Source organism: Centropristis striata, chromosome 17 (assembly GCF_030273125.1).
Source record: "Centropristis striata isolate RG_2023a ecotype Rhode Island chromosome 17, C.striata_1.0, whole genome shotgun sequence".
Classification (NCBI taxonomy): Eukaryota; Metazoa; Chordata; class Actinopteri; order Perciformes; family Serranidae; genus Centropristis; species Centropristis striata.
In genome coordinates, this window is record NC_081533.1 from 31,191,516 (window position 1) to 31,245,941 (window position 54,426).

General features: G+C 38.8%; 4 protein-coding genes and 1 long non-coding RNA gene across 6 annotated transcripts in view; 2 read left to right on the forward strand and 3 right to left on the reverse strand.

Annotated features, from left to right (window-relative positions):
• The first annotated feature begins 8,745 nt into the window (after positions 1-8,745).
• Positions 8,746-13,942, forward strand: LOC131989997 (uncharacterized). Its single transcript, XM_059355382.1, has 4 exons — positions 8,746-9,042; positions 10,358-10,600; positions 13,416-13,586; positions 13,676-13,942. Exons 1-4 carry the CDS (start codon positions 8,898-8,900, stop codon positions 13,777-13,779), a joined length of 663 nt encoding a protein of 220 aa, XP_059211365.1. The 5' UTR covers positions 8,746-8,897; the 3' UTR covers positions 13,780-13,942.
• A 2,528-nt stretch (positions 13,943-16,470) lies between these two features.
• LOC131990009 (uncharacterized) lies at positions 16,471-16,892 on the forward strand. The gene is made up of 2 exons (XR_009396016.1): positions 16,471-16,570; positions 16,660-16,892. It is a non-coding gene; the product is annotated as an uncharacterized LOC131990009 (long non-coding RNA).
• A 3,771-nt stretch (positions 16,893-20,663) lies between these two features.
• LOC131989276 (Fc receptor-like protein 5) lies at positions 20,664-25,346 on the reverse strand. Its single transcript, XM_059354466.1, has 4 exons — positions 25,246-25,346; positions 21,486-21,521; positions 21,114-21,377; positions 20,664-21,034 (listed from the first exon to the last, which is right to left on the reverse strand). Exons 1-4 carry the CDS (start codon positions 25,274-25,276, stop codon positions 20,664-20,666), a joined length of 702 nt encoding a protein of 233 aa, XP_059210449.1. The 5' UTR covers positions 25,277-25,346.
• A 1,925-nt stretch (positions 25,347-27,271) lies between these two features.
• On the reverse strand, positions 27,272-45,765 carry LOC131989277 (sialoadhesin-like). The gene is made up of 8 exons (XM_059354467.1): positions 45,678-45,765; positions 44,188-44,302; positions 41,794-41,942; positions 40,975-41,241; positions 31,759-32,028; positions 30,606-30,848; positions 27,607-27,741; positions 27,272-27,517 (listed from the first exon to the last, which is right to left on the reverse strand). The coding sequence occupies exons 1-8, from the start codon at positions 45,763-45,765 to the stop codon at positions 27,414-27,416; spliced, it is 1,371 nt and encodes a 456-aa protein (XP_059210450.1). The 3' UTR covers positions 27,272-27,413.
• A 4,810-nt stretch (positions 45,766-50,575) lies between these two features.
• Positions 50,576-54,426, reverse strand: part of LOC131989981 (sodium/hydrogen exchanger 9B2) — an 11,385-nt gene continuing 7,534 nt past the window's right edge. Inside the window, exons 8-13 of one of the 2 annotated variants that reach the window (XM_059355362.1) lie at positions 54,385-54,426; positions 54,128-54,277; positions 53,940-54,048; positions 53,714-53,850; positions 52,577-52,751; positions 50,576-52,183 (exon numbers count right to left, since the gene is read on the reverse strand). The exon at positions 54,385-54,426 is cut by the window's right edge and continues 65 nt beyond it. In XM_059355362.1, the coding sequence (XP_059211345.1) occupies positions 52,098-52,183; positions 52,577-52,751; positions 53,714-53,850; positions 53,940-54,048; positions 54,128-54,277; positions 54,385-54,426 (699 nt within the window). In that variant the 3' untranslated portion in view covers positions 50,576-52,097. Of the gene's footprint in view, positions 52,187-52,576; positions 52,752-53,713; positions 53,851-53,939; positions 54,049-54,127; positions 54,278-54,384 lie in introns of both variants that reach the window. The other variant, XM_059355361.1, reaches the window with a different exon arrangement.

Sequence of the window (54,426 nt, forward strand, 5' to 3'; positions counted from 1 at the left end):
CCTCAAGAATGTGTGTGATGGATTATTTATTGTCTATATTTATGTGTGTGTGTGTGTGTGTGTGTGTGTAAGAGTATTTCCATTTTTTTATTATTTATATATGTATAGAAAAATGTATATGTATAAGTATTTCTATTATTTTATTTATGTATATATATATATATATATTTCAAAATCAATTTATTTATTATTTATATGATATATATATATATGAGGGCGGCTGTGGCTCAGTTGGGAGAGTCGGTTGGCCCCCAACCGAAGGGTTGGTGGTTCGATCCCTGACCATGGCAGCCTACATGTCGAAGTATCCCAGATACTGAACCCCAAATTGCTCCCGATGTGCTGTGTTCATCGGTGTGTGAATGTGAATGTGTGAATGAATTCCCAATGGTGGCAGGTGGGACCGTTTAGGGTAGCCTCTGCCACCAGTATGAATGTGTGTGTGAAAGGGTGAATGAGCGCAGTCTGTAGTGTAAAGCGCTTTGAATGAGAGCTATATAAGTGCTATATAAGTGCAGGTCCATTTACCATTTAGGCCTATATCATATATATATATATATTTGCATCTATAAATATTTCTATTATTTTATCTATCTATCTATCTATCTATCTATCTATCTATCTATCTATCTATCTATCTATCTATTTATCTATCTATCTATCTATCTATCTATCTATCTATCTATCTATCTATCTATCTATCTATCTATCTATCTATCTATCTATCTATCTATCTATCTATCTATCTATCTATATATATATTTATATATATGAAAATAACTATTACAACATTTTTCGAGGGAATACATAAATAAGAAGTAAAGAGGAAAAATTAAAGGACACTAAATAGAAAATAATGTTGCTGTTTTTTTACAAAATTGTTAGTTGTAATATATATATATATATATATATATATATATATATAGTTGTAATATATATATATATATATATATATATATATATATATATATATATTACAACTAACAATTTTATATATATATATATATATATATATATATATATATATGAGATATGAAATAAACATAAAAATGTAAATATTTTGATACTCTGTCCCCAGTCTCTGTATCCATCTGGCCCCCCTTCTCTCAGTTCTGTGAGTATGCCAATGTGTCACTGAGCTGCAATCAGCTGGACTCTGGGAACTGGACGGTGTGGAGATACACGACTGCAGGGTGAGCGCTCTGACACACATTACAGCACAACATATACATATATATATATATATATATATATTCATATCTTCTTTGATTATTTTTCATTCACGTTTTAATCTTTAACTCTAAAAGATCCTGATGCATAGCTGTTCATATTTTTATTCTAAATGTTATTATCACAGTGCCACCGTGGAGTCATGAGTTTTATTTTTGCTATTATACAGTAATAACATGGAGAGGGTGGTAATAACACAGAGGGGTTGGTAACAATGCCGCAGGGTTGGCAATAATACGGAGGGGTTGGTAATAACACAGAGTGGTTGGTAATAACACGGAGTGGTTGGTAATAACACAGAGGGTTTGGTAATAACACGGAGGGTTTGGTAATAACACCACAGGGTTGGTAATAACACGGAGGAGTTGGTAATAACAATGAAGGGTTCGTAATAACACGTAGGGGTTGGTAATAACACGGAGGGTTTGGTAATTACATTACATGTCATTTAGCAGACGCTTTTGTCCAAAGCGACTTACAATAAGTGCATTCAACCTGATGGTACTAAACATAGACCACAGGAATCAAGTAAGTACATAACTTTAAGAGCTAACTGTCATTGCTAAGGAGTGCTATATGTTAAAGAAGAGAAGAAGAGAAGAGAATAGAGTTTTTTAATAACACGGAGGGGCTGGTAATAACACTGCAGGGTTGGTTATAACACAGAGGGGTTGGTAATAACACAGAGGGGTTGGTAATAACGCCGAGGGGTTGGTAATAACGTGGAAGGGTTGGTAATAACACAGAGGGGTTGATAATAACACAGAGGGGTTGGTAATAACACAGAGGGGTTGATACAAAAAATCTTTTATACAAAAAATCTTTTTTATACAAAAAATCTTTCCTGCCACATGCCATCACACTGTACAATAACAAACAATAACCTGGTTCATTACATACTGTCTATGCACTTTTTGTGTTTTTTATGCACACTGTTCATTGCACCTTATTTGTTTCATAGCACCAACATTTTTATACTGTATATTCATATTTATTCTGCACTGGAATTCTATTCTACTCCTTCTTTAGACACTTTATATTTTATTGTATTTTTATTGTATTTTTATATTTTATTGCTTGAAGTATGCCTAGGTTGTTCTTTTTACTTAATTGTGTTGTTATTGTCTCTGTGTGTAATGCTGCTGCTACACTGTAATTTCCCAGCTTGGGATAAATAAAGTCTATCTATCTATCTATCTATCTATCTATCTATCTATCTATCTATCTATCTATCTATCTATCTATCTATCTATCTATCTATCTATCTATCTATCTATCTATCTATCTATCTATCTATCTATCTATCTATCTATCTATCTATCTATCTATCTATCTATCTATAATAACACAGAGGGGTTGGTAATAAGCTGCGGTGTTGTGTCTCCAGTTTTAAGCCGTCTGTATGCGGGAAGAACTGGGGCGTGTGGAAGACGTCCAACTGCACGATCACGGGAATGAAGCCGACGGACAGCGGCGTGTACTGGTGTCAGTCCCAACTCAAAGACAGCAGCAACACCATCAGCATCAGTGTCACCGGTGAGAGCAACTTCCTCTTCTTTCTGCTTCAGGGAGACACTTTTCCATGCAGCTGTACAGTTTTGTCAACTATTTTCATCCAAAACTTGTTGAAAAGGAAGCGATATCATGAAAAGAGAAGTGACTCATAGGTTTCTACGGTGATTCAGTTCTATAGAAGCCCACAAGTGAGGAAACACACTGAAAGGAAACACAAACTGCAGACATGACTGTGCTGTCTGTCTGAGTCGCAGCCGCTGATAATATCTTGAAAAGTTTTGTGTCTGAGTGCATTTTTTCACTTGTTTTTTTGGCACCAGAATGAAGTGCACTGAAAAAACTAAATAAAATCGCAAAAAACAGTCAAAAGTCTGGCACCAAAAGTTTCCAAACACTTTCCATCCAATAACAGTAAGTTATTTTACAGATAATTTCTTTAAAAATACAGATAATATACAGTAGAAATCTGTATCATACAGTATTTATTTATGAAATGCAGTAAAAAAAAAAAAAATACACATATCTGAATAAAAAAATTCCTAAAAAACTTTTTTTAATTTAAATTGTTTTAATAAAATACAGATTGAAAAAAACCCAATAAATAATTATTTTATTTAATTTAAATTAATTTATATATATATATATGTATATATATATAAATGAAGAGACAAATGCAAAATTTAAAAAAAAATCTGATATACATATAAAATACAATAAACCATAACAAAATCATAAATAAATAAATTAAATTAATGAAACATAAATGCAAATCTTCAAATACAAAAACAAAAAATGCAAAGGTCATGTATAAAATAAAATAAAAATTAAATACATGATTTACCCCCCAGAGAGGCTAAATAACAACTTCATAAACTGTAAACTGTTCAAAAGTCAAAAATACACATTTTAATCGTTAATGTTAATTCTTAAAAATGGTCGATTCTGTCTGCATAACTTTTTAAAAGCATTAAAGTTTTCAGAAACATGTGAACTAACAAAGGGAACGCTCTGATTCAGACTCAAAGGTGATCCTGCAGAGCCCCGCCCTCCCCGTGGAGCCAGGACACGACGTCACGCTTTACTGCAAAACCAAGAAGTCCTCCAGCCTCGACTTCAGGCAGACTTCTTTCGAGACCACTCCAGCAGACTTCTTTCGAGGCAGCTCCCGCATCAGAACCCAGTCTGCAAGTCACATTATCCGCAACTTCTCCGGGTCTGATGAAGGCGTCTACAGATGTCAAAGCGGTGGCGTCGACTCTCCAACCAGCTGGCTGCTGATAAAAGGTGAACACCAGACCTTATTAATCTGCTGAGGTTCTTTTATCTCCATTACATATTTATGTCTTCCTCTGTAAGTGTATGAATAGTACGTAACTTTAAAGCAGCTGTTCTCAGCCTTGGGGTCGGGACCCCAATTGGGGTCGCGAGATGATTTCTGGGGGTCGCCAAATCATTTTGGAAGTCAGCTCTGTCTCCACTTTGTTAAAGTGTTCATGTGTTAATGTGTTTTAGTCTTTTTGGTCATTTCATGTCTTTTTTTTTTGGTCATTTCGGGGATTTTTTTGGTCACTTTGTGTCTTTTTTTGGTCATTTTGTGTCTTTTTTTGGTCATTTTATGTCTTTTTTTTGGACATTTTGTGTCTTTTTTGTCATTTTGTGTCTTTTTTGGTCATTTTGTTTCCTTTTTTGGTCATTTTGTGTCTTTTTTTGGTCATTTTATGTATTTTTTTGGTCATTTTGTGTCTTTTTTTGGTCATTTTGTGTCTTTTTTGGTCATTTTGTTTTCTTTTTTGGTCATTTTGTGTCTTTTCTTAGTCATTTTGTGTCTTTTTTTAGTCATTTTGTCTTTTTTTGGTCATTTTGTTTATTTTCTGCGTCATTTTGTGTCTTTTTTTGGTCATCTTGTCACAAGATGTCATTTTGTGTCTTTTTTGGTCATTTTGTGTCTTTTTTTGGTCATTTTATGTATTTTTTTGGTCATTTTGTGTCTTTTTTTGGTCATTTTGTGTCTTTTTTGGTCATTTTGTTTTCTTTTTTGGTCATTTTGTGTCTTTTCTTAGTCATTTTGTGTCTTTTTTTAGTCATTTTGTCTTTTTTTGGTCATTTTGTTTATTTTCTGCGTCATTTTGTGTCTTTTTTTGGTCATCTTGTCACAAGATGTCATTTTGTGTCTTTTTTGGTCATTTTGTGTCTTTTTTTGGTCATTTTATGTATTTTTTTGGTCATTTTGTGTCTTTTTTTGGTCATTTTATGTCTTTTTTTTGGTCATTTTGTGTCTTTTATTGGTCATTTTGTGTCTTTTTTGGTCATTTTGTGTCTTTTCTTAGTCATTTTGTGTGTTTTTTTTTGTCATTTTGTCTTTTTTTGGTCATTTTGTCACGAGATGTCATTTTGTGTCTTTTTTGGTCATTTTGTGTATTTTTAGTCATTTTGTGGTCATTCATTGTTTCTTTTTTGGGTGATCTGAACTGTGTGTGTGAGATTGTGTTCAGTGAGCGGGGATTGTGGACAACATGCATGTTAAATTGGGGGTCGCGACTCAAAAAGGTTGAGAACTACTGCTTTAAAGGACTTGTCTCGTCACACATTTGAAGCTTTTTGTTGGTCCTTTAACGCCCCGTTCAGACTCTCCAACAACAACCACATTGTCGCAGTTTTACACGACCTAAACAGAACTTCTGGGTTAGATTTGGAGCCCAAAACCACTTGTTGGGTTCAGGAAAAGATATTTCATGTCACAATCTCACGTCACTCAGTGCTGCAAGATTTCAGATCTGTAACTGAAGTAAAACTATGAAATGACTCCACTGCAGTAAAAGTCCTGCAATCAAAACTTACTGAAGTAAAACTACAAAAGCATTAAAATGTACTTTATATATTCCAAATATATCATTGGATTATAATTATTGATGCATTTAAGTTTTACTGGACCATTTTAATATACCTGCATGTGCTTTAATTTATAAAAATGCAGAATCCTTTTGAAATGTATCATGTTTTTAAGGTTGAATCTCAATCTAAAAAAAAGTAACTAAAGCTGTCAGCTAGGGATGGTAATTGTAAAGTATTTACTATTCTGATTCTATCATAGATACTGCTAATCCATACAATTCCTTATTGATTCTCTTATCGATTCTCATTGGGTGAGGAATTAAATTATACAAATGGTTTGTTTGCATTAACTCTTTAGTATCTTCCTCTTTAGATAGAAGATACAGCATATCCAGCATGCACTAATAATTGCTCAGTTCTACTCTTATTGGTTCAGAGAAAAAATTTGAGGAAATTTTGGGGTTTTAGGCCCAACTGATACAACAACAACATACTATATAATACACTATTTAAAGTGCTTTGCATTCAACTTGATCCAAAATTAATTTGAACATAAAACAAAGAATGCTTCTTTAAAAATGAACACATTAAACAAAAATACAACTGCACTTTTCAACTTTGGCAAATTAACAGTTTTTGTGCTGTGGAATTAACAGAACTTACAGGAATAAATGAGACATAACTACACTGGTTAATACAACACTTAACTTTGACAATTCTAGGTTTCATCTGAGCAGATTACCAGAAAATATGCATTAACCGACTGAAACTCAAAGGCATCTTCTGTGGCAAAAGGGTGTTAAACCTTCACCACAAATCTGGTCACTGCTCTGTGAATTCATTTTCCCTTCTCTGTCATTTTACTCTTCCCTGCCTCAATGAAAGGGGTTGCTAAAGGTGCACAAGATCTACACAGTGTTGCCAAATTAGCGACTTTGTCTCTATGTTTAGCGATTATTCAGACCCCTCTAGAGACTCTTTGTTTCTATATTTAGACTATTCAGACCCTCTAGAGACTCTTTGTCTCTATATTTAGACAATTCAGACCCTCTAGAGACTCTTTTTTCCTCTATATTTAGACTATTCAGACCCTCGAGAGAGTCTTTGTCTCTATATTTAGACTATTCAGACCCCCTAGAGACTCTTTTTTCCTCTATATTTAGACTATTCAGACCCTCGAGAGAGTCTTTGTCTCTGTATTTAGACTATTCAGACCCTCTAGAGATTCTTTTTTCTCTATATTTAGACTATTCAGACCCTCTAGAGACATTTTTTCTCTATATTTAGACTATTCAGACCCTCTAGAGACTCTTTGTCTCTATATTTAGACTATTCAGACCCTCTAGAGACTCTTTTTTTCTCTATATTTAGACTATTCAGACCCCTCTAGAAACTCTTTGTTTCTATATTTAGACTATTCAGACCCTCTAGAGACTCTTTGTCTCTATACTTAGACTATTCAGACCCCCCTAGAGACTCTTTTTTCTCTATATTTAGACTATTCAGAACCCTCTAGAAACTCTTTGTTTCTATATTTAGACTATTCAGACCCTCTAGAGACTCTTTGTCTCTGTATTTAGACTATTCAGACCCTCTAGAGACTCTTTGTCTCTATATTTAGCGACTATTCAGACCCGTCTAGAGACTCTTTGTCTCTATATTTAGACTATTCAGACCCTCTAGAGACTTTTTGTCTCTATATTTAGACTATTCAGAGCCCTCTAGAGGCAATTTTTCAAAAAAGCAACTAGGGACAAATATATATCGACTTTTTCTGGTGTCATTGAAGACTTTTGCAGACTCGTTCCTACTCTTCTTAACGAGTAGCAGGCGCCGTCCCAAAGCACTCACAAGCGGCCCAGTCCTCCTGCAGCACTCTCTCCCAGCTGCAGTCAGAGCAGGAGATGTTAACCCCTTAGCGTCCAGTCTCCAAATTGTGCCGCTGACTGTCTTACAGATGTAGGAGGGACCGATAAGTGGAATCGTCAAGAAGGCAGACAAACAGTTCCTAGGAATCAGATTACTGGGTTCTCCATTCCCATCCCTACTGTCAGCTAAATGTAGAGGAGTTAAAAGTACAATATTTGCCCCTAAATTGTAGTGGTGTAGAAGTGTGAAATTACTGAAATGGAGATACTCAAGTAAAGTACAAATACCTCAAAATTGTACTTAAGTACAATACTTGAGTAAATGTACTTCATTACATTCCAGCACTGATCACAGTGTTGATGTTTTAATGTACTTCAATCCATCCAGTCCTCCTCCCAGCGTGGACTTTCTCGCTCTTTATATTACGTCCCTTAACATCTAGAGCACTTTCCCTGGAGGTTGGTATCTTACTCGCAGAGTTTTCCCGCAGCAGCGTCTAGTGGACATTAGAGGAACTGCAGCTGAACAGATTTTAACTGAGTTCTATTACTCTGTTCTATTACTTCTATTATTCTTCTATTACTCTCATGTCTCAACATTTAAGTTGTGAAACAGAACTACTTGGTTAGATTGTGAAAAGACAACCACAGTGTTTCATTGCACACTGGACACAAAAAAAGCAAGTCCTGAGTCCTGTGTCAGTTTCACTCATCCTTCAATCCTCCCAGCGTGGACTTTCTCGCTCTTTATACTATGCATATACGCTGCATGTCTAATTTTATCACAAAATGAAATGACTTGAAATAAGCAAAACATACAGAAATGGGAAAAAATGATTAGACCACTCTTGTTTTCTTCAATTTCTTGTTCTTTTTAATGGCTGGTACAACTAAAGGTACATTTGTTTGGACAAATATAATGATAACAACAAAAAGAGTTTAATTTAAGAGCTTATATCTAGACATTTAACATGGATCTCTTGATAATGTTTTCGGTTATGATCAAGAAAACCATGGAAAATGTCTAGATATAAGCTCTTAAATTAAACTCTTATCATCTTTTTTTGTTGTTATCATTATATATGTCCAAACAAATGTACATTTAATTAAACCAGGCATTAAAATGAACACAAAATTGAAGAAAAAGGGTGGTCTAATCATTTCTTCCATGACTGTATGTTGTGCTGATGAGTCAAATGATTGGAAATTTGGTATTTTTTTCATACACAATTTGCCGAAGAAGCAAAGCAGAGTTTTCTTGCAGCAGCATCTAGTGGACGTTAGAGGAGCTGCAGCTGAACTGATTTTTAACTCTTTGCGTCCCCAGATGATTCCGAGCCGGCCTCACTCACGCCGTTCCCTGACTTGGCTCAGCTGTTTGAGTACGAGAACCTGTCCCTGAGCTGCGGGTTCAACAGCAGCTTCTCCGGGTGGAAGGTCGTCCGGTCCAACATGAACCCCATCTGTGGAGAAAAGTATGGGAAGGCTGACGAGTCCAGCTGTAATATCACCTACGGCAAGAAGTACGACAGCGCCACCTATTGGTGTGAGTCTCCTACAAAGCAGAGGAGCAACTCTCTGGACATCACTCTGTACGGTAGGAGCAGTTTAACTCTAAATGAGTAAGAACGAGAGAGCTGATGAGTGTAGCCAAGTGCTTTTAGCCTGCATTCTCTCTGATATATATATATATATATATATATCTATATATATATATATATATATATAAATTTAAATTACAGTGAACAAAGAAAGAAATATACTTCAGACTGCTGAATGTAAAATTAACTCCCTTTTTTATGATAGGAACATTCAGGTTAATATATATATATATATATATATATATATATATATATATACATATACTGTAGATATATTTACTGTATATATATATATATATACACTACTGGTCAAAAGTTTTAGAACACACCAACTTTTCCAGAATTGAATTGAAAATGATGCATTTTAATGTCTCAGTGTACTCTGAAATAAATGCAAATTTGCAACATTTAAAATTCTTTATTGAGCATGATAGTGTTTTGAAAGTAAAAAAAAGATTCAAAATCACATTTTATGTTGGACTAAAGGACTAAAAAAAGACACAAAATTACCAAAAAAAGACACAACATGACAAAAAAGACACCAAAAGACACAAAATGACTAAAAAAAGACTCAAAATGACCAAAAAAAAGACACAAAAAGACTTACAAAGACATGAAAATAATTAAAAAATGGACAAAATAGCCCAAGACTCCATAGAGTTAAGTTGTTAACCCACTTCGTGTTCCCTTAAAAAGGCCTACTTGTATAATTCTGAAATGTACGTTATTTTTTACCTTTTTTTATTTACCTCTGGCAGTTCACCACTTACCTTTGTACCCTTTCAAGCTGTTGATTTGACTTGAACTGCTTGATTTTCAATAAAAAACTGGAAAAATTGGGGTGTTCTAAAACTTTTGACCAGTAGTGTATATATATATATATATATATATATATATATGTATATATATATATATATATTATATCTAGCAGCAAAACTTCTTCCCGTCATATTAAAGTAAATATGTACAGTATTCTACAGATGTATATTTCTAAATTGAGGAATGAAAATGAAGGAGCCGACCCCGTTACTGCTGATGGTTTTCTTGAGAATAACCACAGTCATAATCAATAAAACCATGGAAAATGTCTAGATATCAGCTCTTAAATTAAACTCTTCTCAGCTATTTTTGTTGTTATCATGATATGTGTCCTAACGAATGTACCTTTAGTTGTACCAGGCATTAAAATGAACAAGAAATTGAAGAAAACAATGGTCTAATTTTTTTTCCTGTGACTTTATGACCATATTTCCCAAATGATGTCGATGGCGTCCACTATGGTGACACAGACCTGTTTCTCTCTGTGTTCAGACAAGGGGGTGACCCTGCAGATTCCTGTCCTCCCTGTGATGGAGGGACATGATGTCACTCTGCGCTGTAAAAAATGGAAATCCCCCGACTACGCAGCTGAGTTCTATAAAGATGACTCCCTCATCAGCACTGCGCCTGAAGGTCACATGACCATCCGCCATGTTTCCAGGTCTGATGAAGGTCTCTACAAGTGCAACATCAGCGGTGTTGGAGTGTCTCCATCCAGCCGGCTGCTGGTCAGAAGTCAGTGTTTGATTTGAGTTTAACTGCATTGCTGACACAATTACATGTTTCATCTTTTCTGAAGCCCTGGAGGAAGAAGTATTCAGCTCCATTAGTGCAGTAAAAGTACTAATACCACAATGTGAAATTACTCCACTACAGTAAAAGTCCTGCATTAAAAAACTTACTGAAGTAAAAGTACAAAAGTATCAGCATCAAAATGTACTTAAAGTACCAAAATTTTGCATTGAAGTGAATGGGACGGCCGAAAAAAATGAGCGAAAAAGAACAATAATTGGAGATCTTTAAACGTCTACTTCTCCGGCATAATTTCACCTAGAGACTCCATTTAAACTTTAAACAGTAGACACAAGTCTTGTGTATTGGTGTATTAATCCACGTTTCGATAGGTCATATAGTTTTTTATCAATCCCTGTTCAATGACCATGATCATTTTTGGAGAAATTCTGAACTTATAATGGATGTGTATAAATTCCACTCTACAGAAATAATTTATACATAGAAACGTCTTTTCTACATTAAGTGTCAGTGCCATAAAAATAGATTACTTTTATTACAAATATTTACATAAACATTATAAGAAATAATGGTTTAAATCTGTTAATTGACATTATAGTAACATTATTAAATGTAGGTTAAATATATATATATATATATATATATATATAATTATAGATAGATAGATAGATATCTGTCAGCAGAAGTTGCCAAACACTTCCCGTCATATTAGTCATATTAAAGTAAATATGTACAGTATTCTACAGATGTATATTTTTAAATATATATTACTGTATATTATCTGTATTTTCAAAGGAATTCTCTGTAAAATAACTGATGGTTGTTTCGTGTTATTTAACAGACTTCACTTTTTTTTAGGATTTCTTTTTGTAAAGAGAGAGTGAGTGGTGAGTTTATGGTCTGAATCGTTAGTCTCAAGTCTTCTTCAACATAACATGATGTTCATTTAGTAAATTATGGTGCATTTAGTGTCAAACATCGCAGAACTTTGAGTTCTTTTACTTTTATTTTGCCTCGACTCTGTCCGCCCTGCGTCCTCATTTCTGACTCTTGGATCAGGTTCCTCAGACAGAATCTGAGAGTTTTAGACATGATAGAAGAGGTTTACTGACTTTGGTTTGTTTTGAAGATCAGAACTGAAGAGAAATGAACCTCAGGTCAGTTTAGGTTTTAATAACAGCCTGCACTTTAGACAAAATAAGATCAACAACAGTTTGACAGGGTGTTAACACGTCTCCTTCCTCTTTGTATATCAGTTAATGACAGAAGCGAGCTGATAAACCTGCAGACTAAAACATGATCACATGGAAACTAAACAGAGAAAGAAAAGATGTTCCTCATTTCAGTTTATTTGATCTGTAGAGATATCAGTCCTTTGAGAAGTGTCTAATTCAGCCAAACTAAAGTTAACTTGGAACCCCAACGGGACGTTTTTTGTTCTTTTTCCATTCCCCTTTCTGTGTCCTTGTGTTTCACTGCAACATAAACAATCTATATGAATCTATAAGTCCTGCAGCTCTGTGGAATCAGAACAATCAAGGCTGAAAGTGGGAACAACTTAAACATGTCTTTGTGCAGAAGAACACAGTTAGAATGACAGAAATCAGAAAAAAAAGTCAAATTTCTCCAAAAAAAACAAAAAAACTACTTTGTAGAAATGTGAATATATTTTCTCATGTATTCACAGTGTGTCTGAGGAGCAGGATTTAATGTTTTTAACAGGATCTGGTTAGTGCATCGTGCAGAGTGTAGAGAAAGAGAAAAAATTGTCAAAAAATAAATTTGAAAACTGCGCTCCAGGCCGCAAATTCCACTCTACAGAAATAATTTATACATAGAAACGTAGGGAAATTTGTCTTCTCCCTCACAATCCTCTGGTAAAGCTGTCAGAGTTATAGTTTGGGCATAAGACGCAGAGATGCGCCACCAACACGCACCAACAGCCTCATTGACTCCCAGATTAAAAACGCAGGAAGATTTCTGTAGAAAAGCATATTTAACGGTTTTTCAGATCGCTCTTACAAAGATATTTCTTCATTTTTTCTTCACAAAAAACATAATAATAATAATAATCATAATCATACAAATATTTTAAAGGGCTTTTCTTTATTTTCTACATTATGTGTCAGTGCCATAAAAATAAATTACTTTTATTACAAATATTTACATAAACATTATAAGAAATAACGGTTGAAATCTGTTAATTGATGTAATGGGACATTTTTTTTTTTCATAATATTATTCTGTTGCTTCGTGGTTTGATTTTTGGTTTGAATTACAGTGAACAAAGAAATACACATCAGACTGCTGAATGTGAAAATTAACTTTCTGCTTTATTATAGTAACATTAGTAAATGTAGGTTAAATATACATATATATATATATCTGGCAGCAGAAGTTGCCAAACACTTCCCTTCATATTAAAGTAAATATGTACAGTATTCTACAGATGTATATTTTTAAATATATATTACTGTATATTATCTGTATTTTCAAAGGAATTCTCTGTAAAATAACTGACGGTTGTTTCCTGTTATTTAACAGACTTTTCAGTGTTCTTTAGGATTTATTTTTGTAAAGAGAGAGAAAAAAGTGAAATGACCAAAAGTAAATTATTTTAAAATATGGAAATAATCTCATCATCCAAAACTTTGAAGATGTTCAGAAAGAGAAATTAAATCACCTTATTGTTCTATTTATTTTTATTATTATTATTATTATTATTATTTTGCTGACACACATTCCCAGCATGCTCTCTGAGTGTGTGCTCACCTGACCACGTGTTTGTTGTGTGCAGGTCGTCATGGTGCTGCGGGTCCCGCTGCAGAGCCCACTGCAGAGCCCACTGCAGAGCCCACTGCAGAGCCGACCCCGTTACTGCTGACAGTGATGCGCCACCTGCTGGTGGTGTTTCCGTACTGCAGCGCCACAGCGCTCATGCTGTCGGTGTATCGACGCAGGTCCCCAGGTGACTCCTGCAGCTTCTTTGTTCTTACAACATACTTCACATCAAGTCATTTATCAGCTCATTAATAGAATTATTATTTACCTCTGCAGGGAGGAAGCAGCCTGTTTCCATGACGATGTCCCCGACCAGCAGGGATGATGACCCCAACTATGATGATGTGGACGCTGATGTCACCACCGAGCATCATTTCTAAACGTTCTCTCCTCATGTACATTTTAATTACTTTAAAAAAGATGTTTTTCTATTTTTGTACATGATACGGCTGGAGTCGTTTTGGTTTGTGTGATTATTATGTCTCTCAGGGCCTCCTCCTGCTCCTCCTGCTCCTCTGAGGGCCTCCTCCTGCTCCTCAGAGGGCCTCCTCCTGCTCCTCCTGCTCCTCTGAGAGCCTCCTCCTGCTCCTCCTGCTCCTCTGATGGCCTCCTCCTGCTCCTCTGAGGGTTTTAAATTGCTGTGTTTCCTTTTGTTTTCTTGATTGTTTTTGTTTTGACTTATATTTCTAAGTTTGAAAAATGATGTTTCAGTCACCTTGTTGATGTGAGAGCTGAGTAAAGACTCTTTTTAAACAGCGTCTCTTTTTGTTTCTTGTTTCATTGAGTGTTTCAGTGAGTCGTAAGCTGCTATTCGCTTCAGTCGTGTTCAGATTAGAGACTGAGTCAGGCAGGGAAGTCTTAAACCTGCTTTCTCTCCACTGCTGCAGAAAAAAGTCTGATTGTAAGAAAAATCTATGAAAAAATAATGTATGTCCTCAGTAAACAGTCTCATGGTGAGTTTATGATCTCAATCGTTAGTCTCAAGTCTTCTTCAACATAACATGATGTTCATTTAGTAAATTATGGTGCATTTAGTGTCAAACAGAGCAGAACTTTGAGTGCTTTTACTTTTATTTTGCCTCGACTCTGTCCGCCCTGCGTCCTCATTTCTGACTCTTGGATCAGGTTCCTCAGACAGAATCTGAGAGTTTTAGACATGATAGAAGAGGTTTACTGACTTTGGTTTGTTTTGAAGATCAGAACTGAAGAGAAATGAACCTCAGGTCAGTTTAGGTTGTAATAACAGCCTGCACTTCAGACTCTGGTAGTTTCCTCCTTCTGTGGCTAAAATAGGAATATGTTAATGACAGAAGCGAGGTGATAAACCCACAAACTAAAACATGATCACATGGAAACTAAACAGAGAAAGAAAAGATGTTCCTCATTTCAGTTTATTTGATCTGTAGAGATATCAGTCCTTTGAGAAGTTTCTAATTCAGCCAAACTAAAGTTAACTTGGAACCCCAACGGGACGTTTTTTGTCCTTTTTCCATTCCCCTTTCTGTGCCCTTGTGTTTCACTGCAACATATACAACCTATATAAATATACAGTAGTGTTCAAAATAATAGCAGTCCAATGTGACTAGCCAGATTAATCCAGTTTTTAGTATATACTTTATTGCTACATGGCAAACAAGGTACCAGTAGGTGCAGTAGATTCTCAGAAAACCAACAAGACCCAGCATTCTTGATATGCAGCTCTTAAAGCTGTGCAATTGGGCAATTAGTTGAAAGGGGTGTGTTGCTCTGTGGAATCAGCACAATCATGGCTAGAAGTGGGAACAACTCAAACATGTCTTTGTGCAGAAGAACACAGTTAGAATGACAGAAATCAGAAAAAAAAGTCAAATTTCTCCAAAAAAAACAAAAAAACTACTTTGTAGAAATGTGAATATATTTTCTCATGTATTCACAGTGTGTCTGAGGAGCAGGATTTAATGTTTTTAACAGGATCTGGTTAGTGCATCGTGCAGAGTGTAGAGAAAGAGAAAAAATTGTCAAAAAATAAATTTGAAAACTGCGCTCCAGGCCGCAAATTCCACTCTACAGAAATAATTTATACATAGAAACGTAGGGAAATTTGTCTTCTCCCTCACAATCCTCTGGTAAAGCTGTCAGAGTTATAGTTTGGGCGTAAGACGCAGAGATGCGCCACCAACACGCACCAACAGCCTCATTGACTCCCATATTAAAAACGCAGGAAGATTTCTGTAGAAAAGCATATTTAACGGTTTTTCAGATCGCTCTTACAAAGATATTTCTTCATTTTTTCTTCACAAAAAACATAATAATAATAATAATAATCATAATTATACAAATATTTTAAAGGGCTTTTCTTTATTTTCTACATTATGTGTCAGTGCCATAAAAATAAATTACTTTTATTACAAATATTTACATAAACATTATAAGAAATAACGGTTGAAATCTGTTAATTGATGTAATGGGACGTTTTTTTTTTCATAATATTATTCTGTTGCTTCATGGTTTGATTTTTGGTTTGAATTACAGTGAACAAAGAAATACACATCAGACTGCTGAATGTGAAAATTAACTTTCTGCTTTATTATAGTAACATTAGTAAATGTAGGTTAAATATACATATATATGTATATCTGGCAGCAGAAGTTGCCAAACACTTCCCTTCATATTAAAGTAAATATGTACAGTATTCTACAGATGTATATTTTTAAATATATATTACTGTATATTATCTGTATTTTCAAAGGAATTCTCTGTAAAATAACTGACGGTTGTTTCCTGTTATTTAACAGACTTTTCAGTGTTCTTTAGGATTTATTTTTGTAAAGAGAGAGAAAAAAGTGAAATGACCAAAAGTAAATTATTTTAAAATATGGAAATAATCTCATCATCCAAAACTGTGAAGATGTTCAGAAAGAGAAATTAAATCACCTTATTGTTCTATTTATTTTTATTATTATTATTATTATTATTTTGCTGACACACATTCCCAGCATGCTCTCTGAGTGTGTGCTCACCTGACCACGTGTTTGTTGTGTGCAGGTCGTCATGGCGCTGCGGGGCCCGCTGCAGAGCCCGCTGCAGAAACAACCCCGTTACTGCTGACAGTGATGCGCCACCTGCTGGTGGTGTTTCCGTACTGCAGCGCCACAGCGCTCATGCTGTCGGTGTATCGACGCAGGTCCCCAGGTGACTCCTGCAGCTTCTTTGTTCTTACAACATACTTCACATCAAGTCATTTATCAGCTCATTAATAGAATTATTATTTACCTCTGCAGGGAGGAAGCAGCCTGTTTCCATGACGATGTCCCCGACCAGCAGGGATGATGACCCCAACTATGACGATGTGGACGCTGATGTCACCACCGAGCATCATTTCTAAACGTTCTCTCCTCATGTACATTTTAAATACTTTAAAAAAGATGTTTTTCTATTTTTGTACATGATACGGCTGGAGTCGTTTTGGTTTGTGTGATTATTATGTCTCTCAGGGCCTCCTCCTGCTCCTCCTGCTCCTCTGAGGGCCTCCTCCTGCTCCTCAGAGGGCCTCCTCCTGCTCCTCCTGCTCCTCTGATGGCCTCCTCCTGCTCCTCTGAGGGTTTTAAATTGCTGTGTTTCCTTTTGTTTTCTTGATTGTTTTTGTTTTGACTTATATTTCTAAGTTTGAAAAATGATGTTTCAGTCACCTTGTTGATGTGAGAGCTGAGTAAAGACTCTTTTTAAACAGCGTCTCTTTTTGTTTCTTGTTTCATTGAGTGTTTCAGTGAGTCATAAGCTGCTATTCGCTTCAGTCGTGTTCAGATTAGAGACTGAGTCAGGCAGGGAAGTCTTAAACCTGCTTTCTCTCCACTGCTGCAGAAAGAAGTCTGATTGTAATGAAAAAAAATGTATGTCCTCAGTAAACAGTCTCATGGTGAGTTTATGATCTCAATCGTTAGTCTCAAGTCTTCTTCAACATAACATGATGTTCATTTAGTAAATTATGGTGCATTTAGTGTCAAACAGAGCAGAACTTTGAGTGCTTTTACTTTTATTTTGCCACCACTCTGTCCGCCCTGCGTCCTCATTTCTGACTCTTGGATCAGGTTCCTCAGACAGAATCTGAGAGTTTTAGACATGATAGAAGAGGTTTACTGACTTTGGTTTGTTTTGAAGATCAGAACTGAAGAGAAATGAACCTCAGGTCAGTTTAGGTTTTAATAACAGCCTGCACTTCAGACTCTGGTAGTTTCCTCCTTCTGTGGCTAAAATAGGAATATGTTAATGACAGAAGCGAGGTGATGAAGCCACAGACTAAAACATGATCACATGGAAACTAAACAGAGAAAGAAAAGATGTTCCTCATTTCAGTTTATTTGATCTGTAGAGATATCAGTCCTTTGAGAAGTTTCTAATTCAGCCAAACTAAAGTTAACTCTGAACCCCAACGGGACGTTTTTTGCTCTTTTCACATTTTCCTCTGTGTCCTTGTATTTCACTGCAACATATACAATCTATATAAATCTACAGTACTGTTCAAAATAATATCAGTCCAATGTGACTAGATTAATCCAGTTTTTAGTATATACTTTATTGCTACATGGCAAACAAGGTACCAGTAGGCAGGGCCGGTTCTAGCCCATTGGCTGCCCTAGGCGATATTGAAAAAAAATATCGAACCACATCCATTCCATGTATTCATTCTGATATAGGTACACTATGTTATATGTATTATGCTGTACACTAATATTTGATACATGAACTACAAGCAAGGTAATGGTCTCAGAACATTTTTATTTTTTGAAACTTTGGAACTTTACCAACAACAACTGAATTGAAATACGAATAAATAAATAAGAAAACACAGATCTTCATCAAATTAAGAATGGCAAAGACTGAAAATAAATAAAATGTAGACATACAAATGCAATAAAAATAAACATAAAAATGAAATTTAATTGTACATTTATATTTGATACATGAACTACATACAGGCAATATAATGGTCTCAACATTTAAATTTTTAGAAACTTTGGAACTTTACCAACAAGTGACGACACCCATGCACGTATCATATTTTATATAATATAATGTTACATTTTCATTCGAAATATGGGTTGGGGCATGTTCATTTAATTCAATGAGGGTTTTATTGCCCATGCTTTTTAAAAAATGTTTCGTTAATCATTGTTGTTAAAACAAAGATGTATGCTTAAGGGCGCCACAAGGGGGCGCCCCCTGCCAATTTGGCGCCCTAGGCAGCCGCCTTGGTGGCCTGTAGGAATAACCGGCCCTGCCAGTAGGTGCAGTAGATTCTCAGAAAACCAACAAGACCCAGCATTCTTGATATGCAGCTCTTAAGGCTGTGCAATTGGGCAATTAGTTGAAAGGGGTGTGTTGCTCTGTGGAATCAGCACAATCATGGCTAGAAGTGGGAACAACTCAAACATGTCTTTGTGCAGAATAACACAGTTAGAATGACAGAAATCAGAAAAAAAAGTTTTATTTCTCTAAAAAAAAAAAAACTAGTTTGTAAAAATGTGAATATATTTTCTCATGGCTTCACAATGTCTCTGAAGAACAGAATTTAATGTTTTAAACAGGATCAGGTTAGTGCAAATGCTTTATTTTAAACATGTAGAATAAATTCTGACAGGAATATCAGCATTTTAACTGTATGGGGTCTTGGGCTGTTTCTTCCTTTTTTGAATCCTTTTCATGTCTTTCGGGTTGTTTTGTGTCTTTTTTCAGTCATTTTGTGTCTTTTTGGTCATTTTGTGTCCTTTTTTAGTCATTTTATGGGGTTTTTTGGTCATTCTGTCTTCTCATTTTGTGTCTTTTTTAGTTAATTTGTGTCTTTTTTGGTCATTTTGAGTCTTTTTGTGTCTTTTTTTTGTAATTTTGTGTCTTTTTTAGTCCTTTAGTTCAACATAAAATGTGATTTTGAATCCTTTTTTTACTTTCAAAACACTATCATGCTCAATAAAAAAAATTAAAAGTTGCAAATGTGAACAAAGGTTGCAAATATAAGAGGGTTACATCCAGTTCTATAATTTTATACTAAATACATTTGACCTTGTCTCCAGTTTTACTTGGTATATCATCATCAAACTGAATCTGGCCTCATGGAGTTTACAGCCAGAACTTTAGAGGTAAATTTACAGTAGGGCTCCACGCTGCTTTGTTTTCTAGTCTGGATGTCATGAAGAAGTCATGATTTGGTGCTTTTGGAGACTCCAGAGGGCTAAGACAAGTTTTGCTCACTTTTTATAACGGAAACTTTTGTAACCTATGATCCATTCAAGGACCAACAGAAATTTCAAACTCTGACAATGATGAGGATAAGACTTTTATTTAACTAAAACATATTTTTAAGAAGCATTACAACCAAACTCATAGGATAATCTGAAGAACTTTCAGCTTTCATTTTGACAATAAACAGAGAAACATTGTGCACAAGTTCAGACCAAAAGAAAAAGCTACGCTAACATTTTTAACTGCAACAGGGATTTTCATCACATTTAACCCTCGGTTCTATATTGTGACTGTTCCCCCTCGAGTCCTCTGCAGATCAGAAACAGGAGAGGACCCAGAACGATTCCCTGTGAAACGCCACATCTCCTAGTTTGAATTAAAGTCCGAAAGTCACGTTTTCTTTATGAAGGACTTGAAACATGTTTTGTTTTTTTCACAACAGTTCAGAAGTGATGCTCTGTGGTGACAACAGCGATGACATCATCATACTCATCATCCAATCCCTCGTCAGCCGGAGTAGGCGGAGTCATCGCCATGGAGATGGGCCGGTCATTTCCTTCAGTCAGAGCAGGTTAGAAAGAGAAAGTTAGATAACTGATCAACTGAAGAGTTCTGTTAGAGACAACCGTCAGTCACCAGAGTCTCAGTGATTGATTGATTGATTGATTGATTGATAAAACAATGATTACCTGTGGCTCTGTGTCGATATAAAAACACCATGATGAAAGTGGAGATGCAGTACGGACAGAACACCACCAGGTGGCAGACCAGTTGGAGCACAAGGTAGAGGGGGCTGGAGGCAGGAGGCGGGGCTTCAGTGGGAGGTGAGGGAGTGGTCAGTTTTCCTGTGGAGAGAATCCAAGCTGGTCAGGTGACTCTCTGGATGAATTAAGTCGTAAAATAAAAGCGTATCTTTGTAGTTGTGTTGTGTATCTTTGTGGTAGTTTTGTGTGCCTTTGTAGTTCTGCTTTGTGTGTCTTTGTGGTCGTGTATCTTTGTAGTAGTTTTGTGTATCTTTTGAGATGTTTTGTGTATATTTGTAGCTATTTTATGTATCTATATAGCAGTTGTGCATATCTTTGCAGTCATTTTGTGTATCTTTGTGGGTATTTGGTTTCTCTTTGCAGAATTTGTCTGTATCTTTGTAGCAGTTGTGTGTATCTTTTCCCTCCTCACCTGTGACAGTGACCCAGCTGGGTTCAGACTCTCCAACACTGCTGATGTTACACTTGTAGAGACCTTCATCAGACCTGGAAACATGGTGGATGGTCATGTGACCTTCAGGCTCAGTCCTGAGGAAGGAGCCATCTTTATAGAAATCAGCTGGGAGGACGGGGGAATTCTTTGTTTTACAGCGCAGAGTGACATCATGTCCCTCCATCACAGGGAGGACAGGACTCTGCAGGATCACTGGACCATCTGAACACAGAGACAAACTGCAGCATTTCATCCGTTTACACACAGCTTCATCAACACTGAGTCCACAGTCTGATCTTACCAGTGACAGTGATGTTGATGGTGTTACTGGTTGCTCCCTCTCTGGACTCACACCAGTAAACTCCACTGTACGATTTAAGAGTGTAGCTGATGTTACAGGATGAACCAGCTGGTTGTCCCCAATCAGCTCCACACTGAGTCCTGGTTTCTCTGGTTGTGTTCCTCCTCAGAGTCCATCCAGCAGAGCTGTCGTCCTCCTCACAGCTCAGAGAGACAGACTGTCCTTTAAACATCTGAGAGCTGCTGGGACTCACAGTCAGAGAGGCTGCAGGGAGGAGACAGAAAGATTCAGTGTGAGATGATGGATATCGAATGGAAAAGCTTCTCAGACAGAATCAGTGAGTTTCAGACGTGACAGAAGAAGTTTACTGACCTTGGTTTGTGGTGCAGATCAGCAGTGAGCTCAGAACTGCAGAGAAATGAACCTCAGGTTAGTTTGAAAGAACAACTGTGTCTTCCAGCTTTAACAACAGTTTATTGGGCTTTTTAAGATGTGAATGTAGTGCAAAGTTAGAATTAGCCAGAATCAGTATGGCTACAGGTACTGTATGAGAATAATCGGAGGAAAATAACAAGACAAACATAACAGCAGTTCAGTGATGTTAGTCCTTTAACAGCATTTTACGGTTTAACTAGAAAATTTCCTCTGGGGAAATTTTGAAAGGGCCACGGGGGCTACTGCCGGCGTGTGTACACTATGATGAGACTTTCAGAGATTTCAAACTATGCCCTTTAACCTCAAAATGTGTGTGTGTGTGTGTGTGTAATGAAAATCACATAAAGTTACTGTGAGTGTGTGTGTGTGTGTGTGTGTGTGTGTGTGTGTGTGTGTGCGTGCGTGCGTTTGAAGCATGTGTATGCATGTGTGAGGACTGTGCGGGCTTACGTGCATGTGTGTGTGTGTATCTGTAACTGTAATCACATCAAAGATCAAAGGCAATCAGATCAAAGCAATCAACAGAATTAACTGGCACCTGTTAATGAAAGTGACAGCAGCCAGAGGTGGACTGGAATTTCTGGCCTTGAACAGAAAGGGTTTTTGGCAAAACCATAATACCTATCATTGATCCGACTTCACTTTGAGCGTCCTGAGTTCTTCCTGAACGTCTACGAAAAATTGCTTTGTTAGAGCGATCTAAAAAAACTGTAACATCTCCCTTCTTTCAGAAATCTCCCTGCGTTTTTAATATGGGAGCCAATGAGGCAGTTGGTGCGTGTTGGTGGAGCATCTATGCGTCTTACGCCCAAACTATAACTCTGACAGCTTTACCAGAGGATTGTGAGTGAGAAGACAAATTTTCCTACGTTTCTATGTATAAATTATTTCTGTAAAAAACTATATGACCTATCGAAACGTGGATTAATACACCAATACACAAGACTTGTGTCTACTGTTTAAAGTTTAAATGGAGTCTCTAGGTGAAATTATGCCGGAGAAGTAGACGTTTAAAAATCTCCAATTATCGTTCTTTTTCGCTCATTTTTTGTCTGCCGTCCCATTCATTTCAATGCAAAATTTTGGGTAGTTTTTTGCGACGTAAGTCGCGAAAAATTCGTATTCTGTAGAGAAAACGTGCAAACCGCACGTTTTGATATATAATTTGTCCTGCAACTCTTCAAGTTGTAGGACTAGTAGCAGAATACGAATACAGAATACGAAACTGCCCAAAATTTTGCATTGAAATGAATGGGACGGCTGAAAAAAAATGAGCGAAAAAGAACAATAATTGGAGATTTTTAAACGTCTACTCCTCCGGCATAATTTCACCTAGAGACTCCATTTAAACTTTAAACAGTAGACACAAGTCTTGTGTATCGGTGTATTAATCCACGTTTCAATAGGTCATATAGTTTTTTATCAATCCCTGTTCAATGACCATGATCATTTTTGGAGAAATTCTGAGATTATAATGGGTGTGTATTGCACGGAATGTTCGTGTCACAGTGTGTGACATCATCGCCAGAGTGTAGAGGGAGAGAAGAAATTGTCAAAAAATAAATTTGAAAACTGCGCTCCAGGCCGCAAATTTCACTCTACAGAGATAATTTATACATAGAAACGTAGGAAAATTTGTCTTCTCACTCACAATCCTCTGGTAAAGCTGTCAGAGTTATAGTTTGGGTGTAGGACGCACAGATGTGCCACCAACACCACCAACAGCCTCATTGGCTCCCATATTAAAAACGCAGGAAGATTTCAGAAAAAGGGACATTTAACAGTTTTTGTAGATCGCTCTAACAAAGCTATTTTTTCATTTTTCTTAAAAAAAAACATATGTAGACGTTCAGGAAGAACTCAGGACATGCAAAGTGAAGTCAGATCAATGATAGGTATTATGGTTTTGCCAAAAATGCTTTCTGTTCGAGGCCAGAAATTTTAGTCTGTCCACCTCTGCTGTCACTAAGCCGGAACAGGTGCCAGTTAATTTTGTTGATTGCTTTGATCTGATTGCCTTTGATCTTTGATGTGATTACAGTTGCAGATACACACACACACACACATGCACTAAAGTGCGCACACTCCTCACACATGCATACATATGCTTCAAACACACACGTGCACACACACACACACACACACACACACACACACAGGTAACTTTATGTGATTTTAATTACACACACACACACACACACACACACACACAGTTTGAGGTTAAAGGGCATAGTTTGAAATCTCTGAAGAATATCATTATAGTGTACACACACCGGCAGTAGCCCCTGTGGCCCTTTCAGAATTTCCCAGGGGAAATTTTCTAGTTACGAAATATAATATATTGCTTTTATTTATATTTTAAAAATATTAAAGATACAGCAACATTTTCTTAAACTGTCACATAACATTAGTTCCATCTTATGAGGGGCCGTACAAGCCATAATTCATTCTGGTCCTCTCACACACATACATTCTCCTTACACATACATATATTTTCACTCTCACACACATACATTCTCCTTTCACATACATATATTTTCACTCTCACACACATACATTCTCCTTTCACATACATATATTTTCACTCTCACACACATACATTCTCCTCTCACACACATACATTCTCCTTACACATACATATATTTTCACTCTCACACACATACATACATTCTCCTTACACATATGTATATATTTCACTCTCACATACATACATTCTCCTTTCACATACACATATATACTTCTCACATATATAGCTCCTCCTCCTGGAGCAGGAAGTCACTCTCAAGCCAGGAAATGCATACGCAAGACTTACTCAGGTTATCAGCAAACACTGAAGACATCCATACAAGGACTCTAATGTATTGACTGCAACTCTATTTCTTGAATCTTCAACAAATCTTGAGATTGACAGAAATCCAGATAAGGTTTGAATGTGATCACGAAGTTGTCCATACAGCCTTTCATGAACAAAAGAATCTGTAGTTTCTCCTTGCAGTCGTTCAATACATTGTAAGACATTGTTAAAAAAATGTCTAATGTCATCTTCATTGCTACTTACTCCAAAAATTTAAAACTGCAACAAATAAGAAAACAGGAAAACTTTGAATAGCTTCATTGTAAAGTTCTGCTATTTAATATCAAGTTAGGATAAGTTGAGTAAGTCTTGCGTATGCATTTCCTGGCTTGAGAGTGACTTCCTGCTCCAGGTGGAGGAGCTATATATGTGAGAAGTGTATATGTGTATGTGAAAGGAGAATGTATGTGTGTGAGAGTGAAAATATATGTATGTGTGAGGAGAATGTATGTGTGTGAGAGTGAAAATATATGTATATGAAAGGAGAATGTATGTGTGTGAGAGTGAAAATATATGTATGTGTAAGGAGAATGTATGTGTGTGAGAGGACCAGAATGAATTATGCCTTGTACGGCCCCTCATAAAATGTTGCTGTATCTTTAATATTTTTAAAATATAAATAAAAGCAATATATTATATTTCGTAACTAGAAAATTTCCCCTGGGGAAATTCTGAAAGGGCCACAGGGGCTACTGCCGGTGTGTATACACTATAATGATATTCTTCAGAGATTTCAAACTATGCCCTTTAACCTGCTGTTTTGTTCACACTGATCAATAAACTGTAAATGTTTTTATAATAAATAAAATCTTTAAAAACAAAAAACAAATATAATATACTTACAGACGAGCTGCTGAAGATATGTTTTCCCCATCGTACCACTCTGAGATGTGACATCGGACAATTTGAATGTTTGTTGGTTAAGAGAACTTAAAACCACTGTTTCCTCTGTGGAGGCTGCTGCAACAGCCCTGTGGTTTCTACGGTGGCCTGGAAGTGCAAAACACTTTTACAAAGTGTGTGTTTCACACTTTGTAAAAGTGTTTTTACACAATGACATGTAAATGAACCCTGTGGAGTCTCCAAAAGCCCCAAATCATGACTTCTTCATCATCCAGACTAGAAAACAAAGCAGCGTGGAGCCCTACTGTAAATTTACCTCTAAAGTTCTGGCTGTAAACTCCATGAGGCCAGTTTCAGTTTGATGATGATATACCAAGTAAATCTGGAGACAAGCTCAAATAGATTTAGTATAAAATGATAGAACTGGATGGAACCCTCTTATATGTTAGATTTGCAATCTTTGTTCACATTTGCAACATTTACAATTTTTTATTGAGCATGATAGTGTTTTGAAAGGGAAAAAAAAGATTCAAAATCACATTTTATGTTGGACTAAAGGACTAAAAAAGACACAAAATGACACAAAAAAAAGACACAAAATGACTTACAAAGACATGAAAGTGATTCAAAAATAGACAAAATAGCCCAAGACTCCAGATAATGTTTGTGATGATGTTCTTCATTTTTCATTTGTTGGCCATGAATTTTGTTCCTTTCTTTTGTACAACACTCAGTACAGAAAGTGAACAAGCCTATCAGAGCAGCTTTGCAGAATGTTTATGAAAGAAGAAGATAGTGAGTGACAGGATTTGCAGTAAACACTTTACTGTATTGCAAATGAAAATGACTTACAGTAGAGTAAAGAGGGGAAAAATCAGCTGTCATTCATTACTGTATTGTCAAATACACAAAAAGAAAAAGGAGCAGAAGCTGTGATCAATGTAATCTTCAATCCATTAGTTTTGAACATGAGGTTTTCTGTTTTGACAAACTGTGTGAAAGCAATTGAAAATTCACCAGTTAACATCTACTGTTTTGGTCTTGATTGAGCTTGTGTGTAAAAGGAGTTAAAACTCATTTTAAATGTGTAAAATGTGTGTATTTTGTGTCAAAAGAAGAAGAATTGTGTTAATTGTATCGCCCACACAGGCTGATGTTGTTGTAACTGTGTGAAGAGTTTTGAAAAAGCGGTAAAAGTATTGAACAATGGGTCATAGCGGTTGTGAAAAACTGTAACATATTCTTATTTTAGCCACAGAAGGAGGAAACTACCAGAGTCTGAAGTGCAGGCTGTTATTACAACCTAAACTGACCTGAGGTTCATTTCTCTTCAGTTCTGATCTTCAAAACAAACCAAAGTCAGTAAACCTCTTCTATCATGTCTAAAACTCTCAGATTCTGTCTGACGAACCTGATCCAAGAGTCAGAAATGAGGACGCAGGGCGGACAGAGTCGAGGCAAAATAAAAGTAAAAGCATTCAAAGTTCTGCTCTGTTTGACACTAAATGCACCATAATTTACTAAATGAACATCATGTTATGTTGAAGAAGACTTGAGACTAACGATTGAGATCATAAACTCACCATGAGACTGTTTACTGAGGACATACATTATTTTTTCATTACAATCAGACTTCTTTCTGCAGCAGTGGAGAGAAAGCAGGTTTAAGACTTCCCTGCCTGACTCAGTCTCTAATCTGAACACGACTGAAGCGAATAGCAGCTTATGACTCACTGAAACACTCAATGAAACAAGAAACAAAAAGAGACGCTGTTTAAAAAGAGTCTTTACTCAGCTCTCACATCAACAAGGTGACTGAAACATCATTTTTCAAACTTAGAAATATAAGTCAAAACAAAAACAATCAAGAAAACAAAAGGAAACACAGCAATTTAAAACCCTCAGAGGAGCAGGAGGAGGCCATCAGAGGAGCAGTAGGAGCAGGAGGAGGCTCTCAGAGGAGCAGTAGGAGCAGGAGGAGGCCCTCTGAGGAGCAGGAGGAGGCCCTCTGAGGAGCAGGAGGAGGCCCCCTGAGGAGCAGGAGGAGCAGGAGGAGGCCCTGAGAGACATAATAATCACACAAACCAAAACGACTCCAGCCGTATCATGTACAAAAATAGAAAAACATCTTTTTTAAAGTATTTAAAATGTACATGAGGAGAGAACGTTTAGAAATGATGCTCGGTGGTGACATCAGCGTCCACATCGTCATAGTTGGGGTCATCATCCCCGCTGGTCGGGGACATCGTCATGGAAACAGGCTGCTTCCTCCCTGCAGAGGTAAATAATAATTCTATTAATGAGCTGATAAATGACTTGATGTGAAGTATGTTGTAAGAACAAAGAAGCTGCAGGAGTCACCTGGGGACCTGCGTCGATACACCGACAGCATGAGCGCTGTGGCGCTGCAGTACGGAAACACCACCAGCAGGTGGCGCATCACTGTCAGCAGTAACGGGGTCGGCTCTGCAGCGGGCCCCGCCGCGCCATGAGGACCTGCACACAACAAACACCTGGTGAGCACACACTCAGAGAGCATGCTGGGCATGTGTGTCAGCAAAATAATAATAATAATAATAATAATAAAAATAAATAGAACAATAACGTGATTTAATTTCTCTTTCTGAACATCTTCACAGTTTTGGATGATGAGATTATTTCCATATTTTAAAATAATTTACTTTTGGTCATTTCACTTTTTTCTCTCTCTTTACAAAAATAAATCCTAAAAAACACTGAAAAGTCTGTTAAATAACAGGAAACAACTGTCAGTTATTTTACAGAGAATTCCTTTGAAAATACAGATAATATACAGTAATATATATTTAAAAATATACATCTGTAGAATACTGTACATATTTACTTTAATATGAAGGGAAGTGTTTGGCAACTTCTGCTGCCAGATATACATATATATGTATATTTAACCTACATTTACTAATGTTACTATAATAAAGCAGAAAGTTAATTTTCACATTCAGCAGTCTGATGTGTATTTCTTTGTTCACTGTAATTCAAACCAAAAATCAAACCATGAAGCAACAGAATAATATTATGAAAAAAAAAACGTCCCATTACATCAATTAACAGATTTCAACAGTTATTTCTTATAATGTTTATGTAAATATTTGTAATAAAAGTAATTTATTTTTATGGCACTGACACATAATGTAGAAAATAAAGAAAAGCCCTTTAAAATATTTGTATGATTATGATTATTATTATTATTATGTTTTTTGTGAAGAAAAATGAAGAAATATCCTTGTAAGAGCAATCTGAAAAACCGTTAAATATGCTTTTCTACAGAAATCTTCCTGCGTTTTTAATATGGGAGTCAATGAGGCTGTTGGTGCGTGTTGGTGGCGCATCTCTGCGTCTTACGCCCAAACTATAACTCTGACAGCTTTACCAGAGGATTGTGAGGGAGAAGACTAATTTTCCTACGTTTCTATGTATAAATTATTTCTTTCGAGTGAAATTTGCGGCCTGGAGCGCAGTTTTCAAATTTATTTTTTGACATTTTTTTCTCTTTCTCTACACTCTGCACGATGCACTAACCAGATCCTGTTAAAAACATTAAATCCTGCTCCTCAGACACACTGTGAATACATGAGAAAATATATTCACATTTCTACAAAGTAGTTTTTTTGTTTTTTTTGGAGAAATTCGACTTTTTTTTCTGATTTCTGTCATTCTAACTGTGTTCTTCTGCACAAAGACATGTTTGAGTTGTTCCCACTTTCAGCCTTGATTGTTCTGATTCCACAGAGCTGCAGGACTTATAGATTTATATAGATTTTATATGTTGCAGTGAAACACAAGGGCACAGAAAGGGGAATGGAAAAAGAACAAAAAACGTCCCGTTGGGGTTCCAAGTTAACTTTAGTTTGGCTGAATTAGAAACTTCTCAAAGGACTGATATCTCTACAGATCAAATAAACTGAAATGAGGAACATCTTTTCTTTCTCTGTTTAGTTTCCATGTGATCATGTTTTAGTTTGTGGGTTTATCACCTCGCTTCTGTCATTAACTGATATACAAAGAGGAAGGAGACGTGTTAACACCCTGTCAAACTGTTGTTGATCTTATTTTAGCCAGAGAAGAGGAAACAACCAGAGTCTGAAGTGCAGGCTGTTTTTAAAACCTAAACTGACCTGAGGTTCATTTCTCTTCAGTTCTGATCTTCAAAACAAACCAAAGTCAGTAAACCTCTTCTATCATGTCTAAAACTCTCAGATTCTGTCTGAGGAACCTGATCCAAGAGTCAGAAATGAGGACGCAGGGCGGACAGAGTGGTGGCAAAATAAAAGTAAAAACACTCAAAGTTCTGCTCTGTTTGACACTAAATGCACCATAATTTACTAAATGAACATCATGTTATGTTGAAGAAGACTTGAGACTAACGATTGAGATCATAAACTCACCACTCACTCTCTCTTTACAAAAAGAAATCCTAAAAAAAAGTGAAGTCTGTTAAATAATACGAAACAACCATCAGTTATTTTACAGAGAATTCCCTTGAAAATACAGATAATATACAGTAATACATATTTAAAAATATACATCTGTAGAATACTGTACATATTTACTTTAATATGACGGGAAGTATTTGGCAACTTCTGTTGACAGATATCTATCTATCTATCATTATATATATATATATATATATATATATATATATATATATATATATATATATATATATATATATATATATATTTAACCTACATTTAATAATGTTACTATAATGTCAATTAACAGATTTCAACAATTATTTCTTATAATGTTTATGTAAATATTTGTAATAAAAGTAATTCATTTTTATGGCACTGACACATAATGTAGAAAAGACGTTTCTATGTATAAATTATTTCTGTAGAGTGGAATTTATACACACCCATTATAATCTCAGAATTTCTCCAAAAATGATCATGATCATTGAACAGGGACTGATAAAAAACTATATGACCTATCGAAACGTGGATTAATACACCAATACACAAGACTTGTGTCTACTGTTTAAAGTTTAAATGGAGTCTCTAGGTGAAATTATGCCGGAGAAGTAGACGTTTAAAAATCTCCAATTATTGTTCTTTTTCGCTCATTTTTTTCGGCCGTCCCATTCACTTCAATGCAAAATTTTGGTTCTTTAAGTACATTTTGATGCTGATACTTTTGTACTTTTACTTCAGTAAGTTTTTTAATGCAGGACTTTTACTGTAGTGGAGTAATTTCACATTGTGGTATTAATACTTTTACTGCACTAATGGAGCTGAATACTTCTTCCTCCAGGGCTTCAGAAAAGATGAAACATGTAATCTTGTGTCAGCAATGCAGTTAAACTCAAATCAAACACTGACTTCTGACCAGCAGCCGGCTGGATGGAGACACTCCAACACCGCTGATGTTGCACTTGTAGAGACCTTCATCAGACCTGGAAACATGGCGGATGGTCATGTGACCTTCAGGCGCAGTGCTGATGAGGGAGCCATCTTTAAAGAAATCAGCTGCGTAGTCGGAGGAATTCCTTTTTTTACAGCGCAGAGTGACATCATGTCCCTCCATCACAGGGAGGACAGGAATCTGCAGGGTCACCTTCTTGTCTGAACACAGAGAGAAACAGGTCTGTGTCACCATAGTGGACGCCATCGACATCATTTGGGAAATATGGTCATAAAGTCACAGGAAAAAAAATTAGACCATTGTTTTCTTCAATTTCTTGTTCATTTTAATGCCTGGTACAACTAAAGGTACATTTGTTAAGACACATATCATGATAACAACAAAAATAGCTGATAAGAGTTTAATTTAAGAGCTGATATCTAGACATTTTCCATGGTTTTATTGATTATGACTGTGGTTATTCTCAAGAAAACCATCAGCAGTAACGGGGTCGGCTCCTTCATTTTCATTCCTCAATTTAGAAATATACATCTGTAGAATACTGTACATATTTACTTACTGCTAGATATAATATATATATATATATATATATATATATATATATATATATATATATATATATATATATATTAACCTGAATGTTCCTATCATAAAAAAGGGAGTTCATTTTACATTCAGCAGTCTGAAGTATATTTCTTTCTTTGTTCACTGTAATTTAAATTAATATATATATATATATACATATATATTAATTTAAATTAGACATTTTGGTGGTTTTTAAGACATGGTTTTCTTGATAAGGATTTTGGTTATTCTCAAGAAAAGCATGGAAAATGTCTGGATATCTGCTCTTAAATTAAACTTTTTTGAGCTTTTTTTGTTGTTATCATTATATTTGTCCAAACAAATGGACCTCTAGTTATACCAGCAACAATGGTCTAATAATTTTTTTCCATGATTGTATATCACATTGACTTATAAAGGAATGTGCTTCTTTTTTCAGCTGGTGGTCGCCCCCTGCTGCCCATCAGAGAGAATGCAGGCTAATAGCACTTGGCTACACTCATCAGCTCTCTCGTTCTTACTCATTTAGAGTTAAACTGCTCCTACCGTACAGAGTGATGTCCAGAGAGTTGCTCCTCTGCTTTGTAGGAGACTCACACCAATAGGTGGCGCTGTCGTGCTCCTTGCCGGTGGTGATATGACAGCCGGACTCGTTAGCCTTCCCATACTTTTCTCCACAGATGGGGTTCATGTTGGACCGGACGACCTTCCACCCGGAGAAGCTGCTGTTGAACCCGCAGCTCAGGAACAGGTTCTCGTACTCAAACAGCTGAGCCAAGTCAGGGAACGGCGTGAGTGAGGCCGGCTCGGAATCATCTGGGGACGCAAAGAGTTAAAAATCAGTTCAGCTGCAGCTCCTCTAACGTCCACTAGATGCTGCTGCAAGAAAACTCTGCTTTGCTTCTTCGGCAAATTGTGAATGAAAAAAATACCAAATTTCCAATCATTTGACTCATCATCACAACATACAGTCATGGAAGAAATGATCAGACCACCCTTTTTCTTCAATTTTGTGTTCATTTAAATGCCTGGTTTAATTAAATGTACATTTGTTTGGACATATATAATGATAACAACAAAAAAAGATGATAAGAGTTTAATTTAAGAGCTTATATCTAGACATTTTCCATGGCTTTCTTGATAATAACTGAAAACATTATCAAGAGATCCATGTTAAATGTCTAGATATAAGCTCTTAAATTAAACTCTTTTTGTTGTTATCATTATATTTGTCCAAACAAATGTACCTTTAGTTGTACCAGCCATTAAAATGAACAAGAAAATGAAGAAAACAAGGGTGGTCTAATCATTTTTTCCCTTAAATATAGAGAAAAAAGAGTCTCTCGAGGGTCTGAATAGTCTAAATATAGAGACAAAGGTTCTCTAGAGGGTCTGAAAAGTCTAAATATAGAGACAAAGGTTCTCTACAGGGTCTGAATAGTCTAAATACAGAGACAAAGATTCTCTAGAGGGTCTGAATAGTCTAAATATAGAGACAAAGGTTCTCTACAGGGTCTGAATAGTCTAAATACAGAGACAAAGATTCTCTAGAGGGTCTGAATAGTCTAAATATAGAGACAAAGGTTCTCTAGAGGGTCTGAATAGTCTAAATATAGAGACAAAGGTTCTCTAGAGGGTCTGAATAGTCTAAATATAGAGACAAAGGTTCTCTACAGGGTCTGAATAGTCTAAATACAGAGACAAAGATTCTCTAGAGGGTCTGAATAGTCTAAATATAGAGACCAAAAGTCTCTAGATGTCAGACACCAAACAGGACGAGGACCACAAGAGCGTCACGTTCTACAGTTTATTGAAGGATTTGGGGAAAGGGAGTGTATGGGTGTGAGTCCAGAGCTGTGAGGCGTCTCACTGAGATTGCGGGGTGGGTTCCAGAGCACACTCGATGATTGTCCGGAGTCACGGGGCAGAAGATGAAAGACGTAGTTGAGCAGGTCCGATATCACAGGTAGGAGTCAGAGGCGTGTGAAGACAGGCAGGGTAACTGGTACTGGTTTGCAGACGATCTGACAAGGAGGTACTGAAAGCCAGGGCTTATATACAGAGGGTGATGAACAGGGAATGCAGTGCAGCTGGCAGGTTAATTAGTGCAGGAGTAGATACAGGTGTGGCTGATCAGACAGAGCTGAGACTGGAGCAGCAGCAATTAGTGCTGTTAACAGGGCAGAGAGAGAAAGCTCATGACAGAACCCTCCCCCTAAGGGACGGCCCCAGAAGTCCCCAAAAAACATCAAACTGGGCGGGCGGAGGGGGAGCCGGCGGAGGGTCAGAACTCCTCTGAGCGGTCAGACTCCATGGCCTCATCCTCCGAGGGGGCCTGAGAGGTGCCATCAGGGGCCAGGGCAGGGTCAGAAACTGGGCAGGAGGAGCGACGGGACCCCTTAGGACGACCCCGACGGATGGCAGGCTGGTCCGGATGCAGACGGTGGAAGTCGGCGATGAGAGTCCGGTCCACAATTCGACTGGTCGGCACCCAGGTTCTCTCCTCAGGCCCATAGCCCTCCCAGTCGACGAGATACTGGAGGCCCCTACCCCTCCGTCTGGACTGAAGCAGGCGTCGAACGGTGTACACCAGCCCACCGTCGATGAGGCGAGGAGGAGGAGGAGGAGGTGCCGCTGGGACCAGCGGGCTTACATGCACTGGTTTGACTTTCGAAACATGGAAAGTGGGGTGCACCTTCATGGAAGCTGGCAACTGGAGCCGGACCGCGGTTGGACTGATGACCCTCTCGATAGGGAATGGGCCGATGAACAGAGGTGCTAGCTTACGTGATACCACCCTCAGCGGCAGGTCCTTGGCTGACAGCCACACCTTCTGGCCAACACAGTAAGTGGGTGCTGGTGTCCTCCGACGGTTAGCCCCAGTGGCATAGCTGGTCACTGACTTGAGTAGTGTGGCACGGGCTTGTGACCAGGTGCGGCGGCATCGGCGAGCATGGGCGAGGGCAGACGGGCAGGAAACCTCTCCTTCCTGGCTGGGGAACAGAGGGGGCTGGTAGCCATATACACACTGAAAAGGTGACATACCAGTGGCAGAACAGGTGAGGGAGTTGTGGGCGTACTCTACCCATGTCAGTTGTTGCGCCCAAGCCTGGGGCTTACGGGAAGCCATGCATCGGAGCGCCTTCTCCAGTTCCTGGTTCGCCCGCTCTGACTGACCATTGGACTGGGGATGAAATCCAGAGGTGAGACTTACTGTGGCCCCTAGAAGATGGCAGAACTCCTTCCAGAATGTAGAGGTGAATTGTGGGCCTCGGTCTGAGACAATGTCCTTGGGCAGCCCGTGTAGACGGAAGACACGATCTATAACAACCTGGGCAGTCTCTCTAGCAGATGGCAGCTTCAGGAGGGGAATGAAGTGCGCCATCTTGCTGAACCGGTCAACCACAGTGAGAATGACAGTCATTCCATCCGATGGGGGCAGGCCTGTTACAAAGTCCAGGGAGACGTGGGACCAGGGTCGTGTGGGCACAGGCAGAGGCTGGAGTAATCCAGCGGGTGGCTGGTTGGAGGATTTGTTCTGGTTGCAGGTGAGGCAAGCACGGACAAATTCTCTGACATCCCTTCTCAAGGAAGGCCACCAGAAGCGCTGGGCAAGGAGATGGCAGGTGCGGGCTGAACCCGGGTGGCAGGCAAGGCGGGAGTTGTGTCCCCACTGTATGACCCGGGATCTCAAGTTCTCAGGGACGAAGAGACGGCCATCAGGGCATGCACTGGTGCCGGGATGGTCACGGAGAGCCTCTTGAACCTCTTCCTCAACATCCCAGGTCAAAGCAGCTATGATACAGGGATCAGGCAGGATGGGTGCAGGTTCCTGGGAAGGGGCGTCATCCTTCTGGAACTGGCGGGAGAGAGCATCCGGCTTGGTATTACGTGAACCTGGGCGGTATGACAGGGTGAAGTTGAATCTGGTGAAAAACAAGGCCCAGCGGGATTGTCTGGAGTTGAGGCGCTTGGCAGTGCGGATGTATTCGAGGTTTTTGTGATCTGTCCAGACCAGGAACGGGACCGTGGACCCCTCCAGCCAGTGACGCCACTCCTCCAGGGCAAGCTTGACGGCCAAAAGCTCACGGTTTCCAATGTCATAATTGCGCTCTGCAGGCGAAAGCCGGCGGGAAAAGAATGCACAGGGGTGCAATTTGTTGTCCTCCACTGCCCGTTGAGAAAGTACGGCCCCGACTCCCATGTCCGAGGCATCCACCTCGACGACGAACTGTCGGTCTGCATCCGGCATCAGGAGGATGGGTGCAGTGGTGAAGCGGGCCTTGAGGGTCTGAAAGGCTTTGTTAGCCTCTGGGGTCCAGACAAAGGGGTGTTTGATACTGGTCAGAGTGGTGAGGGGAGCGGCGACGGTGCTGTAGTTCCGGATGAACTTCCTGTAGAAATTGGCAAAGCCAAGGAACTGTTGCAACTTCTTCCTATTCTCCGGAACTGGCCAGGAAGTAACTGCCGAGACCTTTGCGGGGTCCATCTGGATATTTCCCTCAGCCACGATGTATCCCAGGAATGACACAGACTGAACATGGAACTCGCACTTCTCTGCTTTGACATAGAGGGAGTTCTCCAGGAGGCGACGGAGGACCAGTTGGACATGACGAGTGTGTTCAGACAGAGTTCTGGAGAAAATCAAGATGTCGTCCAGGTACACGAAGACGAACTTATTCAGCATGTCCCGCAGCACATCATTCACCAGAGCCTGGAATACCGCTGGTGCGTTGGTGAGGCCAAATGGCATTACCAGGTACTCGTAGTGGCCGGTGTGGGTGTTGAATGCTGTTTTCCACTCGTCGCCTTCTCGTATGCGCACTAGGTGGTACGCATTACGAAGGTCCAGTTTCGTGAAAATTGTGGATCCCTGGAGCAGCTCAAAAGCAGAGGTGAGTAAGGGCAGAGGATACCGGTTCTTCACTGTGACGTCGTTCAGACCTCGGTAATCAATGCAGGGCCGAAGAGAACTGTCTTTCTTTCCCACAAAGAAGAACCCGGCACCAGCAGGAGAAGAAGACAGGCGGATGATTCCAGCTGCTAGGGAGTCCCTGATGTAATCCTCCATGGCCTTTCTTTCTGGAGGAGACAGTGAGTAGAGGTGACCCTTAGGTGGAGCAGATCCAGGGAGAAGGTCAATGGCGCAGTCGTACGGACGGTGTGGGGGCAGAGATGTAGCTTTGGTCTTGTTGAACACTTGCCGGAGGCCATGGTAGCATTCAGGAACATTAGAAATGTCAGGGGCAGTGCTGGGGGGTATTGAGCTGGTGGGCAGCGAGGCAGCACGCAAACAGGTCAGGTGGCAGTCATCTCCCCACTCTTTGACAGTTCCGGAGGCCCAGTCGAGGTGAGGATTGTGAAGATGGAGCCATGGGTGGCCCAGGATTAGGGGTTGGCCCGGGGAGCAGAGTAGGTGGAAGCAGATGGTCTCTTGGTGGTTGCCTGACACCAACATTGAGAGGGGGGCTGTGATGCTGGTAACTGTGCCAAGTACGTGACCGTCCAGGGCCCGGGCTGGAACGGGAGCGGCCAAGCGGTGGCTTTCCAAGCCCAGCTGACGAGCAAGTTCTGTGTCCATAATGTTTGCTTCTGCGCCAGAGTCTACCAGGGCTGCCAGAGTGTGGGTTGTATCAGACAGGTAAAGACAGACTTGGATCAGGGTTTTATGATTGATGGAGGACTGAATGTTCATTGAGCTCAGCCGGATTCCTCCTACATCTGGTGAGCTCCGGCTTTTGCTGGACAGGTGGCGACTCGATGCCCATCACCGCCACAGTACAGACACAGGTTAGAGGTGATGCGTCGCTGCCGCTCTGCAGGGGTTAGGGAGGCGCGGCCGATTTCCATCAGTTCAGGCTGGTCCGGCTGGTAAGATGGTGGGGCAGGAGAAGACGGGAGAGCAGTCGGGCTGCTCCATGTGCTGGTGGATGGACTGTTGCGCCCTCTCTCTCGACGACGGGCCTGGATCCTGCGGTCGATGCGGACAGCCAGAGCAATGGCTTCGTCGAGGGTGGAGGGTTGATCATGGGAAACCAACTCATCCTTTATGTAGTCCGCCAGGCTGTGGAGGAACGCATCCACCAACGCCTCCACGTTCGAGGAGCTCCGACTTGCCACTGTTCGAAAATCGATGGAGTAATCCGCCACGGTCCTTCTGCCTTGGCGAATACTCATCAGGGTCTGTGATGCCTCAGCTGTTGTGGATCCCAAGTCGAAGACCTTGAGCATCTCCTCGGCGAACAGGTTGAAGGTAGCACATGCAGGGGTCTGGCGCTCGAACTCAGCCGTTCCCCACAGTCGAGCCCGTCCCGTCAGGTGTGTGATCACATAACCTACTTTAGCCCCTTCAGTGGCAAAGGTTCGGGGTTGCAGGCTAAACTGGACACGGCAGCTCGTCAGAAATGCCCGTACCTGAGTTGGGTCGCCGTTGAACCGCTCTGGATTGCCAATCTTGGGTTCTGGGGATACAGCAACAGCGGCGGCAGTGACCAGGGCAGATGACTCGGGAGCTGGGCCGGTGGGCAGACCGGCTGAAGCTGACGGAGGAGTAAGGTTGGTGAGAAGTTGAATAACCATGACAAGTTGTTGTTGCTGCTGCTGAATCTGTTGCTGTTGCTGCTGGAACTGCTGTTGCTGTTGATGGCCGACCTGGAGCAGGGAGGCAATGTCATCAGTCATGCGGTTAACCTCTCTCTCTGTGTGTTCCAGGCGCTGCATGGCAGTGGGTTGTTCAGGTTCGTCGGGTTCCATGCTGGGTGGGACGTGCGCTGGGTCCATGTTTGGTCAGATCGTACTGTCAGACACCAAACAGGACGAGGACCACAAGAGCGTCACGTTCTACAGTTTATTGAAGGATTTGGGGAAAGGGAGTGTATGGGTGTGAGTCCAGAGCTGTGAGGCGTCTCACTGAGATGGCGGGGTGGGTTCCAGAGCACACTCGATGATTGTCCGGAGTCACGGGGCAGAAGATGAAAGACGTAGTTGAGCAGGTCCGATATCACAGGTAGGAGTCAGAGGCGTGTGAAGACAGGCAGGGTAACTGGTACTGGTTTGCAGACGATCTGACAAGGAGGTACTGAAAGCCAGGGCTTATATACAGAGGGTGATGAACAGGGAATGCAGTGCAGCTGGCAGGTTAATTAGTGCAGGAGTAGATACAGGTGTGGCTGATCAGACAGAGCTGAGACTGGAGCAGCAGCAATTAGTGCTGTTAACAGGGCAGAGAGAGAAAGCTCATGACACTAGAGGGTCTGAATAGTCTAAATATAGAGACAAAGAGTCTCTAGACGGGTCTGAATAGTCTAAATATAGAGACAAAGAGTCTCTAGAGGGTCTGAATAGTCTAAATATAGAAACAAAGAGTCTCTAGAGGGGTCTGAATAATCGCTAAACATAGAGACAAAGTCGCTAATTTGGCAACACTGTAGATCTTGTGCACTTTTAGCAACCCCTTTCATTGAGGCAGGGAAGAGTAAAATGACAGAGAAGGGAAAATGAATTCACAGAGCAGTGACCAGATTTGTGGTGAAGGTTTAACACCCTTTTGCCACAGAAGATTGCCTTTGAGTTTCGGTCGGTTAATGCATATTTTCTGGTAATCTGCTCAGATGAAACCTAGAATTGTCAAAGTTAAGTGTTGTATTAACCAGTGTAGTTATGTCTCATTTATTCCTGTAAGTTCTGTTAATTCCACAGCACAAAAACTGTTAATTTGCCAAAGTTGAAAAGTGCAGTTGTATTTTTGTTTAATGTGTTCATTTTTAAAGAAGCATTCTCTGTTTTATGTTCAAATTAATTTTGGATCAAGTTGAATGCAAAGCACTTTAAATAGTGTATTATATAGTATGTTGTTGTTGTATCAGTTGGGCCTAAAACCCCAAAATTTCCTCAAATTTTTTCTCGGAACCAATAAGAGTAGAACTGAGCAATTATTAGTGCATGCTGGATATGCTGTATCTTCTATCTAAAGAGGAAGATACTAAAGAGTTAATGCAAACAAACCATTTGTATAATTTAATTCCTCACCCAATGAGAATCGATAAGAGAATCAATAAGGAATTGTATGGATTAGCAGTATCTATGATAGAATCAGAATAGTAAATACTTTACAATTACCATCCCTAGCTGACAGCTTTAGTTACTTTTTTTTAGATTGAGATTCAACCTTCAAAACATGATACATTTCAAAAGGATTCTGCATTTTTATAAATTAAAGCACACGCAGGTATATTAAAATGGTCCAGTAAAACTTAAATGCATCAATAATTATAATCCAATGATATATTTGGAATATATAAAGTACATTTTAATGCTTTTGTACTTTTACTTCAGTAAGTTTTGATTGCAGGACTTTTACTGCAGTGGAGTCATTTCATAGTTTTACTTCAGTTACAGATCTGAAATCTTGCAGCACTGAGTGACGTGAGATTGTGACATGAAATATCTTTTCCTGAACCCAACAAGTGGTTTTGGGCTCCAAATCTAACCCAGAAGTTCTGTTTAGGTCGTGTAAAACTGCGACAATGTGGCTGTTGTTGGAGAGTCTGAACGGGGCGTTAAAGGACCAACAAAAAGCTTCAAATGTGTGACGAGACAAGTCTTTTAAAGCAGTAGTTCTCAACCTTTTTGAGTCGCGACCCCCAATTTAACATGCATGTTGTCCACGACCCCCGCTCACTGAACACAATCTCACACACACAGTTCAGATCACCCAAAAAACAAACAATGAATGACCACAAAATGACTAAAAATACACAAAATGACCAAAAAAGACACAAAATGACATCTTGTGACAAAATGACCAAAAAAAGACAAAATGACTAAAAAAACACACAAAATGACTAAGAAAAGACACAAAATGACCAAAAAAGAAAACAAAATGACATCTTGTGACAAGATGACCAAAAAAAGACACAAAATGACGCAGAAAATAAACAAAATGACCAAAAAAAGACAAAATGACTAAAAAAAGACACAAACTGACTAAGAAAAGACACAAAATGACCAAAAAAGAAAACAAAATGACCAAAAAAGACACAAAATGACCAAAAAAAGACACAAAATGACCAAAAAAGACACAAAATGACATCTTGTGACAAGATGACCAAAAAAAGACACAAAATGACACAGAAAATAAACAAAATGACCAAAAAAGAAAACAAAATGACCAAAAAAGACACAAAATGACCAAAAAAAGACACAAAATGACCAAAAAAAGACATAAAATGACCAAAAAAAAAGACACAAAATGACTAAAAAAAGACACAAAATGACTAAGAAAAGACAGAAAATGACCAAAAAAGGAAACAAAATGACAAAAAAAACACAAAAGGACCAAAAAAAGACACAAAATGACCAAAAAAAGACACAAAATGACCAAAAAAAGACATAAAATGACCAAAAAAAGACATAAAATTACCAAAAAAGAAACAAAATGACCAAAAAAAGACACAAAATGTCCCCAAAAAAGACACAAAATGACCAAAAAAAGACACAAAGTGACCCAAAAAATCCCCAAAATGACCAAAAAGACTAAAACACATTTACACATGAACACTTTAACAAAGTGGAGACAGAGCTGACTTCCAAAATGATTTGGCGACCCCCAGAAATCATCTCGCGACCCCAATTGGGGTCCCGACCCCAAGGCTGAGAACAGCTGCTTTAAAGTTACGTACTATTCATACACTTACAGAGGAAGACATAAATATGTAATGGAGATAAAAGAACCTCAGCAGATTAATAAGGTCTGGTGTTCACCTTTTATCAGCAGCCAGCTGGTTGGAGAGTCGACGCCACCGCTTTGACATCTGTAGACGCCTTCATCAGACCTGGAGAAGTTGCGGATAATGTGACTTGCAGACTGGGTTCTGATGCGGGAGCTGCCTCGAAAGAAGTCTCCTGGAGTGGTCTCGAAAGAAGTCTGCCTGAAGTCGAGGCTGGAGGACTTCTTGGTTTTGCAGTGAAGCGTGACGTCGTGTCCTGGCTCCACGGGGAGGGCGGGGCTCTGCAGAATCACCTTTGAGTCTGAATCAGAGCGTTCCCTTTGTTAGTTCACATGTTTCTGAAAACTTTAGTGCTTTTAAAAAGTTATGCAGACAGAATCGACCATTTTTAAGAATTAACATTAAAGATTAATATGTGTATATTTGACTTTTGAACAGTTTACAGTTTATGAAGTTGTTATTTAGCCTCTCTGGGGGGTAAATCATGTATTTAATTTTTATTTTATTTTATACATGACCTTTGCATTTTTTGTTTTTGTATTTTAAGATTTGCATTTATGGTTGTTTACTGTTGTTGGATGGAAAGTGTTTGGAAACTTTTGGTGCCAGACTTTTGACTGTTTTTTGCGATTTTATTTAGTTTTTTCAGTCTGCAGTTTGTGTTTCCTTTCAGTGTGTTTCTTCACTTGTGGGCTTCTATAGAACTGAATCACCGTAGAAACCTATGAGTCACTTCTCTTTTCATGATATCGCTTCCTTTTCAACAAGTTTTGTAGGAAAATAGTTGACAAAACTGTACAGCTGCATGGAAAAGTGTCTCCCTGAAGCAGAAAGAAGAGGAAGTTGCTCTCACCGGTGACACTGATGCTGATGGTGTTGCTGCTGTCTTTGAGTTGGGACTGACACCAGTACACGCCGCTGTCCGTCGGCTTCACTGTCTTCATCGTGCAGATGGACATCGTCCACACGCCCCAGTTCTTCCCGCATTCAGACGGCTTAAAACTGGAGACACAACACCGCAGCTTATTACCAACCCCTCTGTGTTATTATAGATAGATAGATAGATAGATAGATAGATAGATAGATAGATAGATAGATAGATAGATAGATAGATAGATAGATATACTTTATTTATCCCAAGCTGGGAAATTACAGTGTAGCAGCAGCATTACACACAGAGACAATAACAACACAATTAAGTAAAAAGAACAACCTAGGCATACTTCAAGCAATAAAATATAAAAATACAATAAAAATATAATAAAATTTAAAGTGTCTAAAGAAGGAGTAGAATAGAATTCCAGTGCAGAATAAATATGAATATACAGTATGAAAATGTTGGTGCTATGAAACAAATAAGGTGCAATGAACAGTGTGCATAAAAAACACATAAAGTGCATAGACAGTATGTAATGAACCAGGTTATTGTTTGTTATTGTACAGTGTGATGGCATGTGGCAGGAAAGATTTTTTGTATAAAAGATTTTTTGTATCAACCCCTCTGTGTTATTACCAACCCCTCTGTGTTATTATCAACCCCTCTGTGTTATTACCAACCCCTCTGTGTTATTACCAACCCCTCTGTGTTATTACCAACCCCTCTGTGTTATTACCAACCCCTCTGTGTTATTACCAACCCCTCTGTGTTATTACCAACCCTTCCGCGTTATTACCAACCCCTCGGCGTTATTACCAACCCCTCTGTGTTATTACCAACCCCTCTCCATTATTACCAACCCCTCTGTGTCATTACCAACCCCTCTGTGTTATTACCAACCCCTCTGTGTTATTACCAACCCCTCTCCATTATTACCAACCCCTCTGTGTTATTACCAACCCCTCTGTGTTATTACCAACCCTTCCGCGTTATTACCAACCCCTCTGTGTTATTACCAACCCCTCTGTGTTATTACCAACCCCTCTGTGTTATTACCAACCCTTCCACGTTATTACCAACCCCTCTGTGTTATTACCAACCCTTCCGTGTTATTACCAACCCCTCTCCATTATTACCAACCCCTCTCCATTATTACCAACCCCTCTGTGTTATTACCAACCCCTCTGTGTTATTACCAACCCCTCTGTGTTATTACCAACCCCTCTGTGTTATTACCAACCCCTCTGTGTTATTACCAACCCTTCCACGTTATTACCAACCCCTCTGTGTTATTACCAACCCTTCCGTGTTATTACCAACCCCTCTCCATTATTACCAACCCCTCTCCATTATTACCAACCCCTCTGTGTTATTACCAACCCCTCTGTGTTATTACCAACCCCTCTGTGTTATTACCAACCCCTCTGTGTTATTACCAACCCTTCCACGTTATTACCAACCCCTCTGTGTTATTACCAACCCTTCCGTGTTATTACCAACCCCTCTCCATTATTACCAACCCCTCTCCATTATTACCAACCCCTCTGTGTTATTACCAACCCCTCTGTGTTATTACCAACCCCTCGGCGTTATTACCAACCCCTCTGTGTTATTACCAACCCCTCTGTGTTATTACCAACCCCTCCATGTTATAACCAACCCTGCGGTGTTATTACCAGCCCCTCCGTGTTATTAAAAAACTCTTATTCTTTTCTCTTCTTTTCTTCTTTAACATATAGCACTCCTTAGCAATGACAGTTAGCTCTTAAAGTTATGTACTTACTCGATTCCTGTGGTCTATGTTTAGTACCATCAGGTTGAATGCACTTATTGTAAGTCGCTTTGGACAAAAGCGTCTGCTAAATGACATGTAATGTAATTACCAAACCCTCCGTGTTATTACCAACCCCTATGTGTTATTACGAACCCTTCATTGTTATTACCAAACCCTCCGTGTTATTACCAACCCTACGTGTTATTACCAACCACTCTGTGTTATTACCAACCCCTCCGTGTTATTACCAACCCCCTCCGTGTTATTACCAACGACTCTGTTATTACCAACCCCTCCGTGTTATTGCCAACCCTGCGGCATTGTTACCAACCTCTCCATGTTATTACTGTATAATAGCAAAAATAAAACTCATGACTCCACGGTGGCACTGTGATAATAACATTTAGAATAAAAATATGAACAGCTATGCATCGGGATCTTTTAGAGTTAAAGATTAAAACGTGAATGAAAAATAATCAAAGACGAATATGAAAATATATATTTATATATTTTTCAAATTTACGAGTACATCTCTTGTTGTTGTTTTTCTTAAATAACTCAGTTTGTTGTGCTGTAATGTGTGTCAGAGCGCTCACCCTCCGGTCGTGTATCTCCACACCGTCCAGTTCCCAGAGTCCAGCTGATTGCAGCTCAGTAACACATTGTCATACTCATAGAACTGAGAGAAGGGGGGCGAGATGGATACAGAGACTGGGGACAGAGTATCAAAATATTTACATTGTTATGTTTATTTCATATCTCATATATATATATATATATATATATATATATATATATATATATATATATATATATATATATAACAACTAACAATTTTGTAAAAAAACAACAACATTATTTTCTATTTAGTGTCCTTTAATTTTTCCTCTTTACTTGTTATTTATGTATTTCCTCAAAAAATGTTGTAATAGTTATTTTCATATTCATATATATATATATATATATATATATATAAATATATATATATATATATATATATAACAACTAACAATTTTGTAAAAAAACAACAACATTATTTTCTATTTAGTGTCCTTTAATTTTTCCTCTTTACTTTTTATTTATGTATTTCCTCGAAAAATGTTGTAATAGTTATTTTCATATATATACATAGATAGATAGATAGATAGATAGATAGATAGATAGATAGATAGATAGATAGATAGATAGATAGATAGATAGATAGATAGATAGATAGATAGATAGATAGATAGATAGATAGATAAAATAATAGAAATATTTATAGATTTATAGATGCAAATATATATATATATATATGATATAGGCCTAAATGGTAAATGGACCTGCACTTATATAGCACTTATATAGCTCTCATTCAAAGCGCTTTACACTATAGACTGCGCTCATTCACCCTTTCACACACACATTCATACTGGTGGCAGAGGCTACCCTAAACGGTCCCACCTGCCACCATTGGGAATTCATTCACACATTCACATTCACACACCGATGAACACAGCACATCGGGAGCAATTTGGGGTTCAGTATCTGGGATACTTCGACATGTAGGCTGCCATGGTCAGGGATCGAACCACCAACCCTTCGGTTGGGGGCCAACCGACTCTCCCAACTGAGCCACAGCCGCCCTGATATATATATATATATATCATATAAATAATAAATAAATTGATTTTGAAATATATATATATATATATATATATATATACATAAATAAAATAATAGAAATACTTATACATATACATTTTTCTATACATATATGAATAATAAAAAAATGGAAATACTCTTACACACACACACACATAAATATAGACAATAAATAATCCATCACACACATTCTTGAGGCTGAACTCACCTCGACTATGGACTGACGTCTGGCAGATGCTCAACAACACTGAAACACACACACAGTCACATCAGTATGTGTGTGTCTGTGTGTGTGTGTGTGTGTGTGTGTGTGGTGTGCATACAAACTCGACATATTCTGTTCTACAAAATAATGTTAAAACATTTAATAACTCCATTGAAATAATCCAGCATAAACACAAACTGTCCCTAACATTTAGTTATTATAGTTGTCGGTACTCACGGAGGAGCGGCAGCATGCTGTCTGCAGGCGGGAGCGGCTCTGACCGGCTGACGGCCAGCTCGTGTGGTGACAGCATCCTGTTCAACATGGAAACCACAACGGGGCGGAGGGAGGATGTGAAAACAGCACACAGTCCTTTTTTTTTTTACAACATGTTTTCATGTTTCTGCTGCCTCACTGAGCTGTCAGTCACCTGAGACACACACAGCTCACATCACACCTGTTGGTCTGTGTCCTCTGAAGATCCTCATGGTGTGTTTGTCTGCAGTGGAACTGTTTTTTTTTGTCTTTTGTGCAGCTCACTGATCTTCCTGAAAGAGAACCTGATGGCCAAAACATGCACTTACTGTCAAAACCTCCACTTAAAACTCCTCTCTAAGATTTAATTTGACATTTTTATGTTTATTGCATATCTCATGCAGCTATTTAGCTTAGCATAAAGGCTGGAAACAGAGGGAAAAGTTAGCCTTGCTGTGTCCAAAGGTAAGAAAAGAACCACAGACCTGCTCAGCTGATGAGTCTCTCCATGTGTGTTTGTCAGCAGGATGAGACTAAAACCTGATTTTCATCAAAACGTGATGCAGCTGGGTGGAGGAAGGACACGATGAGGCAGACACACGTACAGTACAGGCCAAAAGTTTGGACACACCATCTCATTCAATGCGTTTCCTTTATTTTCATGACTATTGAAATTGTAAATTCATCAAAACTATTAATGAACACATGTGGAATTATGTACTTAACAAAAAAGTGTGAAATAACTGAAAACATGTCTTATATTCTAGTAAGCAAAGGGTGGTTACTTTGAGGAATCTAAAATACAAGACATGTTTTCAGTTATTTCACACTTTTTTGTTAAGTACATAATTCCATATGTGTTCATTCATAGTTTTGATGCCTTCAGTGAGAATCTACAATGTAAATAGTCATGAAAATAAAGAAAAACCGCATTGAATGAGAAGGTGTGTCCAAACTTTTGGCCTGTACTGTATATTATGTATATGATGTGGCGTTCACACTTACTAATAATAAAAGGAATAGATTTTATTTGTATTGCACTTTACATTTTAAGTTGACTGCAGCAGAAACACTGCACCATGCACACCAACACTGGCTCGTCCTCGGTGTGACATCCTGTGGACGCTGAGCTTCTGCCTACATGTGAACTTTATGTCTCGTGACTTTTGAGTTGTGAAGTTCCCTCTAACAGCTCGTCTGGGTGTGCAGACAAACTCTGGCTCACTTACAGATTTTCAATCTGATCAAAGAGCAGATAACAAACTCTTTGTGTTCAATGCTTCAGTTTATCTGCTGATAGTTTGTCAGGGCTCAGCCCGATCTCTCTCCTGACAGTTAACACAGTTATTCTTACATTAGATTTGTTTTTGTTTGTCTTTTAGTTGTTTGTTTGTTTGTTTGGGATGCATGCATATCATAATTGCAATCAAAACACACACTCTGCACACTACAAAACACAAGAATAACACAACCACCAAACCAAAAGCACACAAACCACAAAAGTTAAACGTTAAAGGGTGCTGCAGGTTAATGCTAATCTAATCTAATAATGATAATAGATTTTATTTGTATTGCACTTTACATTTGAAGTGCTACAGAGAATTAAAAAAACAGTGAGAGGAACACGATACCAATAATAGAATAATTAGGCGTTGAAAGCAGAAACTAGAAAGACAATTAACGAAATTCTTTCATAAAAAGAAAGGTTTTTAGGTGTCACTTAAAGACGTCTACAGTCTGTGGAGCCCTCAGGTGGCCAGGTGGTCAGATGCATGGTGCGGAGCTTGGTTCTGGGTGCTGGGAGGGCGTTTGTGGCTGCAGAAGTACTGTTCTAGAAAGACTGCAGTCTTTGGATAGTCTTGCCAGAGATCCAGACTGCATGACAGTGGTGGAGCCTGGGGGAGACAAAGACTGCAGAGACACGAGGCCGATAGAGCGTAAAGAAACATGCAACAGCAACAAGCCGAAAGCTTCACTCCCCAGAACAGAAAGCTGGGTTGGAAGATGTCGGCTGGCTGTGTTCCTGACACCAGACTAGCCCCTGGTCTCTGTCTCTGTCTCTGTCTCTCTCAGGCTGCTGGTAAACGGCTGCTGTGGTCTGAGGTGTGAAACAGGAAACACTTGCTGTTTCTCTACCCTGTGACTTTCATCACATAGATTTACTTCATGGTATTGCTCTTTCCTTTCTATGTTTCTCATTTCTTGGAGGTCCGTCCACTACGCTGACTCGACTGGTCTGTTGGGCCTGGTGACCTCACAAATCTGCATATACTTTGAAGGAGATCAGTGTCTGTGTAGCGGCTTAGTACTCTCTCTCTCTCGTGCGTTGTGTCATTTACGGTTGAAACGAGGACATTTGATCGGCATCCAGCCATTTATTCTGGTAAGAGACATTAACATTAGGTGCATCCCTCATTCAGCCACAAGGTCCGAATGCCTTGCTAATTACAATCAACACAAAATACAAAAATCATACCTGGTAAGAGACATTAACATTAGGTGCATCCCTCTGAAAAATATAAAATGAAAAGACACTGTCAACTTTCTACTAAAATAAAGTGAAACTAAATGAATGAATATAAAAAAAGACGGAGCTCATAGCCGTAACCTTACCATTAAACCACAAGGTCTGAATGCAGCTGCCCCCAGGTACACGACACTAAACCCCAGGGGTGCTGCGTTCAATACCCATGGTTATTCAGAGATGGCAAGTGGAATCACATTACTAATGACCTGATTAACTACATCTGCATGTCCAATATGTTCTCAATTTAAACTCTTTCTGTTAGGCTCTTTTAGAGGGAGTCAGAGGTTGCAGTCAGTAATTTTTTAGGGGGAGACACGTAGAACTGATACCATTTGTTACACACATTTGGTGTAAAACTATAAAATGTTTAAACACGGTCCAGAAACATTCAGACTACAAGACCTTCAGAACAGCAGAGAAAAATCCATGCTGGGATTTTTGTACTAGGAGACAGAATGAGTGATTCGGAGACAAAATGAGGAACTGGGAGACAAAGTGAGTGGTTTTATACACTGAACTCAAGTTTCACTCACTAACGTCATTACACATGAAGAACATTGGGCTCATTGAATCCACAAGAGTCTCAGCTTTCCAGTCAGACCCGATTAATGCAGCTCACAGACTGTTTAGGTAGCCCAGGATACACAAAGATTCACATAAAGTAGACGGAAATTGGGCAAAAATATCACCTTTGTATGAGAAAACTGCAGGTTTCTGCCCCAAACTGCATGTTATCAGCATAAAGTGGGCATGTCTGTAAAGAAGAGACTCGTGGAGACGCATAGAACCCAATTTATTTGGATATCTGGAGGTCAGAGGTCAAGGAATCCCTTTGAAAATTACCGTTTGCATTCATTTAATCCACAAGAGTCTCAGCTTTCTAGTCAGACCCGATTTATGCAGCTCACAGACTGTTTAGGGACCCCAGAATGCACAAAGATTCACACACAAGAGGACACAATAACACATTTTACTGCAGGAGAAACACTGTATGGGTTCTGCCCCAAACAGCTTCTGATGAAGTGCATAAAGTGGGCATGTCACGTCTAAAAAATAGCCTAAATAGATTTAATAAAGTATCAGATGAAACTGAGAAGAGAAGCCAGGGTTCACAAACAGAGTTTTGTGTTGTTGTTTCTCCCGATTTATGCAGCTCACAGTTGTTTAGGGACCCAAGTGTGCACAAATATTCACATACAAGAGGACACAATAACACATTTTACTGCAGCAGAAACACTGCATAATGCAGCAACATGTACTGTGTGCACGCTCTCACTGGCTTGTCCTCGGTGTGACATCCTGTGGACGCTGAGCTTCTGCCTACATGTGAACTTTACGTCTCGTGACTTTTGAGTTGTGAAGTTCCCTCTAACAGCTCATCTGGGTGTGCAGACAAACTCTGGCTCAGTTACAGATTTTCAATCTGATCAAAGAGCAGATAACAAACTCTTTGAGTTCAATGCTTCAGTTTATCTGCTGATAGTTTGTCAGGCTCAGCCCGATCTCTCTCCTGACAGTTAACACAGTTATTCTTACATTAGATTTGTTTTTGTTTGTCTTTTAGTTGTTTGTTTGTTTGTTTGGGATGCATGCATATCATAATTGCAATCAAAACACACACTCTGCACACTACACAACACAAGAATAACACAACCACCAAACCAAAAGCACACAAACCACAAAGCTTATCTGTCTGTCTGTCTGTCTGTCTGTCTGTCTGTCTGTCTGTCTGTCTGTCTGTCTGTCTGTCTGTCCGTCTATCTAACTCCACAGTGGCTCTGGAAAACTCAATTCAGCTCACAGCAGTTTTCCTTCAACAAAATTAAACTCAAATCAGTTTATCCCAGCGGAAAAAAAAGAGTCCTTCAAAATGAAAAGAAAGGACAGTACTCACTCAGCCCCTATAGGCTTCAGTCCGGGTTCTGTCTGCAGGTCTGATAGACCGGTCTGTGAACAGCTGAGCAGTGCAGCGGTGAATGGGAAGATCCAGGAGTTTAACAGGATTGACAGATATAGGCCACCAAAAACACAGAAAATCCCCAAAAAACCCAATGACAAAAAAAAAGACGTAAAATGATTTTTTTAAAAACACATTTTTACCCAAAATGACACATTACAAAAAACACCCTCAAAAAGATATAAAAAACACAGAAAATGACAAACAAAACAACGTAAAATGACAAAAAAAAAACCATCTACATTTATTACCAAAAATTACACATTACAAAAAAAACACCCAGAAAAAAAGACAAAAAAAACCCCACAATGACAGAATTGTCAGTATTTTAAGCTCCATTTTGGTCACTTGGGGGTAAATTAAGAGACACTGTAACTTGATAACTTTATTGTATCTGAAAGTATTTATTGAGATTTTCATTAAAAGAAAGCAGTCACATTTTATTACAATAATTTTTGTAAATATCCATCTGAGAACGTACTGAAAACCATAAGAGTGATACTGATTACTGATAGTCTGATCAAACATCTGGTTAAATATTCAATCATCATTTAAATATCCTCCTGAGTTCCACTGGAGCCTCGACACTAAACTTTGAAAAGCAAACTGCAAGAGAAACGATAAATGAAAACAATATCATATACAATCAAAATGCCTATGTAGTTTCTACACTATGTTGTCATTCATCATTTCATCATTTTTCACAGGAGAAAGCAGGTGCTGCAACACCACAGTGTTTCTCAGAAGAAGAAGAAGTGGTTAGATGTTTAATTAGGCCATTCCATTGTGTGCAGAGCAGCAGAGAGCAGTGAGGCCTTAAAGACTCCAGCAGGGGGCGCTGCGGCGGCTGCAGAACCATTTGGGTCCTATCTATCTCAATATAACATGATATACTTCTCACAACACTATGGTCTCAATCGCTGGTCAAGAAATATTTTCTAGATCATCTTATGTTAATGTGTAAATAATGGCCCCATTTAGAAGAAAATATTTCGTATGAATCGTATGATTTGGGGTGTGGCTACCTTTGATTGACAGGTGACTAACAAGGCGAGCTATCATCAGGAGAGAAGAAAAGCAACACGTATCCATGGCGATGTGGACTTTAACAGCTTGAACTTGTTTGTTGCTGTCCGTGTTTTCGTCCGGTTTGGTCTCAGAACTTCTACTCCTTTCACTGTATTTTCACTTCAAGACAGTTTATTTCAATGTTTTGTTCATTTAAAATGTCTTGTTCGGCGTTTGGTTGTTAACACACCCCGAGGAGTTCAGTTTTCAGGTAAGTAACAAACATTTAATCAAAGAATGATGGCGACGAATGTAATGCTGAACTCGATGCTTCAAACGGGCCAAAAACCAACAGGTGACACCGCTACATCCTTTTTTTTTTACATTCAGTCTGTTATTTATATAGCGTCTGTTATTATTTATAGCGTCTGTTATTATTTATAGCGTGCTCCCCAAAGTGATGAATCACCTCACCTGTACTGCAGTTACACAACAAACCAACACAGAGTAACAAAAGCTGATGGATAATAACTGGAAGTGAAGCGTTGGAGTGAAATAATAAATATGGCATGCTACGCTAACATTAGCGAGCTAGCTCATCATATATAACATGTGCTTTAATTTGGGCCTAGTCCACTGTTGAATGAATATAACACCATAACTCATCATTGAACACTATCTTTTTACTTTATTGTTGATGTAGAAAACAAATCATTCTGACTATAATTTTGAGTTACTTTGTCATATTTTTTTACTTTCAAGACAGTGAACCTCTCAATTCTGCTGTTGACTTATTGTTATTATTTCTAACCTTTCTAATATTTAAAATGTTATTTACATACAGGAGTGGTAAAGTGTCAGTAGAATATCACTGACAGAAGGTTTTTAATGTGTTTGTCCAGTCAGAGGCTCAGAGTTTGCTCTCAAGGGTCACATTGTCTTTTTCTTGGCCAATCCCGTTGCAGGTTGGAGTCGTGGCTCCGCCTTCTATGTCACCTGCTGAGATTAGAATAAAACAAATGTCAGTTAAAATATGATTTTTATATGATGAATTATATGAGCTGTCTGTCTGAAAATAATAATAATACTCTTATAATAATGACTGTGAATCATGAATACTTTATAATAATTTATAAATATTAATAATAATTAATTTAATATTTAATAAATTAAGTAATGAAAATACATTTTAAACTTGTTTCATGACATCATTTCATTAAAAAATTTATTTTGACAATTTTATTTTCAGTGCATTTATAGACTAAATAATTGTTTTTTTCAAATATTAATACATAGAATATTAATTTGGCCAGCCTCAACCCTGCTGTGTGTGTGTGTGTGTGTGTGTGTGTTTGTGTGTGTGTGTGTGTGTGTGTGTGTGTAGCTGACCTTTGACCTGCCGGGCCAGGAGGCGGGGTCCTGCCAGTCCGATCCCCAGCGCTCCGATGGGAGCTGTGGTGAGGATGGCTAACACGGCTAACGTTAGCACGTCCAGGCCGAACTTAATCAAGGTCTCGTCCCCTTCCTCCCTCGCCATGTCCAACGCCTTGGAGCCGATAGCAGCCTGACACACACAAATACACATCACTCACTTTTAAAATACAAGCCTCAGAACCCTGAAGTCTGGAAGTCCTTTAGAAGGTTCTAAGGGGAACATTAGGAGGTTCTAATGGTCATAGATGTCCTAAAGGTGCTTTGACGTTGTCACTGAAGAGGTTTAAGGCATCTTTTAGAGCAGTGATTCCCAACAGGGGGGGCCCGACCCCCCAAGGGGGGCGCCAAAGATCCATTGGGGGTCGCGAAGCCCTCTTGATTTTAAGGGATGTAATAAATCTAATGTGTTAAATATAGATGAGTCAGCATTTAATTCATTGGCGGGACAAAAACAACGAAATAAGGGCTACATTAAATGTTTATTCATTTATTTAAATAGAAAAATCACAATAGAAAAGTTTAAAAATAAAGGCTATATCGCGAGGACAATTGTAACATCCCTCCTGCAGTATACACAGGTAACCTCACCTAGTGAGTAATATATATATATATATATATATATATATATATATATATTTATTAACTATTTAACTTTATTTAGTTATTCATTTTTGTAGTAGTTTTTTTTTTTGTGTGTGTGTGTGTGTGGGGGGGGGGGGGGGGGTATAAATTAGGGTTATCTAGATCTTCAGTGTGGCTTTAGTCTTGTATAAGATTTAAGGAGGTTCTTGTGGTTTTTTCAGAAGTTTTTAGGGGCCCTGTGGGTACTTAATGTTCTTTAGACGGTTCTCGTGGTAATTGAGGATCTTCTAGACCCTGTAGATGGTTATAGGTGGTGGTTCTTCTAGAGGTCGTATAGGTAGTTCTAATGGTCAGTGAGGAGGTTTCATGCTTGATTTAAGGTTCTAGGAAAGTGTAGAGATTCTTTGTGTACTTATAGTCATACTTTATAAGGTTCTAGATGTCAAAGAGAGGGATAAAGGGTTAATTTAGGAGGTTCTTGTGGTCAGTCATAAAGTTCTAGGGGTTCACCTGTACGGTGGCTTTGGGCAGCCAGGCCACAGCGATGAAGATTTTCTCCTTCAGATTGAATCCTCCGAAATGAACCAGCAGGAAGGTGACGAGCAGACGGATCACCAGACCGATACTGATACAGGCCAGACCCAGACCTGAACACAGACAGAGGAAGACCAGGACGGGTTCCTAGTTACAGAGACATGATCCAAATGATGCTGTTCACTCAGAGTGCTGTTCTTACCCACGGTGCTGGGGCTGAGATTTGCGATGGTGATCTCTGCTCCGATCAGACCGAACAGCATCGGCTGGAACACGTCCCATGATATGCCCACCATGGCCGCCACCGGGGCCTGGATTTAAAGAGAACCATTAAACTAACAGTCGGGATCAGAGTTTAATCCAGATTTAAGTGGTTCTGCTGTTTGTTACCTTGTCGGTCTTCCAGCTCAGAGCAGCCAGAAAGGCCAGCACCAGCGTAGAGAGACCACCGGCGCCGGCAAAACCAACCACATGGCTGAAGAACACCGAAAATATGGACAGACCCAACAACATGAGAGTCCTCCTCAAAACCAGGTCCTCCTGCAGTGAGACAAAGGAACAGAGAACATTTAAAGAACCAATTAAGTTACATTTACATATAAGATTATAATAAAAGCATAAAACAACATAAAACCAAAAACACTGACCTGGTCTTTACTGGGGAAGCAGCTCAAGAACAGACCCAGAAT

What these genes read in the sequence shown, in the direction of transcription:
- LOC131989997 (XM_059355382.1), top strand. Translation starts at nt 8,898, where the DNA reads ATGAACCCCATCTGTGGAGAAAAGTATGGGAAGGCTGACGAGTCCAGC. An exon ending in TCTGGACATCACTCTGTACG is followed by an intron (nt 9,043 to 10,357) that starts GTAGGAGCAGTT and finishes CTCTGTGTTCAG; the next exon opens with ACAAGGGGGTGACCCTGCAG. An exon ending in GTATCGACGCAGGTCCCCAG is followed by an intron (nt 13,587 to 13,675) that starts GTGACTCCTGCA and finishes TTACCTCTGCAG; the next exon opens with GGAGGAAGCAGCCTGTTTCC.
- LOC131989276 (XM_059354466.1), bottom strand. Translation starts at nt 25,276, where the DNA reads ATGGGGAAAACATATCTTCAGCAGCTCGTCT. An exon ending in ATATCTTCAGCAGCTCGTCT is followed by an intron (nt 21,522 to 25,245) that starts GTAAGTATATTA and finishes ATTTCTCTGCAG; the next exon opens with TTCTGAGCTCACTGCTGATC. An exon ending in GATCTGCACCACAAACCAAG is followed by an intron (nt 21,378 to 21,485) that starts GTCAGTAAACTT and finishes TCCTCCCTGCAG; the next exon opens with CCTCTCTGACTGTGAGTCCC.
- LOC131989277 (XM_059354467.1), bottom strand. Translation starts at nt 45,765, where the DNA reads ATGTTGAACAGGATGCTGTCACCACACGAGCTGGCCGTCAGCCGGTCA. An exon ending in CAGCCGGCTGCTGGTCAGAA is followed by an intron (nt 27,742 to 30,605) that starts GTCAGTGTTTGA and finishes TGTTGTGTGCAG; the next exon opens with GTCCTCATGGCGCGGCGGGG. An exon ending in GTATCGACGCAGGTCCCCAG is followed by an intron (nt 27,518 to 27,606) that starts GTGACTCCTGCA and finishes TTACCTCTGCAG; the next exon opens with GGAGGAAGCAGCCTGTTTCC.